We start from the raw sequence: 72089 nt of genomic DNA, 5'->3' as shown, positions 1-72089 counted from the left end.
GCACTTGCGATGTGCTGCTATTTGCACATCCCCAACATACTATGCTCTAATGAAAAGGTGTGACTAAACTCTTTATAATAAACCCGGCCAAATTACATACATGAGCCTAGACTTTGTCCAGTGAGCCAGGATCCTGTACAGCATGTTGCACTTTAGTATTATTATATTAAATAAATGTTTTTATTATTGTTGCTGCTAAATATTCAGACCCTCCAGGATATCGTGATTTCGCGATTTGCAGCGAAATCGGCACTTTTAAAAAAATGCCGCGATTTTTACAAAAATGCCTGCGAAATCGGCATTTTGTAGAAATCGCGGCATTTTTCGCTATATCCTGGGGGTCTGCTTTATCCAAAGACATGCACCGGTTGCCCCACACCTGTAGATGATCTACAGACACTGGGGTCAGAGGGTTAAAGCAGCTCGGCTGCAGCTGGCAGTGTGAAGGTCTAGGCTCTTTGTCATTCAGAGCTGCCCGGGACTGCGCTCGTTCGCACCTCTTCCTGGCCCACAAGAATGACAATGGGAGCCCTCACCTTGCACATCAACAGGAGGGGAGGGGGGGATGGGTTGTTGTCACAGAGGATGGAGCAGGAATCGGACAGAGCAGTTCTCCTTCGAGTGTAATGTGAAAGGGTTTGCAGTGACAGGAATAGGAACTTCGAGTCTTAGGCCTGTGAGAAGGCTCATTTACTGACCTGGCAAATTGTTTTTAAACACAGTCAGCAAGTCAATTTGGGAAAGAAACGGAGAACAATTTAAATTGAAAACAAAAGACTCGCTACCTTAAATCTGTTAATATCTTTTTTTTTAACTCGAATCTTGCATTGCTGAGAGATTATCTGCAGCATGCACACCCGGAACTGTCTATGTGCTTGCACTTCTACTCTAATGTGAATTGTATTAGTGCAACATCTTTAAAGCAAGGTCAGACATTTTGCTAAGTGCTCCATCCATGTACGATTTTTAGCATTGGATCGTAGCAAGCTTCTCCTTAAAGCTGAAGTATAGTGCAAAAACGCTGGGCTCTCTATGAGCATACTATGAAATCATGGTTTTATTCTATAGATTAAAGAATTAGCAGAGTATCAATTTTCCGATTTAAAAAAAGGACTACAGGCCATAGAAGGCAAACAAGCAATGGCACCTTTCAGTACTCCAGGATATGGGGTGAATGGATGAATGAAAGATTGAATAAATGGATAATGGGAGAGGATGGATGGATTGATGAGAGGGGAAGGATGGAGAGAAAATTTAAATAGCTGGATGTATGGGTGGAAGGGTAGCTGGATGATGGATGAGGGGAAAGATGGATGAGGGGAAGGATGGATGATGGATGAAAGGAAGGATGGATGAGGGGAAGGATGGATGGATGAAGGGAAGGATGGATGAGAGGAAGGATGGATGGATGAGGGGATGGATAGAGGGGAAGGATGGATGGATGGGTGGGTGAAAGGATGGATGGATGATGAGGGGAAGGATGGATGATGAGGGGATGGATGGATGGATGATGAGGGGATGGATGGATGGATGTTTGATGAGGGGGTGGGTGAAAGGATGGATGATGAGGGGAAGGGTGGATGGATGGATGGATGATGAGGGAATGGATGGATGATGAGGGGGTGGGTGAAAGGATGGATGGATGATGAGGGGAAGGATGGATGGATGATGAGGGGAAGGATGGATGGATGAAGAGTGGGTGGGTAGATGGATGGATGGATGATGAGGGCAAAGGATGGATGGATGATGAGGGCAAAGGATGGATGGATGATGAGGGAAAAGGATGGATGGGTGATGAGGGGAAGGATGGATGATGAGGGGAAGGACAGATGGATGGATGGATGGATGGATGATGGGTGGGTGAAAGGATGGATGGAAGGAAGGATGGCTAAGTGAAAGGGTCGATGGAGAGAGAAAGGGAGGATGGATGGATGACTAAAATAGTGGATGGGTGGAAGGATTAGTAAGTGAAAGGATGGCTGGATTGGTGAAAGGGTAAATGGCTGAATGGATGAGTGAATGGATGGATGGGATGAAGAGTGGATGGATAAGTGTACAGATGGATAGGGTGAAAGGGTGGATGGATAATGGAGACGAGTGAAAGGATGGATGAAGGGATGGATGAGTGAAATGATAGATGGAAGGATACATGATGGATAGGTTTGCAAACGGTTGAATATGTTTGGAAATGGCTGGGCTTACTTATATACTATTGCGCGACCTCTGATGTGTCTGTAAAACGTACCTATTGTCCTGAAGTTTTGTCCTGAATTTTGAGCTCCTGTCCTGAATTTGTATCCTGAATTTTGACCCTTTGTCCTGAATTTTTACACTCACCGTCCTGAATTTGCACCAATGCCAGTTGGTCACCCTATTCGCTGGCTTGGAGACGGAGCGCCGTGCAGAGATGTTTGTCCCTCAAGATAAACGGACAGAACCACTCAGCTGAGAGAGCTGAGGCGCACACAGGACGGGGTATCTGCAGAGGCGCGCTGGACAAGGGATGAAGTCTGAGGGTTGAGCTCACCTATTGCAGACCATTTCCCCCTGGGAGTGAGCCATGGGAAAAATCCTAGAGGCGAGAAATTTAACACGGGCGTCAAGTGGCCCCATGTCATGGGTGTCAACTTCAACCAGTCCCCGCTTTTAAAGCGGAGACGATTTGCAGGCTGACATTTTGCAACAAAACTACAAGTACCAACATGCAGTTCGCTACTGTGTAGCAAGTGACCACTTGGCGGTTTTGACTGCTCTTTCTCTAGTGGTTAGGTCTGTCGAACGGGCATCCGGTGGGATATCAGGTTGTGTTCAAAATACACTGTACTATTTAACGTGCTTACTAATAAAAGGGGCGATAGGTATAGCCATCATTAGTGCAGCAGGTACAGTGGCATCAAGCTCAAAAAAGCAGCGCAAGGGGCTTGTAAATCTGCCCCAAAGTGTCTACATTGTAAAGAAACCAAATATACATAGCTTCATGTTGTTAAATAACTAAAAAATTGTGCAAACCCTGGCAACAGATGTAGCAAACTTGGGTGCCAGAGTCAGAGTTAAAGGTTTTTCTTGTTTGTGTGTCACGAAGGGCGTTATTACTCCTGTTCCCGGGTCACAAGGGGCAGAGTTACTTCTCTCTCGCTCCCAAGAGGGTTGTAATTTCTCCTCCTTGTGCGTAAAGGTGGACAATACTTCTCCTGTGCATATGCGCATAATTGAAGCCCAAGATAGAATGGCCTTGCTTCTACAAGTGTAGTGCTTTCGGATTAAGCATTTGTCCAGACTTTTCCCAGTAATGGCCTATATGTCCCATTTGGAAGCATCCTTCTCGACACTGTATTGTGGAGGCACATTTACCTTGCAAAGGGTCTCTAAAAAGCACAATTTTGCCTTCATTACCAAATGGCATAGTTTCCCCCAGTACATTAATGGTGAGCTACAACATTCCTGCTGGCTCATTTGTTAGTTAAGGTTACCATGCTAAAATAATTGGGCCTGGTGTGATTTCTAGTGATTTCTCAGTTCTCTCTGTGCAGTTTATGAGATAAACACATTTTCCAATGTAGTAATGTTTTATATGTGCAATATATATCCGTAGATGCGCCGATGCCATGACTGGGTAGAAATGGTTGCCCTTTAGAACAAGGTTCAGTAAGAGGGGGTGAGTAGGTGCCCCGGAGACCGAGTCAGGAGGCAAGCACATTGGGACACATGCTAAGAGCACATGCACCTAGTCGCTCACTTTCCCCAATGGTCAAGGCAGCTCAGGATAAGGTGGTGCTGGGGCCCAAAGAAGACTAAACAAACATGCCTTTGAGGCTGAGGCTGGGTAGTATGGATTGGCATGGGGATCAAATCCAGGGGTAAGGACCACGAGGATAGGAACAGGGTAGTGACACATTTTGCCCTGCCTCTATCTTCGTAGCACATCAAGTCTGGGAACTAGACAGGTTAGGAGGACAATCCTTGGGACCCAGGCAGGAGAGGGTTGTGAGGCAGGGAAGGAAAGACTGCCATGGTGACAGAACATGTGATCAGAGTTGGTAACCTATCGACAGAGGCAGACAGGGTACAGCAGGACAGTTGCCCTGGGGCCGAGGGTAGTCCTGTGAACTCTGGGGCTACAGACAGGGTAGAGGTGCTCACCTTAGAAACCAAGGGTAGGCATGTGAGTCCTGGGAATATGTACATTATCTGGGGGTGGGTGTGTGTGGGGGTGCGTGTGGGGTTGTGTGGGGGCGGGGTTGTGTGTGGGTGTGTGTGTGGGGTTGTGTGTGTGGGGTTGTGTGTGTGGGGGGGTGGGGTTGTGTGTGTGGGGGGGTGGGGGTGGGGTTGTGTGTGGGGGTGTGTGTGGGGTTGTGTGTGTGGGGGGTGTGTGAGGTTGTGTGTGTGGGGGTGTGGGGTTGTATGTGGGGGGTAGTGTGTGGGGGTAGTGTGTGGGGTTGTGTGTGGGGTTGTGTGTGGGGTTGTGTGTGGGGCTGTGTGTGGGGTTGCATGCGTGTGGTTGTGGGTGTGTGTGTGGGTGTGTGGGTGTGGGGTGTGTGTGTGGGGGGGTGGGGTAGTGTGTGTGTGGGTTGTGAGTGGGGGGGTGTGGGGGTGTGTGTGGGGTTGTGTGTGTGGGGTTGTGTGTGTGTGGGGTTGCATGTGGGGGTGTGTGTGGGGTTGTGGGGGTTTGGGGGGTTGTGTGCAGGGGGTTGTGTGTGGGGTTGTGTGGGGTTGTGTGGGGTTGTGTGTAGGGTTGCATGTGTGTGTGGGTGTGTGTGTGTGGGGGTGTGTGGGTTGTGTGTGGGGTTGTGGGTGGGTCGGGCTAGCTCGCTGTGCTCGCTCACGTTACCGTGTCCCTGAAAAAAAATCACAAAAAGGTGTGTCACCAACATGAAAAGTTTGGAAAGCTGTGCTCTATATTATCTCCCGCTGTATTTTTGCACTTATGGTATGATGACCACAATTATATGGCCAAAATATATTTTAGAGTTGATGTTCAAGTGCCACACTGTTTCTCACTCAAGGCAGTGTAAATAAGACTATACTAGGAAAAGAGAAGATTGTGGCTGATGTGGATTCACCTGCTATCAAAACAGGGATGAAAGATCCGGAGATTCCTTGTCACGAATTGTACAAAGTAATTTAGATGTGTTTCCCTTCAAGGTGGACACGATTAACTGGTTCAATCATCAGTCTTAGGATATACATTATGAATGAGGGATCACAAACAGAGCTAAATATATATCAAGGGACGCCTGTTCTATACCTATTGCTCGTCTGTAACCATTTTCTACCCCTGTCTATTCCATGAAGCTGATCACTTTTGGACAACTCCACCTAGGGTAACTGAATGCCTTTGTTTCCCTGCATGAGGCAAACTCAGGCCTATTCACAAAGGTAATCTACGAGGTTAATTTTACCGAGAGTAATTTTTCAGCTGCGGAGATTCCGCAGTCTGGGCTGAGATCTCTGCACAGAAAAAGATGGGACAGTGCTATCGTTTTATGTGCGGAGTTGTACAATTACTATTAATAAAATTAAACTCGTAGCTCTTGAATACAAAAAAATAGTAAATTTACACAAAAGTGTGAGTGTGCATTTGTGAATACTAGTCCTGGGTGGTAAATTCTGTTCCGCTTGCGGAATTTTTTTAATTCCGCATTCCGCGGAGATCGCGGAATAGCCAAAAATTCCACAGTGCAGCAGATTTTTTTCCTTGTTTGTGCTTTCAAAATGCGAGTTCGCGTGTGCTGTAGTGACTTACCGGGATCCCTGCCGAAGAGTTTTCCTATGCGTTCGCGTGCGGCGTGAGAGTTTGTGATCGCAAACACATCATTCGGACGCACCACTGGACATCCACGTTCGCGAACAGGAAACAAGCATTGTGACCGGGCGCGATAAGTGAAACAAGATGGCAGCGCCAATTGGCGACCAGATGGGTAAGTTCGCCGGATATTTCCCATGAGCACGCAAACAGCATCCCTGAACAGGAAAAACGCATCGCGAACGGGCGGAACAAGCAATTGCATAAGCTCTTGGAATTCTGCGAAGTTTGCAGATATTTTTTACCGTTTTGCAGAACTTTGCGTAACGCAACTACGCAAATTCTGCCCACTCTTAGTGAATACGGCCCAGAGAGAGCAGCAGAACACCTGTTGGATTAGTGAAGCCAGCGCAGAACCCGGCTGTCCGAGGACTACACGAATTGCACCATCCTCTGATTCACCGTAACCTATGGACCTTCACTGTCTAATTCTGGTTTCTATCGATTTTTTCTCCTTGCAGCCTGCAATCCTCTCTGGGCTGACATTTCTGACTGACTGCCGAAATTGCTGATCACTTCCTCTGATTATGCAAGAATATGGTTTCTATTTTGGCACCCCTTGAGTGTACCCTCTCATTCCTAAATATTTCTACATTTCGCGCTTTCAATTTAAAAGGTATTTATGCAGCCTGCAGTGGGTACAATAAAGTAGAGGCTGCTTATAAATATTATCGGGTTACGGACAAACTATTTACTCCACTTTTCTTTCAGGTAGAACAGATGTGAAGTGCAGTACATTAATTCTCTGTATAAAGTCTTCTTTTAACTTTTCGACGGTGCTATTTTACAGCAATGGAGGAAGCACATTTAACAACTCACAACTTCAGTAATTGTTCTCATGAAAAACATTCACTCCATCACATTGATTACTGACTCATGTGTTTATACAAATATAGCTCCCAAGAACATTTCTACTTGTAATAGTTCTCTGGCACCTGTGCGCTATTCCTATCAAGACATCACCAACAAATCAGCCTCCCGGGATTCCATATTCCTTGTTCTTGGCTTCTTAATAGTTGGAAAATAATTCTCATTATGAAAGCCATTTGATCAGAAGATTCATCGTGTCAGCCAACAAATACATTACCGCATTTTAGTTAAAAACTATAATCCTATTTATCAATAAATAATTGGAGCCAATCTAACACATTAAAAGGCATAATAACCTACTTAGTGAACACCTATAAACAGACCTGTATTAACAGATGGTTCCTAGCAACAAACACCAAATGAGTTATAATATGTATATGTTAAACTAAAATAAATGCAGACATATTTTAGGAGGATGTTTGCTTTATTGAGGGCTGCTTTCACAACATTTCAGTAGATGGATGGTCCACCTGTGCATTCAGCCTCAGTGTCAGATGAAGGCCCTGTTTGGAGCTTAAATTGGATTATTATTATTATTATTATTATATGTATTTATTACAGTATCCCTCATTTATAAGCATACTTAATTCTTCTTTATTTATTATATAACATAACATATACATATCATATAAGACAAACACATTTCTACATACATCTAACAGCTAGGACAGATCAGATCCACGTATTTTCACTTTTATATCTGGCCTACGGTTGCATCGTGATTCTCATTTCCAATAAATACCAAATCATGTCATTATTAAAGTGCATATCGACTAAAGTACGATGGTGCATCACCTGTGAGAAGACTCACGTTATTTGAAAACGTACTGAAGAAGTGTACAGTAGATTCTTCACCACATTCCCTCTGCCACGTTGTCAAAATGCCCTATATTTCCTACCAGTAACCCATTTAACTAGATCCATCAGCCAACCTCAAAATTAGTGGCAATTTTATCCTGGATTTCACATTCATTAGAATCAGAGTTTTAACTAATATCAACCTCAAGATTAAACAAGCATTGGTAAAGTCAACAGGTCTGGCTTTATTATTGTCTGAATGTGCTTCATCAGTGTGTTTTTCTTGTGTACGGTTGTGGGGGTTTGTGTGTGGAAGACTATGCGAGAAGCCAATGGATAGGTGAACTGTTAGATGAGAGAGTGCATAGATGGATGAATAGGTAAAAGCATGCATGAACGAGTGTGGCAGCAACAACCAAGAAAGGGGACCTCCAGAATACTAGCCACACCCTTCCTTTCACGCATTCACTTATCTTCCGTATGCAGACATCTTTCACGTACTCATTCATATTTGTTCTGGAGAACAAAGTTATTGCATTCCAAGAATAATGCCATGATCTGTCCCCGCAGAAAACCCTTTCTTTTATTAGGCTAATGCCCTCATCGCCGCCCAGTAGATATGTCAGCTAGAGGCTAAAATCCAGTCTATGGAATCGGCCTACATATTTGATCAAATAGAGTGATTCCATGTTATCTAGCTGTGCTTTTTCTGTTCTCTTATATAACAACAATTGATAATGATTAGACGCTTTTCAGTTGGATTTGTTGAGCGACTGGGTTAAAATAATACATTGACACTGCCTCCTGAACATACTTTGTCATACTTTGGGTCATAGTTCATATTGCTCTCTAGATAAAAAAAATATACATATTTAGCAACTTCACCCAAGGGTTAAGAACTGAAGCTGGTATAGAGGTGTATAGCATACAAGTGTCAGATCTTAATCCTAGAGTGGTTCTCACATGCTGTCATCCATTTGTTTTGTAGATCAAGGGGGGGGGGAGGAAGGGATCATGATCCATTCAGCTTCCTTGCATAGTATTCAAAATCAGTTAGGAATGGATCATTTGACCTGAGTAACCAGGTTCTGCAATATTTGTCGGGTGGTCAATAAAAAAAACCCTCATTCACATACTCAAATCGTGAGGCGGTACATCTTGGTTCTCCGCTCTTTATTAAAAACGTGACATCATCATCATGGTGGTGAACTGTGCTTATTTTTGCGTTGATCACTACTGCAATAACCAGTGGTTATCTTCTGGATGGAGGAAGCATACAACAAAACCAAACCCTATGCTGATGCTGTCACGTTTTTAATATAGGGCGGAGAACCAAGATACACCGCCTCATGATTTGAGTACGTGAATGAGGGTGTTTTATTGACCTCCCCGACAAATATTGCAGACCCTGGTTACTCAGGTCAAGAGAGTCATCCATTTGTTGTCAATAGAATGCGCAATAGTTATACATTATTCATAGCAGCACAAAACTGCCAAACTGAGATTGAAAATATGAATAAAGAAGAAGGTTTTTATGTTGCAGTAGCATATGAACTTGCCTCTAGATGCTTCCTTGCAGAGTGTGAAAAACTAATTGATGGTGATAGTAGTACTTCACAAGTAATGAAGTCACTGTTTTGTAAAGATTAGCCAAAGGGTCAACAATTTAAACTTGAGCTCTACCCAGGTAGCTATTGCACAGAGCGCGCAGGGCTAATGTTAGGTAGCATGTGTAAAATATTTAAAAGTACCAAAACAATCATACCCCAATATATAACAAGAGAGAAGAACTTAATAAGTACAATGACACCAACACAAAAAAAAATACAATAAAGGGATCCAGATATATGAATTTTTAAAGATTTAAGCGGAACAAACACCACGAAAAAGTAAAGCGCTAACTGGAACTTGCGGCAACATGCATCAACGGTTCCGTTTGCGATTCCTAAATTGCAAAAATTAAGGAATCGCAATTTAGAAATCGCAAAAGGCAATGCATGAAAAAATCGCAACTTTTTTTGCGATTCGGTATTTTTCGTTAATTGCGATTCACATTTTGCGAATCGCAATTAAGGAAAAGCCTTCCTATTCATTCCTATGGGTGAATGGGAAGGCAATCACAATTTGCGAATTTGAAATTGCGATTCGCAAAATGTAAATGCAATTTCAAGGGTGCAGGGGGGTCCAAAGAACCCCTCCCTGCACCCCTGAAATGTGACTTTAAATGCAATTTACACACACACATGCCCCAAGGGCATGTGTGTGTGTAAATTAAAACTTAAAAAAATGCAATTTGTATATATTTGTTCGTTTTCGGTAAATTAGCATGAAGGTCAACTTCATGCTATTTTACCACTTCCAAATTGCGAATTCGCGAATAAAAAATGATCATGCATTGCATTTAAGGAATCTGAAATTGCGATTTCTTAAATGAAACCGCAATTTTAGAAATCGCAACATGGTTGCAATTCTTAAAATTGCGAAATGCATGATGCATTGCAAATTAGTCAATTGCATTCGCAAACGGCCGAAAATTGCGATTCGCACCGTTTGCGAATGCAATTGAGGTTGATGCTTGTGGCCGTTAGATACCAATTTCAGGCCAATCGCAATGGAGCCCATATCAGATACTCCAAGTGAATTGGCCCTGATAAAAAGCTGGAAGTGAAAAAATTGTAAAAAGAAAAAGTTACTAAGTCCCAATATTCTGGAGGAAAGATTTTTGAAAGTTTCCAAACTTTCTTCTGATGCCCAGAGGAAAGTACTCTTCTAAGGCCCTCAGTACCTCACTTGAAGCACTTATAGACTCATAGGGATAGGCTACAGATGGGTCCAGTCCAGGTCCAGTTGTTACTGGTCAGCTGGAAAGCCACATGAAGATTCTTTTGTCCCTGTAGCCACAGCTAACTGACCCATGGAGTACTCTTTATTGTCCTGGGTACAAGTGGGAGCATGTCCAGCCCATCAGGTCTCCCCACATGTCTAAAACAACAGGTGCAGTCATTTTTGTTTTCTTCTACAGGTCCTGCAAGTGTTCTTATGAGTGCCACTATTATTCTGGCAATAGCTAGTGGGTGACGATGACTTCTGGGCACTCCCTAACCAATGGGGTAAATACATTCAGGTCCTTCTGGGAGTCTTACTGACAAGAGGCCTGGAATTAAATCAGCAACTACAGCCCAGGAACTCCTGCCGAAGACGGACTGCTTACTTTTGTTTTTTACCTCTCTCAGGGTAGCAGGTTCTCGCACTGTTTAGTCAAACTAAATCAGGATCACCACTTGACCTCTGCCCCCCCAGAGTTCTCCACCAAGCCACTGACATTATTCCTGAACATCTTATGACCATCTTTAACCAAATGTTCTCCATGGGCTATTTTCTAAAAACATTCAAGATTGCCTCGATCCTCCTTCTTTTAAAAAAGCCCAATTTAGATGCTAGCATTCCCAATAATTATATACACATATCTCTTTTTCCTTTTCCCACAAAAATGAGTGAGAAAGCCATGAATGTGGAGCTTTCACATTTCATTCAGAAACATGAGATGTTGGACCCCTCACAATTTGGCTTTAGAAGCCTACACAGTATTGAGCTAGCGCTGATTACTGCCACAGAACAGATCAGGAAAACCCTAAATAGTGGAAGAAACGCTGCCCTGATCTTATTAGACTTCTCTGCAGCATTTGATACAGAGAATCACAGTCTTCTGATCGAATGCCTCTTTTCCTTCGGAATCCAGGACCAGGCTCTCAAGCTCCTTCAGTCCTTTCTCTTTAATTGAAGTGGCAGAAGGTTCGTAGTGGGAGCGGCCAAACTATGGAACTCTATGCCCTTGGATCTGAAAAACAAAATCCCACCTCTTGGCATTTTACAAGGCTTTAAAAACTTGGCTCTGTAATAAATGGGTGCGGCAAGCACGGTATGTTACACCTACCTGCATGCTACTTTCCTTATCAGGACTCTCTATTGGGTCTCTTCTTCTCTCATGCCAAAATATTAGCACGTAGACACGTTCAGGTAGTAGAGCACTCTACAAATTGCTATTTCATTTTATTTCCCCATGGGAACACCACATTTTTAGTAGTTTCTGTTTGTCCTACTGCAAACAGGCCCCAAATTGCAAGTGTCGGGTATTTTCAGCATTACCAAAGTCTTTGGCCATACTAAATATGGACATTAAGGATTTTGGGTGCGTAAGAGAGTGCACTATCATAATCACTAGTGTCCTCCCACAGTTCATACTAAAATGCAGGTTTAAGAAGGCCCTTTACCCACAAATAACTAGGACATAGACGTCTGGTAGGGCAAAGGCAGCGTCCTCCAGAACTCGGACGAGGACACACAAGGATTATCCTTGAAGCCTGTTTTCTACCTTTCTAGTGCACCAAAGTGTTTCATCATGTCCAGTGCCCACACCATGAAGATTCCTGCAGAACTCAGAGGAGGCATCCCTGTCCCTTTATGTCAACCTATTGTGTAGCTTCTGGGAGGAATTTCACACTTCATTCAAGGCTGAGGACAGGCTGCGAGTTGGCAGCAGCTGATTAGCCTTCTGAAAGCTCAGGCACACAAAGTGTAACTTTTTAACAGTCACTTTTCCCACATATTTATTATGAATCCATCTTCAGAATGTAATTGAATTTTAATAAAAATTAAACATCAAGTTTAGATTATTCTAGTATCTTGCCTCAAACTAGCAATATCAGGGTTTCTTTAGTTTAGTTTTTGTTCAAAGGACAGATATTGCCATTTACAGTGAAAATAGATTTTGGGGGCTAGTATCTGTAGTACATGCTAACATTAAATTGTTTCATGTACCATGTATAAATACTAGACATCCTACCTTGTGACCTACAAGGCCTACTTAGTAGTGACTTGTTTATTATTTAAAAGCAAGGTTCCTTCCAGTCAGAAATGTTTATTTTAACAGGCACACCATTGGGTTTAAAAGCTACAGGAGTCAGGCTGCACAGGTAGGCCTCAAGCCATATTTCCTCTAACAAACTAGTGGATGGCACAACCAGTGCTGCAGTACACTTGTGACTTTTAACTTTTTCATGCAATTGGTGTATTTCTTGCATCATGTACTACGGCTTCACTCGAATGTTAATTATGCAATTAAGAGTAGGCAATTTTGCCGTATTTTGGGTGTTAGAACACATACACTGGGAACTGAAGAGCAGTGCTCCACTGTGCAGAGTTCAGAACCAGCAGCATCAGTCTAGGAAATTAGGGCGACCACATAAAAGAGACACTTTCTCACACTTATCAGAACTAATTTGTAGAATAGGCTCCAGGTATTAGGATAGTGGTACGTAAAGGGGGAAATCTGGGGTTGGTGACTCAAGCAGTACATTTGTTTTGTATAAATTATAAATTGACATGCCTTTTAATGCAATTATACATGGCATTATCATGTGTTTCCTCACTATAGGAAAACCAAAGAAGAGGAGGCTCAGAAGATACAATTTCCCGCCACCACACCAAAAAGCACTATGCCTGGTGCTAGTAAGTCACGCATAATAACATGTTTCCTCTTCTTAAACTTTGTTTAAACTTCCCCTTTATCTACTTTACCTAGGGAAACATCCTTTTTTATGAAGGCTTCATAACAAAAAGCCTTTAGAATGAAAACGGTATTACAACGGTGTCAGTAGTGTGCCAGTCTTTATGCCGAATAGTCTACATTCAATTTAGGGCTAGGGGGTGGGAGGTTAGGGCTAAGGGAAAAGTCTGCTTTAGGGCTAAGGGCGTGGTGCTGGGGTATAGGGCCAAGGTAAAGGCCTGTTTTAGGGCTAAGGGTGTGGGTTGTGGGGGGGGGTAGGGCTTAGAGAAGGGTCTGTTTTAGGCCTAAGGGTAGTGCAGGTCGTGTATAGTTTAAGGAATTGGTCTGTTTTAGGGCTAAGGACAGTGCGAGGCACTATTAGGGCTAAAGGTGTGATGGGATAGTTTTAGAGCTAAAAATGGGCTACCTTAATGCTAATGATACTAATGCTAATGCTACAGGTGTGAGGGGGTAGTTTGGGGCTAAGCATGGGATGTTTGTGCAACAGCACCCAGAGCACTTGAACAAAACCACAGCGCCTTCCCACCCTGAGGCACAGTGGCACTCGGGCACAGGCTGAGACATGTACCACGGACTGTCCTGGAGTCCTGGAGACCTGCCCTGCAAGGAAGACTCACCGGCACAAAAATTATAAACTCGAGGTGCCCTGCTCTGGCAGCTGGAAGCACACAGGGCGATCCCAAAGCGCGAATAACAGGCATCAGTGGAAGGAAGCAGAGGTTTATCATTTTTCATAACCTCCTAAGCAGCAGGTGAGTTGCAACATTACAGACAAAAGTAAGTATAATGAATGATTATAAAATGATGCATGAAAAGTGGGTGCGTGTTTAAGGTTTTTGTTGTTTTTTTCTTTGTGAAAGCACACTATGTGCCAACTTACTAATGTGCTTTGTTCTAGGAAGAAGCGTGTAAATGCCAGCTTAGATCTAATGCAGTCGTTGTTCGAGCCGTCGGCCTGATCGCAATCATGCTAGCATCATACATTCCTTAAGCTACACTCCGTACACATCAAACTCCTTTGTGTTTACTTCTTGTGTATCCTTCTGTTGCCACAGACTACTTCCTCCTGTCGTATTTGTTTTTCCTTTTTGCCATCTTTTTTCCTACTACTGCATCATCAACCTTCCCTTACCTCCGTACATATTTCCTGAGTATTTCAACTTTGATAGCATTCAGTTTTTGACTATTTGTTTCTTAAAATGTTGAAGTAGTCCTTTCAAAATGATTCTTTAGAAAATTATAATTTTAGATTTGAAAGTATTTTTTTCCACTTGTACAAATACTTCTGTTGGTAGTAACATTACTAAATAATCTTGTGTTTTTTGAAGCATGCCGAAGCAGAAATTGAGGATGCAAAGCAAGAGGTGGAGCAAGTGGCTACTGTGACAATTGGAAAGTTTAGGTCCTAATCCCATCTCAAACACAACTGCTGCATTTGTTGTAGTTTGTTTCTGTATTACTTTCCTTCATTGCTCCTTCCCATGTCTGGCCCTTATTTCTTTTTGGAATTATACTCCTCCCTATGTTTCCGTCTCTGCCCCTCGTCCATTTAAATTAAGGGAAAAGAGACTTGTTTATGTTGCCCTTGGCCAGCACCCACAGCCCACCTATGGCTACAAATTCCCAACTCCATTCCCAACATGTACCACAAATTCTCCAACAACTTCTTCATAAGGTTTTTCCTCATATGCCATTGTTTACACTGGTATCTCTTCTACCTTCTATTAACCTACCAACCTGCCCATATCCCAACCTACACCTTGCCAAACCTCTGGCCTAAAACATAAACCTGACCTAACAATAATTGTTGTACTCATAATGAAATAGGGGTAATGGTGTAGTGCGGGCAGTAGGTCTTAGGGTAGGATCCCGGAGCACATAAAGAGTAAAGCCACTGGAATTATTATGTACTGGAATTATTGTTATGTACCAATAGCTCTCCAGAGAATATGCTGCCCCTCCAGGTTAGCTCATGTGTTTGGATGTGCAAAATGCACTTAATTTGCTTGTCTGTAATTATGCAATATTTTGGCAAAATTATCTGACATTATGCTTACATATGCAAAATGCCTAATACAGAATGTTGAATAAGAAGATAAAAATAATGTTTGCCCTAATCTAGTCCAAGCAAATTGAGAAGTTTCAAAAGAAGCAAGAGGTGCCAGAGTGCAAAATAACAAACTACAAATCAGTAACTCTTCCAGTGTTTATCCTCAAACAAATGATTAATCATCTAAGCATTAATTACCAAATTTACTTGAACTAAGCCCATCATATCCCACACATTTATCATTATTTGGCATTGATTGATGAAAATTACCAGTTCCAATCACTAAGTCTAATTATCTATGCTTCTGTTTTTTTTATTGCGGAGACATATATTCGCTCTGCAGTGCAGTCCTTTGCATCTTCCCTTACAGATGAACATGGGAATGCAGGATTAGGCTTGAGAGGTGGACATTTTATTTTTCAGGATTTCAGGAAATGGGTCTGGATGCATCCAATACTGGCTTAGATACATATTATTTCTCACTGCAATGTCTGTGATTGGTTGCATTTTTGTTCTCTTTGCCACAGTTCACCACTCAGTCACCAGGACAAATGGCTGCTACCTCATTGTTTATCTTTCCTGTGCTTGCTGGACCCATTTAAGTTTATATACATTAGCAGCACACCAATATTCCTGTATTGTTAGGGAAAATACATAATATTTTTAATTTCTTTTTGTAATAGAATGTGAATATTCATCCTCAAATTCAAGGATGTTGTACGGAGGATCACTCACCCACTTACGATGTCTGAGAAACATCCCTCATCCATAATTTTTGCCCATTTAATGCTTGCTCATTTTAATAATTGCCAGTCCTTCCACATTTTAAGGAGAGAGGCTAGTCATTCTGACCTTGTTAAATCCCCTAGCTGCACAGAACATATGTTTGGAAGATCAGATGCTGGAAGCGAAGGTCGTTGTGCTGTAGGTTTAGTAGCAAGTGATGGCGTGAATACTGGCGAGTGCTGGTGCTTCAGTTGTACCATACCTCTGGATTATGGACCAACACCACATTATCTGAAAGTTGAATGCATTTCTTCAGTTCTTCTATTGCCTCGAATTTGCAATTGTTAATTTTCTACATCACTCACTTCCCTGGCAATCTAATACTTATAAATTGAAACATCCACTGTTAAATATGAAATGAAAGTGGGAGGCACGTTTTTGTGCAGTGAATCCATATTGCAGCACAGATGTACACTTTGGAGGGCATAGTCTCCTTTTGCAGCCTTTGATTTGTGTTCATATGATATATTAACCTTTTGATCAAGGAAGTTGTTTCTTCTTTGACAGGGGTTAATGTTTGTTTCCCCTTTTGGAAATATTCCTGCAGCATGTGCAATAACAGGATCACTTGGCTCCTAGTACTGTCCCAATGTCCAAATCTCAAAAGACATGAGCATTTGGATCAGGCACTCCACAAGGCCTCATTTGCAACCTCCATCATTATGACTTTGGCAGTTGCATCCTTTCTCGTTTGTAGTATGTAACTATGGATAGACATGTACTGTTGAAACAAACTTTTCTGCATGTAGAAGGTGAGAAGATTTCACAAACTATCAAAAAAATCAGGAAAAGGTCTGATATAATAGTCAAACCATCAGACAAAGGGGGAAATATTGTGCTTTTGGGACATAATCTTTACAAAAATGAAGTACTGAAACAGCTCAATAATACTGGATGCTACAAGAGAATTACATTGCATGAATACGAAAGTGTTAAAGAGAAATTAAATGACAAATTGATCATGTGGAAAGTCAAGATCTTTTCAGCTGGGACGAATATTGTTTCTAAAACAGGAACACCCGATTCTTCCAGTCTTTTATATGATCCCTAAAGTTTTTAAGGATACAAAAAATCCACCAGGGAGACTAATAATCTCAAATCAAAATAGTTTATTTGGGACTGTCTCTAGATACATTGATTTCTTTTTAAGTCCCATAGTAAAAACTTTGCCATCATATCTGAGGGATTCAGCGGACTTTTTTAAGCACATCTACGATGTTAAATGGGAACAAAACCTGGTCCTTGTAACATTGGATGTTTCCACATTATACATGAGTATAAGACATTGTGATGGGCTAAAAGCAACAGAGCACTTTTTAAGGATGAAACCAATGAAATTTACAGATCACAATTTAATGCTATTAGACATGATGGAATGGGGCCTCACAAGGAACATTTTTCTGTTTGAAAATGAATTGTTACAGCAGGAGCAACGGACGGCCATGGGCACCTGCTTCACCCCCAGTTATGCCATCTTACATCTAAGCTGTTGGAAAGAGCAGGTGCTCAGAGCACCAGGACTGGAATGATGGAGAGATAAGATCCTTTTATGGCTAAGATTTAGTGATGATGTCTTTGCGCTGTGGCAGGGCATGGACGCAGCAGTGGATCAGTTTAATAATGATTTGAATGTAATATAATTTGAATTTGGATTTTGTGGGACCTAAGAGCAAACCAACTGTAGATTTTTGGGATATACGAATGTGGGTGGAGGATGGTAAATTGGAAACAACAGTATTCATAATGCCGACGGTGGGGAATACAATCCTGCACACCAATAGTTCATACCCGGCCCCTCTCATAAGGAGCATCCCCTTCGGAGAATTTTACACAGCTAGAAGGGCATGCAGTTCATTAGAAGAATATGATAAGATAGAGAGGGAGATGAATATTCATTTCATCCAAAGAGGTTATCCGTGTTAGAAATAGCCTCCAACAAAGCTAGAAAAATAGTTAGAGAAAAAGTTATATTTAAACCATCCAAAACTGTTACAAAGAAATTGAACAAAGGGACAAACAACACTCACAGATTCTATACCACGCATAACAGAACATACAGACAACCAACACATTTTACAAAGGCACTGGCACTTTATTAAACAGGATCTGGTAATAGGACTTCAGGCCACCAGAAACCCACAGATCACATACAGGAAATCAAAGTCACTAAGAGATTATCTAGTGAGAAGTGACAGTTTGGGGACACACAACTACATACTTGACTTAAACAAAAAGAAGGTTTTAGGAAAGGTTTCAAGTGCAAGGCTTGTAAGCATGGGGAGAACATCACAGCTTTGAAAACACTTTTTAGTAAAACTGTGTCAGTAAAAGGGTTTTTAACAAGAAAATCAAGTTATGTTGTATATATTCTGATATGTCTATGTAATAGGTGTATGTTGGGAGTACCACCCCATCAGTGCATAAGAGGATTCTGCAGCACTGGAGAGCCATAGTCAACAAAGATCGCAGTTACCCAGTGGCTAGACATTTTGAGAAAGATTATCTTAGCTACCCAACACAGATGAGAGATAGTTGTATAGCTCAGGTGCAAAAGAAGAGGAGAGGTGGAGACAGGGAGACAGAATTGAGAAAACTAGAAACATACTTTATTCTCGCGTTAGACAGCAAAGAACCCAATGGATTCAACGTGGTTGGAGAATCGTTTACCTGTCTTTAAAAACTTCCAGATCTCTTTATGCGTATTCATCATGGACAGAACTGTGTAAATAAGGAAAGGACAGCGGAAGCCCAATTGCACTTTATATTTCTAATTGTACACATAAGTCACGTTAACTTAAGATTTTAATTATTTATTGTTAAGCACTGTAAAATCGAAGAGTACAAATAGAAACAAATTATAGAGCAAAGGGCTGGAAGTGAAGAGGAACCAAAAGGAAGAGTCATCTACTAAGGGCCTGATTGAAAGGATGTATTACCTATGCCAAGATTAGAAAAAGTGAAAATCCAGGGAATAAGGTTGGAATGTAAGCACTTTATTAGCAAATAGCTATTAGAAGCACTTTTGCACACTATACCAAAGGCTGAATATTTCCTCAAGAAAGGAGGAAAAGCAAATAAATGAGGCAGCCAGGAACTGGTAGGCACTTGCCTTACAAAAATGAATGTATTAATAAATAGAAACAATGAATGAATACTGTTTATTTGGAGTTATAACTAAATTATTTTAGAATTTGTTTATAATAAAAGAATGGAAAATATACATTTATGAACATATTCAAAGATGTTGCCCATGTTTGTCCAGCAAAGTGAGGGAACAAAAAGAGCTGTCCTCTTTCTATGTTTTTGAAAATGGAAACTGTATTAAAAAGAAAAAATGCTTAGAGCTCACCACCGTGAACAAGGCTGTGCCTGGCAGTGGAAACGCTTTGATGTTTGTGTCACTCTTAAAATAATAAACCAAATGACGAACCACAGGAGTGCTGATTCCATATATATATATATATGATACTCGTGTCCTGCGTTTTGTTTCTCAGTGACATATGCCATTTCGGAAGGACAGAGGAAGACAGCACCAAACCGTGAGTAAGACAACCAGGTCTGTTTTGATCTTGTGAACGATTTTTATTCTTTTTATTTTTTTGTTCTTTAATTTTCAAGCAAAGTGAAAGTGCAAGCGGGAACAAAGACCGATGCTTTTCAGCCTGGGGTCTTCGTCTGGGTCATAAAGACTTCTGTACAGAGGGTCTCTTAAAAAGGGGACTCAACCAGCACCTCCCATCTACAGTGAAACCAATTTTAAAGGAACATACACATTTCTTTTTTCCACTAGTCCGCTTGTCCCAGCGGTGCAGCAGTAATCTAGAAAGTTTTATAAACATAGTCTTCATTGATGCAGAGAGATGCTCTATAATTTTCTCTCACAATCACAGAGAAGTTTATACAAACCAAGTTCAAGGATGAGTAAATTCACAATTTTGGTAAAGTACTCAATCCCAGATATAACCCATAAATGCGTGCGGATCTATGACAGCTTGTAATCTTTCTGATGTGAGTATAACAAGTATGCCAAGTAATCTCAAAATGGAAATTTGTGGAAAAGATTCAAAATACTAAAGAGGTTCACACTCCCTAAGCCTTCTGCTGTTATTTTATACTTTGTGGCCTCAGGAGAGAAATCATTCCTTTCAATAAAGTGCAAAGTGATATCATGAAAAAATTCTTGTGGCAATCTGTTGTTGCGCAATATTTTTAGGCAACAGTTAAAATTCCTATGATGGCTTTCCCTCCCAAAAATAGGGGGTTATAAAGTGCTATGATGATATGATCAATACAAAACTACTGCTATTGCACAATATCTGCTATTATCACAAAGTAAATCACTGCATTCAATAAAATGCAAAGTGCTAAGTTGGTGAAATCCTTGTAAACAATCTACTCTTGCACAATAACAATAATCTTGGGCATCGTGTTTGCAATCATTGCAGCATCACAAAGTAAATCATTGCATTCAATAAATTGCATCACAAAGTAAATCATTGCATTCAATAAATTCAATAAATTGCAAATTGCTGAGATGGTAAAGTACTTATCAGCAGTCTACTCTTGCACCAGCATCTTGGGCATCACATCTTTAAACATTGAGGCATTTTCTACTCATTTCCATCCAATTTTGGGAATACATGAAGTGCCTATACTAGATCTTGCATGCCTGAAGATGGTATTTTGGAACAAATTCCTAATATACTAAAGTGCTGGTGCTTTGTACTTGGAAATCAGAGGAAAGTATGTAATTCAGCATCCATGCCGAGTACCCACGGTATCTCTGTTCCAATGGTTATGATCCATTTGGACTAGGCTTTCCATAACGGTCACGGTCACCTCCTCTTATTTTCCACGGTATATGCGCGATAACATAAAATGAATGTTTGCTCAGGTCCCCTCCATAGTCCTTCCAGAGATGTTTTGCCATGGCACCCTTTACCCCACCAGGTAGGTCGCTCTCCCTCCGCACAGCACCGCCTGTGTTTACCTGCCCCTGCTGCCACTGCTGATGAATTTAGAGTCCCTCCATCACCCCCAGGCTACAACCTGCGCCTCATCCCTGGTGGCCAGTGGTAGGCCGTAGGTAGATTTGTTCATCCTCCACTTTATTGCTTTTATTGCAATGCCTGTATTTTCATTGTTGTGTCCGTGACTGCTGTTGTCTGTCTTCACCCGCTGCCTGTACGTGGTCTGTGCCCCTTTTTCTTCTCTATGTTCCCCTTGCTTTCCCCGTGCTCCCTCTGCCCGGTCTTTCCTTCTGTACCCCTCACTGCCCCGTGTCTCTGCCTAGTTTTCCCTTCTGTTTCCCTCCCTGCCCCCGTGTCTCTGCCTGGTTTTCCATTCTGTTCCCCTCGCTGACCCCATGCCTCTCTGCCTGTTCTGACTTCTGTTCTTCGCTACCCCTGTATTTCTGTGTTCTGTATTTTGACTCTGTGCCACTCGTTTTTCCAGTATTTCTGTGCCCTTTTGCCTTCCGTGCCAATTGTTTTTCCCTCATTTTTGTGCCCCTTTTGCCTTCTGTTCCACTCGTTTTTTGTGCCCGTCTGCCTTCTGTGCCACTCGTTTTTTCCCTCGATTTTGTGCCCCTTTTGCCTTCTGTTCCACTCATTTTTTGTGCCCTTCTGCCCTCTGTTCCACTCGTTGATTGCGCCCTTCTGCCATCTGTGCCACTCGTTTTTCCCTCGTTTTTGTGCCCCTTTTGCTTTCTGTTCCACTTGTTTTTTGTGCCCTTCTGCCTTCTGTTCCACTCGTTTTTTTGTGCCCTTCTGCCCTCTGTGCCACTCATTTTTCCTTTGTTTTTGTGCCCCTTTTGCCTTCTGTTCCACTCGTTTTTTGTGCTGTTCTGCCCTCTGTTCCACTAGATTTTTTGTGCCCTTCTGCCCTCTGTGCCACTCCTTTTTCCCTCGTTTCTGTGCCCCTTTTGCCTTCTGTGCCACTCATTTTTTGTGCCCAAATCAGTTGACTGGCGGTGAGTGTTTGATTTGCTCAAACGCTCCGTCCATCATCCCCTTTTGTATCGCTTTGTTCGCCCTAAGTGTGGCAGGGTATGCTCCGACGTGAGTCCCTTGCTCACTTGGCCACTGGATTCAAGATAGCCTGGCTGATGAGGATTATGAATCCGAAACCGGTCCCAGGATGCTTGTTTCCGGTCCAGGGAAGACATGGCTTGGCAGTTCGGGCTGGACTGTTCCCATGAGGCACGGGTAAGACTGATTTGCATATGGCCATGTCTGAACTGGGGTGGCTGGGTGAGCTAAAGAATGGTGATGGATTAAACCCAGATCAGTTGACTGGCGGTGAGTGTGTGATTTGCTCAAACGCTCCGTCCATCATCCCCTTTTGTATCGCTTCTGCGCCACTTATTTTTCCTCCGATTTTATGCCCATTTTTCCTTCTGTTACCTTTGTTGTCCCTCACCACCCTCGCCGCTGCGTCCCCTGCATCCCCTGTGTCTCTGCCCCCCAGACGGCCCACTGCCCATTCGCTGCCCCTGCCTCCCACCTCCGAGCTGCTCCTCCCTCCCACCTCCCCGTTTCTGCCGGCCGCTGCGCGGCCGCACCGCTGGCACGCCAAAGGTGTGCCTAAGGCAAGCATGTCTGCGCCCGTCCTCGCCTGGACTGCGCCCAGCGCCAGAACCCCTGGCCCCCACACCCACCACAATGACTGCCGCCACTACGACGCCAGCACTCTGCACGCTCTCAACTCTGGACGGAGCCACACCTGCCTTAAGGCTGCTCTGAAATACACACATTACCCCTCACCTGCCAGAACTGCAGCTACACCAGCGTCAGAACCGACAAACCACCTTTTAAGAAAGACCCCAACCACCTCTGATGCATACTACTGAGCACCCGCTCCGCAAGCAAGCATGCCGTCGAGCTCTGGGACCTGCTTGACACAACATCCCCGGACGTCGCCTTCCTGACAGAGACCTGGTTTAACAGCTCCTCGATCCGACATCGCCATAGCCATCCCAGACGACTACAAGATCACCTGCAGAGACCGTACCAACAGAGTCGGAGGAGGAATCACCATCGTCCACAAGAACAGCATCAGGGTCTAGACTAGCACAGATGATGCGCTCAGCAACGTCGAACACATGCATTTCCAGATCCACACAGACCCTAACTCCACCCTCAGAAGCACCCTCATCTACCCACCCCCCGGACCCTTGTACCCAGTTCAGCGACTCATTGATCAGCACGCACGCCCTGACTTCCACCGACTACATCCTCCTTGGAGACCTGAACTTTCACCTTGAGAACAACAACGACAACAACTCCACAACCCTGATCGATAACCTCGCCAACCTCGGACTGAAGCAACTCGTCCCAATGCCCACCCACTTTGCTGGCCACATGCTTGACCTCGTCTTCTCCTCAAGCCCGAACGTCTCTGTCAGCCACACCACCAAACTCATCTGAACCGACCACCCCTGCATCCACTTTGCCTTCCAGAAGCCCACCACACACCAGTGCACCCAACAGATCCCCCGCCGCTGTTGGAGCGAAATCACCGAAGACCAACTACACTCAAACCTCGCTCCCAGCCCACCCACCGAACCCTCCAACACCGACGACGCTGCCCACAGCCTCAGACGCTGGATTGAGTACTGCGCCAACACCCGCGCCCCTCTGAAAAAAAACCCACACAGACATCAGCAAGAAGCCCAGCTGGTTCATCCCAGAACTCCTAGTCTCCAAGCAAGCCTGCCGGAAACTACAGAAGAAATGGCACAGTGAACAAACTCCAGACAGCCACACAGCACACAAGGACGCCTTCCGCAACCACCACCACCTCATCAGGGTGGGCAAGAGGACCTCCTTCAAATACCGCCTTGACAACAATGCACACAATAGCAAGAAGCTCTTCAACATCATGAAGGAACTCTCCAAACTCAGCTCCAACACCAACGACATCCCGCCGTCGAAAGCCCTGTGCGACTCCCTCTGCACCTTCTTCCACCGCAAGATAGCAGACATCCACAACAGCTTCAACACTCAGACAGCCCCAACAGACAGCAACACAACAGACCCTCCACACACCATCGACCACGACCCCCTGCTAGCCTGAGCCAGCATGAGCATCGATGACACCACCAAGACCATGCACACAATCCACTCCGGCTCTCCGTCAGACCCATTCCCGCACCACATCTTCAACAGTGCAAGCAGCTCCATTGCACCCCACTTGAGCAACGTCATCAATCTCTCCCTCAAGACTGCAACCTTCCCAGATATCTGGAAACACGCTGAGATCAACGCCCTACTCAAAAAACCTAAGGCAGACCCAAGAGACCTCAAGAACTTCCGGCCCATCTCTCTGCTCCCCTTCCCGGCCAAGGTCATTGTGAAAACTGCTGACAGACAGCTAACCCGATACCTTGAAGAAAACAGAATCATGGACCCTTCCCAGTCAGCGTTCTGCAGCAACCACAGCACTGAGACTGCCCTCATCGCTGCCACCGATGACATCAGGACCCTGCTGGATAACGGCGAGACCGCAAAGCTCATCCTCCTAGACCTCTCTGCCGCCTTCGACATTGTCTGCCACCACACACTACGTGCATGCCTCCACGCCGCAGGGATCCGAGACAATGTTCTGGATCGGACCACCTCCTTCCTCTCCGACAGAACCCAGAGCGTCCACCTCCCTCATTCCGTTCCAAAGCCTCCAAGATCATCTGCAGCATACCCCAGGGATCCTCCCTCAGCCTGACACTGTTCAAAATTTACATGGCCCCGCTCGCACACGTAGCCCGACAGCACGACCTCAACATAATCTCCTATGCTGATGACACTCAGCTGTTCCGTCGACGACTGGATGAACACCAGCCGTCTGAAGCTGAACTCAGACAAGACGAAGGTCCTTATTCTCGGCTCCAACCCTTCAGCCTGGGACAACTCCTGGTGTCCGACGGCACTGGGGGCAGTACCGACACCCACCGACCACGCACGAAACATGGGAATCATCCTCGACTCAGCGCTCCCAATGACCAAGCAAGTAAACGCCGTCTCCTCCTCCTGCTACAAGACCCCCCGCCTGCTCCGCAAGATCTACAGATGGATTGCGACAGATACAAGAAAGACAGTCACCCAGGCCCTCGTCAGCAGAAGACTTGACTACGGAAACACCCTCTACGCGGGAGCCCCGACCAAGCTCATCAAATGACTACAACGCATCCAAAACGCCTCAGCACGACTGATCCTCGACTTACCACGCCATGCCACATCACCCCCCACCTGAGAAACCTGCACTGGATCCCCGTCAACAAGAGGATATCCTTCAAGCTCCTCACCCACGCACACAAGGCACTCCACAAGACCGCCCAGCCTACCTCAACAGACAGCTCTCCTTCTACATCCCCAATCTCCTACCTCTCCCTCCCCACCGTCCCGCGCATACGTAGAACAACCACCGGTGGGAGATCCTTCTTTCACCTCGCCGCCAAGACATGGAACACCCTCCCACTGAGCCTACGACAGACCCAAGACCTGCTGACCTTCAGGAGGATACTCAAGACCTGGCTGTTCGATCAGTAGCGTCCCCCCACCCCCCAGGCTTTGAGACCCTTGCGGGTATATAGTGTGCTTTACAAATGATTGATTGATTGATTGCGTGAAACCTTTGTTGTTTGTTGCTCTTATGTGCTGTAAGATTTGGAATTTTAGCTTATTTTTAGTGCTTCCAATATATTTTTCCTGCACTGGCACTCCAGAACATAGATCATATGCGTTGTCTCACCTGTGATTCTTTCTTTGATCTTTTTCTTTTCCCCAGTGAAGGTTACCATGTCCTGCTGATTTCATCCATATATACATGCCTTACATTTGTGACATTTGTAAAATCCATTAATTTTTCATCAGTTCACATTAGTCTCTTCATGTTTCTGTTTCTCAAAGTAACTGTGTGTTAATATGTCCCCCAGATATGGAGCTTTTTTGTAAGAGATGCTTAGATGGTCTTGAGTACATTTTCTTAACACAACTGTGCTGTGTGATGAGGGCACCCTAATAAGAGCACTTAATGAGATTTGAAGTACTTTACTCAACAAAATTAATTTTAACTATTGGTTTGTGATAATTTGACTTGGGAAGAGCGATTGGCCATTAAGAGTTTAAGGAATGATGATGCAATTGTAATTAGAGAGGCGGACAAAGGTGGTAATATTGTGGTGCAGGATAGAACTCAATATTGTAGTGAAATCATTCACCAATTGTCTGATCAAAAGTGTTACCGCAAGCTGAGTCAGAATCCCACATCACAGGCAGGGCAGATTATTGCAGAACGTCTGTTTACATGGAAAGAAGCAGGATTATTGGACGAGGCAGAGTATAAATATTTGAGAATTTTGAATCCCACTTATCCTTTTATATATACTCTGCCAAAAATACACAAATCAAGAACAAATCCGCCAGGAAGACCTATTGTTTCAAGTATTGGCAGCCTGACAGAACATCTGTCTGAATTTGTTGATGGTTTTTTAAAACTATTAGTAGTGAATTTACCGTCCCACGTCAGGGACACTATGGATATACTAAATAAATTGGAGAATGTGGTTGGGGAGGATGGCATGAGCTTTGTAACTTTGGATGTTGTAGGATTATATACTTGCATTAATCATGACATAGGAGAAATAGCTTTGAAACATTTTTTAGGCAAAAGAAGTGCCAGTTTGGTGGAACATTCGGAAATGATTGTAGCCATGAGCTCTCTCATTCTAAATAACAATTTTTTTCTCTTTCAAAATGAATGGTACCATCAGATCAGGGGTACGGCAATGGGCTCCAGGTTTGCTCCCTCTTATGCCAACCTATTTATGGGCTGGTATGAGAGGGAGCATGCCTGGAGTCGAAGAGCAGCAAATTGGACAGATCACATTTTGTTTTGGGGTCGCTTTATAGACGACATCTTAATTCTTTGGAGAGGTTCGAGGGAACAAATGGAGGAATATCTATTGTTTTTGAACAACAATTTGTTCAATGTAACTTTGACTATGAACTTTCAATTGCAAAGAATAGAATATCTAGATGTGGAGTTATATGTAGAGGGAGTCTCAATTAAGAGCAAATTATTCAGGAAAGAGACCGCAACTAATTCTATTTTGAGAGCAGAAAGCTCACACCCAGCATCAGTGATTAAGGGTATTCCATTCGGTGAAATGGTTAGAATCAGGAGGAATTGTACCAAGGATAGGGATTTTGAAGAAGAGATTGATAAGTTGTGCCATAGGCTCAAGAATCGTGGATATTCTGACAAACTATTGAAGACAGCAAGAGGAAAAGTTAATCAGATAGCTAGACATACGACCTTGACACCAAAATCACGTGAAGTGTCAAATAGGTAAGCATGGGCGGATTTTGCGGATTGGCAATCCGCGAACTTGCGTATTTACGGATTCGCAATCCGCGAAGATCCGCGAACTCTAGCGGATTTGCGGATTTTTCCGTTTTTTGTGTTGGCGCGAGACGAATACGTGCGAATACAAAATTGTTTTTGTTGCGACGTGTATGTTCGCGTGATCTTGCGCGTGTTCGCGAGGCGCTTCTAGCTATTCGTTTGCCAAGTTACCCTATCTGTCGTACACGGGCGCGGCCATCTTGTTGGCGTGACGTAATTCCGTTTCCGCCCGCTATGTGTAATCTCGCAAAGTGTGCTGCTCGCGAGTACAATTTCGCGCGTACTCGCAAGGAAAATCTCGCGCGAACTTACCCACGCGGTCGTGAACGGGCGCGGCCATCTTGTTTCTCATTCATTGCTATGGTTCTGGGCATGCTTTCTGTATCCTCTCTCAATCTCTGCCATCCTTTGCTTGTTTGAAGTTTTTTTGATCTAATTTTACTTATTATCTAACCCTCTATTTTTCTAGCTCTATATTTTTGTGTTTTCTGCAGCTTTTATTTACTTTTAAACTACTTTTTTAAACTCTTTTCTTTTCTTCTTCACTATTCTATTTCTTCTTTATCATTTAAGTTTATTTCTGCCCAGACCATGGTAAAGGGAGCCGGGAAGCACCCTGAGAAGGGGAAGGGTCCCGCACCCCGTGCCCGGCTCCCGTGCGGGCGTTTAAGGGGGGAGCAAGTGGTCCCGAGGGAGATCTTCAGCGCGGAGGAAGTGGCGGCACTGATCTTCCATGTCCAGCGCCGCCTCCCCAAGACGATCCTGGGAGGCGGCAAGATCGCGACCGGCTATGGCATCCGGGAGCGCCGCCAGCGGTGGGAGAAGGTGTGCCGGGCCATGTACAAGATCTCTGGGGTCCGGCGCACATATAACCAGGCCACCCACCGCTGGACCGATGTCATGGACCGGGAGCGGGACTTGCTGGACGCGCTCGGCGTAGAGGTCCCCGGGCTTGGTGAGTAGTAGTAGTAGTACATTTACTACTCTGTTTTATCCTGCTCTGTTATTTGCAAATCTTTGTTCTTTACCAAGAGCAATAATGCTGCCGATTACATTGAGGTAAATTATATTTCAAAATCTTCTATGCATTTCATTTTCAGGTGCACTGCTCTCCTTCTCAGTAGCCTTGCTTGCTACTATGCTTCTTTGTTTTGTATGTTGTGTTCAGAAGCATTTCATTGGCCTGAGAAATTATGTATCAGTGTACTGTAAAGAAAAGAACTGCGTAATGCTAGACAGTAAGGGTCATATTTTCAATTACCGGCGCATCCCTGCAAAGTAGCAGGGATGCGGCAGTAATTGTGTGCCATGCCACCACCACCCATTGGCCCAAAACGTCACAGAAGCCTTACGCATCTGTGCCGTAAAGGCAGCGCATTGCTGGAGTTGCGTGCCAACGATGGCGCAGCTCCAGCAATGCTCTGGGGTACCCTATCTCCCCAATGCTGCATCAAGCCGTACGTCGGCTTCAAGCGCGCAGGGTTTGAGTCATGCATCATTGTCCTAAAAATGACTGATTGACATCTTGTAGATTTCCCTCAGCCACTTTTAGGATTCGTTCCTGCGCAGGTACGGCCTCCCTTGCGCCGGAACGCCCCCTGATGGCGCAGGGCTTTACAACGTGATGCATCGCCCATATGCCCATATGTGTTTTTTTTTTTAATATATACGCCGCACCAACACCATGGCGAGTCTTTTGTTCTGCCGCTGCGTCAGAAAAGGCACGCAACAATGGAGGAAAATCAGCCGCAACTTCCGCAAGGGACTTATAAATCAGCCCCAACAGACTGAAGTCCAGTGTCCTTCCTTTAGACAGTCACATGGCTATCAGAAGAAATAGTGGCGGTGGTGGCGGGTGGATTGATAGTTTGAGTATTCACTGATCTGCAAGCAGGATGGACTTTGTCTGTCACGTGTTGCGCACTACTGCCTGCAGTGCCAGGCCTAGGCAAACCTCTTTAGTAGTCTGTTTATTGAGTTACATAGGAACTTTCTAAGTCAACGTTCCGCAAATCAGGCAATACGAATAACGTAGTATACCACATGAGATAGATCCCGTGGAATAGTTGTCTATCTATTTGCTATTTTTCCAAAATATGTTGTTATTGTTCTTTTGAAATGTTTGATTTGGTTGAAAAATCTCATCCATGTTTTATGGTTTTTCTTTCTTTCATGTTGTACATCAGCTCCCCCCAAGGGCAAGAGGACACAGGAGGAGGGTGCTGAGGATGCAGGCCAGGATCGGGCAGGCGAGGGCTCCTTTGCTGGCCCCAGTAAGTTTACATTTTACTAAACAGTACCTATTTTTTCCTAGCGTTCCTCATTCGATTTTTTCTAAATCGTCTTTGATCTTCTTGTAGACTGGATATAAATTCTTATCCTGCCTCGAATATGACTCCCTGTGGTATTACTAGACTATTCTTATTAGTCTGTCTGTGTAGCTAACTAAGATTGGACATTTGGCAATTCCATTGGACTCCCATTATATTCAGCAATACCTCTATGCACTGTCTCCTTACTGACTAGATAGTGTGGCAGAGTCATTCAGCTCCCGAAGTCACCGATTATAGATCCCCAATGATCTCTAGATTATCGTACGCAGGACAAGAGAGTAGTACGGAGTCACAGCACAGTCAAGAAGTGTCAGAGGCACTCATGCTTGCAAAAATTCCAAAACCTTTAGCTCATCCACTCTAGTCTAGAGGAACAAAAACCACAGAGTCTATTTAAGTGTAAAAGCTTTATTAAAAGTAAACACATTTATTAAAATCTACTTTGTCATAAAACTATTTAACTGTAAACGGAAAAGTGGTTAGTGCTGACGATTAATTGGACACATTTCTTGTGGTCGAGCCGAACTCTCACCTACTTTGAACTTGATCCTGGTCGTGTTCTTAGGACTCAGGAGTCAAGCTTCTGTCTGTTAGGAGAAAAAGTGGTGCGTGTTAAAAATCAAAAGCAAGCATTCATCAGTTGTGCATAAAAGTGCAGCAAGACAACAGCCTTCCCTGGAAAATGGGACATTTTTACTATGGAGTAGACAGTCACAAATTATTACATTGTATTCTGTTTTTTTAACATTTCTCCTAGACCAAATATTATATAGTAGTGAGTGGTGTATTCTAACTTTCTTAAATGTACTTTGTAGGTGTAACATCTGGTGACGGGGCCAGCGCGGAGGTGGCTGTGTTGGACTTGGACTCGGAGGCCTCTGGGGAGGATGCGGCGTTAGAAGAGCTGGTGGCCGTTTCTGTGGGGGATCAAACGGTGGTGGCGGAAACAGGTAAGCTATATATTCCTTACTTATTGAGATTGAAGACTGCATAGTGTGCTTTCTGCACGGGTGTATTACAATTACAAATCAACCAGGTAGTAGCCTCCTCGAAATGTACTTCGACTTAGCTGTGAAGTTTTTGGTGAGAAGAATCCCAATAAGTTCTTAGACGAACGTGATGGATGGGATGAACGAAAAGCGAAAGAAGGGTGTAAGTAAGTGGGACGCGAACTTGTATGATGGCTGGCAAAGAAGAACGATATGTGTTTGCTTGGACCCAGAGGTGGCTGGGAAGGAAAGAATATGGTATGGTGCATGGCTGGGTCAATGATGAAGCAAGGATGGGTGGAAGGACAGCAGCCTGGGTGGGTGAAACAGAAACTGTATGTGTGCGTATACTTTGAATGAATGGATGCCTGGAGCATGGTATTCTCTGACTCTTACATAGCAAATGTGTATCTAGAGAGAGTAGATGGTCGCCAGGTGAAGTAAGTGTTACCTTGAAGAGCATGTACCACCGCACCCGCACGTCCGTCCCAGTGCAGGGAAGGCAAGGAAAAGAAATTGTAAATGTGTCCAATACTACCATGAATAGTAGCAGTACTTTGTATTGCGTTTGCATTCACAGCATATATCTGGTTATTACGGTGGACACTCCGTACCTCTCTTAATAACTTTAGTTTACTTGTAGTACGTCATTCATGTGTGGGTGTATCACTGTGTTCACTCAATATTAAGCAAAGCACCTAAAGTCATCTCATCTGTCATTAAATACGTCCCATGTGAAGTGATAGATAATCAAATTAGTTAGCTTCTTCAGTTTCCTTTTCTAGTACTCATTTGCACTGTAGGGTGAAAGGTAAATTAATTAAGCAGTAGCCCTTGTAACAGAGTATTCTCAGTGCCACCCGTAATAGAAAAGTAATAGCTTCACCACCTGCATGTACTGGACCGGTACAGTAACGCAAGTCTGTCTCCATCATCATGGTGTGCAACTTTTTTTCTCGGGTGCAACTTCACTGTGCTGTGTCCATGTCATTCTGCCGGCTTGCATAAGATAACGTACCCATTTCCCTAAACAAGAGAGAAGAAGAAGAATAAGACTGGTGTACTGTCATAGTCGACTGTAATGGAAGTCCATAGTGGTCGTAGAATTAGTTCATTAAACTACCACTACTGTTAGAGCAAGGATGCAGAAGTGGGAGGTTACATAGATACTGTCCTCAATAGTTATGTACTGTGCTTTCAATTTGCTACTTGTACTCTGTGACCCAACTTTCGGCTCAATCACTTTGTGTTATTAATAAGGAGCATTGGTTACAGACTATGTCTTTCTTTCTTCATATAGTTGCTCCTTCCAAATCAACAACAAGGAGGGAGCAGGCTAGATTGGCCCGGCAACGGAGGCTGGAGGCCACAGTCGCCGAGTATCGGCGGCTGGTGGCCCTGGAGGAGGAGGAGGACACGCAGTCGAGCGGGGCAACATCTTCGACTGTGACCACTGCATCCTCCTCCGTGACTAAACCAGCGGGACCGAGCCGGGCTAAGAAAGCCGACCGCCACCGCCAAGCACCCGAAATACCAGCTGCCCCCCACAGGAGCTGCAAGGAACGCCAACGCCGCCTACGAGTCCGCATGTCCAACCTGGAGCAGGAGGTCCTGAGGTATAAGACCTTGGTTAAGGGCCTCCGCTCCGAGCTTGCCACCCTCCGCAAGGAGTATGATGCCCATGCCGCATCATGCACCAGCACCAGCACCCTCCAGTAGTGGAGTGTCCCTTGCCCTTTTTTTATAGACTTTTGGGGGGTGGGATTTGGGAGTTGGGATCGTTTTGGGACGTTTCAGAGACAATCGTTGGGGTTAGGGTGGGTGAGGGAGATTATTTTGTTAGGGATAAATAAATATATTTTTCAACTTTATCTGACCATACCTGTTTTTTACTGCTTTTCAGTCTGGTGGGTGGGGGGCGGGGGTGTAACAGTAACTTTGTTTTCATGAACAGTCGTAGGACTTTAGTAGTACAACCGTCAATCTCTTGTCTACTCCGAAATAATACTCCATTATACTACCTCCCACCAAACGCTTATCTTACCTGTAATTTGTGTTAGAAATTAGGGCTAGGCCCAGGGCTGGCTCCAGGTGAAATGGGGATTAACGTTGTCATTCCTGGGCGGGTGACATTTCCTCATTGCGGTGTTACTAGTGGTGTGACACAGTGGCAGTTGCATGCCTATGGAAAAAAAGAAAACGAAACCTTGTTTGTACTCCTTACTGTAGCATTACAACGGTTACGGTACGATCGAGAAAATAGCAGGTGACAGTACACTAGAACAGTGCCATAATGTAGCCTAACAAATGGTAAAGTATTGCAAGTATAACTAGTACTTGCGTTGAATTTATTTGACATTGGCTACTACTACTAGAAGATATAGTACTGAAGCTGAGTAAGTCTAGAAGATATCCTCGTATTCCTTCACCAGCCTGTTGCTGCTATCACCTTATCCTCCCCAGCAAGTGTGTGGAATTATTGATGTCATTTTAGTCAGACATCAAGCAAAACAACACAGCCCGGGGGAAGAGGGTTAGGGTTTGTAAAATGGATGGGAATGGGGGTTTCTTTTTGGGTAGGTTTTGTTGAGAGAAGAAAAAAAAAGCAGAGCATGGACAAACAATAATTGAAGATACAGAGTTTACAGACAATCTTTGGTTACAAAGTAAAGGTAAGCACATGCAGCAGTCACACTCATAGAATAAAAGACAACAATGGATACTGTATCTGTATTGCGTATGTTGTTGGAGTTGTCCTGTTGAAATTGGTAAGTAAGTTGCATGCAGCAAACAATTCCTCTTATTGGCGGCACTCCTCCATTCCAGCTGACGCTTCGTCCATCAATGTGGTGGTGAACACTGACAGAAGAGACACCCTGTCCACTGCCTGCCTGGCGGATGTTGACTGAAACCCGGCCTGTAATTATTGAACGGAAAACAGGAAGTGCTATTACAATACCACTGATAAATAAATAAAAGGTATGTACGCTGTGTGGTTCAAAAAGTGACACTTTGATTTCCCTAATAGACAGTACAATATTTTTGAAATTGCGTGCTCTGTCTGAGTCACCTTTTTAAGGATCAATAAGTATGGCCAAAATATTATAGCGGATCTTTCCCCTCAAGGTGGGTGTACTACTGTGTTTTAGAACAAAATTTGACCTTCCCAGCAATGCTCCCACCAAGACCCTTACTAAAGCCAGTCGCAAAAATGTAGAAGAACCCAATCATATCTCCAAAAACGATGCCTAGCAGAAAAATGGTTACAAAACGTACTTTGAAAGTAACAGTAGACCCAAATACAGACCGTGGATTGTATTCAAACCACTTGCCTGCAAGCAAAAGTATCCATAGCCAGCATCGCTCCAACAGTGCTCTACAACAACAGAACCGCGTTGCAATAGAACCCCCCTAAACACATGCAATCCTGCTGCTAGGGCTAACCCTAACGAACCCTAACTTACAAAAAGTGCAAAAACTGGTGTTTCCTTATGGATTTTGTCCAACAAACTTCTAGCCGGTATTAGACCTTCCCAGGAATGCCCCAGGCAAGACCCGCCAACCCACCCGCAAAAAAACACGCGACACAACACCACCAAACAGCGAAAAAGCTAAATCTCATACTTACAATGTCTCTCGGCCTTCGGTCCAAACGCGGCGCTGTGCAGCTAGGTCGTCATCATCATCAATCATCATAACTCCTGTTTTCCACCACGGATTTCCTGAAAAGCAAATGCAATCAAGATTAGACTGTCGCAGCAGTGCTTCGACAGAGACCCCGGCCGCAACCCACCCACGAACAGCAGGAAGCCCCCCAAAACGCTACATTGAGCAAGATGTCTGAAGAAATGGCAAAAAAAAGGCTTTTCCTTAAGGATTTTGTCCAAAACACTTCTATCCGGCATTAGACCTTCCCAGGAATGCCCCAGCCAAGACCCGCCAACCCACCCGCAAAAAAACACGCGACAACACCCCCAAACAGCGAAAAAGCTAAATCTCATACTTACAATATCTCTCGCCCTTCGGTCCAAAGTAACGCGCTGTGCAGCTAGGTCATCATCAATCATCATAACTCCTGTTTTCCACCACGGATTTCCTGAAAAGCAAATGCAATCAAGATTAGACTGTCGCAGCAGTGCTTCGACAGAGACCCCGGCCGCAACCCACCCACGAACAGCAGGAAGCCCCCCAAAACGCTACATTGAGCAAGATGTCTGAAGAAATGGCAAAAAAAAGGCTGTTCCTTATGGATTTTGTCCAAAACACTTGTATCCGGTATTAGACCTTCCCAGGAATGCCCCAGGCAAGACCCGCCGGCGCCAACCCACCCGCAAAAAAACACCCGACAACACCCCCAAACAGCGAAAAAGCTAAATCTCATACTTACAATATCTCTCGGCCTTCGTTCCAAATGCCGCGCTGTTCAGCTAGGTCATCATCATCAATCATCATAACTCCTGTTTTCCACCACGGATTTCCTGAAAAGCAAATGCAATCAAGATTAGACTGTCGCAGCAGTGCTTCGACAGACACCAAAAATTACACACAAACCCCCGGAACCCCGCCAAAGAGCACCTCAAAGGCAAGCAAGTCAGCAAAAACGGCAAGAAATTTCCACCTCATATTTGGTCCAAAACACTTTTGTCCATTATTAGAGCTTCACAGCAATGGGCCCAAAACCGTCAACTCACCCGCAAAGAAGTACAACACCCCCACAAGTGCTGAGTCTTTCTTCATTGTGCGTAATCCAGCACTCTGCTTGGAGGGAAATCGCAGTCTGGAGGAGGAGGATAGAGGAGCATGTTCTTCAGAACTTGTGAACCTGAGGAATGTAGACTGCGGCACCTTCAAATCAATAAGCAAACAAGTGAAGTGGGCAAGACAAATAGTTTATAGCCAGGTTGTAGAGCTGTGGCCACAATTGTTTTTTGCCATGCCAATACTGCAATGGCTCCTCATTAAGAAAGACCACTGTTGAGTCATTCAGATAGTCCTGCACCATCGACTCAAGGTCATCAACTGTTCCTCCACTTTGCTTACTTTTTGCTGTGCCTGTGACATTTTTTCGAGAACCATACCCCATCAAACTTAGCCAATCCTCCTCCCCAGCCACTGTTAGTGTTGTCATTGTGTGTGGTGCAGATGATCCAGTTGCCGGTGTCTTTAACGGCTGAGAGGTCACTTGTGCCCCAGCCACAGGTGCAGAAGTGGATTCTTGTGACTGCGGATGGCCTGCTGATGCTGATGCTGATGTACTGGCTTCTCCTTCAAGAACCTGCCGTTCTTTTTCAAACCTCTTGGCTGACCAGGCTAACCAATGTTTGTACTTTTGAACATCTGCATCAGCGAAAGGAAAGAATGCGTTGTCTGCCAGCGCCTTTTTGTAGCGTGGATCCAGAATAGTAGCACAAATGTAATGCTGATCTGAGTTGATGTTTTTAAGACGTTCATCACCACGTAGGCGATGTAATAATTTCTCAGACAAAATGAAATTTTTTTTTTTTTTCATCTTTTTCAAACTCAGAAGAAACCGCCATCAGTTGGTGCTCCAGTATGCACAACAATGGGATAGCTTTTCCCAAATTACAGTCCTCCTGGCTGACTGCACGCGTGAAGAACTCAAAAGGACGAAGCATGTCTGTCAGGCTTTTAACTATGGCCCATTGCGCCTTACTCATCCGCAGGTCCTCCTTCTGAGATGTAGCCTCTGTCAAGAAATAGTGATCGAGTACCGTATACTGCTCATGCAGACGCTCAAGCATGTAGAAGGTTGAGTTCCAACGTGTTGCCACCTCCTGGATGAGTGCTTTCACTGGCATTCCACGTTGAAGTAGCAGTCTCCGCAGATGCTTCCGGGCCTTAAAAGAATGGCTGAAATGGTTGCACATTTTGCGGCAGGTGGCCATTACCTCGAACGCTGGACTCTCTTTATCACTCAAGAATTTTTGAACTACCAGGTTGATACAGTGCGCCAAACACGGCACTCTAACATGGTGACCCTGTAACATGGCCTTAACTACATTGGCGCCATTATCCGTGGAAACATAACCAATCTTGCGTTTTAGGGGGGATAGCATTGACAACACCTTTTTGTCAAACTCTTCCAAAAGGTTTTCTGCTGTGTGACTTTTCTCCAAGGCAAACATGGCTAGTGTTGCATGTTTCCGAGCAGCTTTGAAAACTTGGTCCGGGTCAACACCTGCGTTTAGCTTTGCTATAACACCTGAAAAAGAGACCCAGTGTGCAGTGATGCACATGTAATCATCGCCTGGGCCACTGGTCCACATGTCTGTTGTCAGATGTATTGTGTGAACAGCACTCTTCTGCAAAGCTGCCCCAATCGCCTGCAGCACATCTTCATGTAGTGCTGGAACCGCAACTCTGGCAAAATAGAACCGGCTCGGAACCTTCCATTTAGGGCAGAGCGTTGCAACTAATTCAAGAAAACCTACCGCTTCTACAAAAGAAAAAGGTAGAAGGTCCACAGCTAGCATTTTAGCCAGCTTAGTGTTATACAGACGCGTCAGTGGGTGGTTGCGTTCATATGGCACCTCTGAAGTAAGCATTGTTCTAATGTTGCCCTGGACCAAGCATTTACGGGCTGATAATGACTTCGTTGACCCAATTTTGCTCGCTGGTGAACTTTTGTGCGTTGGTGTCTCACTCGCTCCAACACTCTTAGTGTGCCTCACATTGGGTGTGCTGCTGAGAGGGGTACTGGGTGTAAGGGAAGTGTTTGACACGTCTTCTTCCTGCTCGTCAACATCAGATGAAACATCAACGTTTCCTTGATTTTGGCCTTTCTTGATCGCAGCTAGGTGCGCAAACCATTGGACAGCGTGCTTTCTGTCAAGATGACCACTCTGGCCGCCGGTACCATAGTTGCTACCTGGCTTACCACGACTAACTGCAAGCTTACAAAGGGTACAAATGGCAAACCTTGGATTTTTGGGACAAACAGTAAAGAAGTCCCAAACTGGGGACTTGAAGTGTCTGTGGGACCTGGAGGAGGCGGCAATACTGGTGGTGGTGGTGGTCATGAAGCTAATGCCAGATGAAGTGGAGGATCTGGATTGGCCAACTTTTGTACGTTTTCCACTTTCACCGCCACTAATTAAGGTCGAGGTTGACGCAGGTCTCTTCTTGCCAGAAAGAAATATGGAAGCGGGACGAGTTGGTGTACTACTTAACTCCAATGATTGTGGTGTTTCCACTGCCTCCTCATCGACAACATCATCATCATCATCATCACGCGCAGCAGCTCTTCGGGCTAGGGTCAAAATGTCTGTTTGCTGCATGCCCGCTGGGGCTGCAGTGACCTTTATGATGACTGGGTCGTCGTTGGCAGAGTCTTCATCAGCAGCAGTATCCGCCACTTCTTGTTGAGCCTCATCACACTCCATAAGTCTGAGACTTTGGACGAGCTTCCTTTTACGCTTAAGTGCCTTTGTTGGATCATGGTGTGCCTCACTCTCAGACGGCTGTGGTGCTGGTTCCCAAGTTTGATCCGTATCATCAGAAGGAGGTGTGCTTGAAGAGGATGTAGACACCACCCTTGATCTCTTCCTTGCTAGGGTTGTGGAAGACAATGAAGGATCATCAGGAGGAGTGGCTTCCTCAAATGATACCTCGCCTTGATTGTCGATTTCCTGATGTGCCCCTACTTCGGGAGGAACAACTATTGTGGGCACTTGTTGTGACCCTCCATGCACCTCTGCATGCGCATCTCCTTGCGCTGCCTCTCCTTCCACATGTACTTGGGCTTGTACTTGCACATGTGATTGTTGTTGCCGCTGTGGTTGTTCAACACTCGTCAGATGAGCTACAACAACCTGTGTTGATTGAGGGACATTGCTGCTGCTTTCTTGCGATGAGCCAACATCACTGGTCGATGGTGATTGAAGAAGTATACTGGCTGCCTCTGCAGCACTCAAGGGCTTGGACTTAAGTTGGCGTGGTGGTGGTGGTGGCACTGAGCCCAATGGAGCGGGGGTGCTGCTGCCAGCTTGGTCCCCAGCAGATCCCGCTGCAGCTGCTGCAGGCATACTTTTTTTTTTACTCACAAAAAAAGGGGCGGGCGGCACACCAGTGTCCTTGGTAACTTGCTTCTTCTGCTCCTTACTGGCACCTTTCTTGCTAGAGGAGCTACGGGTTACTTTTTTTGGGGCCATCTTCTTCAGAGCAGGTCAGCAGGCAGCAGTTGCACGAGTTGCAGAGGGTTCTGTGTCCAGACGTGACGTCGCGTGACGTTATGCTGCACACACCGCTGCAGGACTTCTTCCTGGCACTGGTGGTTCTATTGAGTCTTCTTGTGCACCTAAAAGCAATGGAAGACAGAGGAACATCAGTTCAGTTATACACCCCAAAAAATCGACAAAACACAGAAAAATGAGCACAATCCCATGCCATCCATGATGTTTACATTGAAGACACCCCACAGAAAGACTAGGGACATGCAAGTATGCAACACTCACTACCCCTGGGCATAAGGGATGAAAAGTAGGCAAAATAAGTGCAGGCCTCAGACACTGCCTCTCCTCAAAATGGCCCCCTTACACCCCAAGCACATGTTGCCTGTACCAGCCAGCACTCAAGATGGCCACCACCACCACCCACATGGCCAGTCCACATCAACAGTACACCCCCAAAAAACAGAAAAACAGCCAGAAATCACCACAATCCAATGCCATCCATGATGTTTACATCAAAGAGAGTGAGACAACACCACAGGCACACTCAGTCCATGCACCACCACCACCCCTGGGCAAGCAAAAGGCCACACCAGCAGCCCCCCAAAAACGACAAAAAACAATAAAATAAGCACAATCCCAGCCCATCCATGGCCTCAATTATGTTTAAATTCAAGAAGACACCCCACAGAAAGACTAGGCCCATGCAACACTCACCACCCCTGGGCAAAGGGCCACACCAGCAGCCCCCCAAAAACGACAAAAAACAATAAAATCTGCACAATCCCAGCCCATCCATGGCCTCAATGGTGTTTAAATTCAAGAAGACACCCCACAGAAAGACTAGGCCCATGCAACACTCACCACCCCTGGGCAAAGGGCCACACCAGCAGGCCCAAAAAAACGACAAAAAACAATAAAATCTGCACAATCCCAGTCCATCCATGGCCTCAATGGTGTTTAAATTCAAGAAGACACCCCTCAGAAACACTAGGCCCATGCAACACTCACTACCCCTGGGCATAAGGGATGAAAAGTAGGCAAAATAAGTGCAGGCCTCAGACACTGCCTCTCCTCAAAATGGCCCCCTTACACCCCAAGCACATGTTGCCTGTACCAGCCAGCACTCAAGATGGCCACCACCACCACCCACATGGCCAGTCCACATCAACAGTACACCCCCAAAAAACAGAAAAACAGCCAGAAATCACCACAATCCAATGCCATCCATGATGTTTACATCAAAGAGAGTGAGACAACACCACAGGCACACTCAGTCCATGCACCACCACCACCCCTGGGCAAGCAAAAGGCCACACCAGCAGCCCCCCAAAAACGACAAAAAACAATAAAATAAGCACAATCCCAGCCCATCCATGGCCTCAATTATGTTTAAATTCAAGAAGACACCCCACAGAAAGACTAGGCCCATGCAACACTCACCACCCCTGGGCAAAGGGCCACACCAGCAGGCCCAAAAAAACGACAAAAAACAATAAAATCTGCACAATCCCAGTCCATCCATGGCCTCAATGGTGTTTAAATTCAAGAAGACACCCCTCAGAAACACTAGGCCCATGCAACACTCACTACCCCTGGGCATAAGGGATGAAAAGTAGGCAAAATAAGTGCAGGCCTCAGACACTGCCTCTCCTCAAAATGGCCCCCTTACACCCCAAGCACATGTTGCCTGTACCAGCCAGCACTCAAGATGGCCACCACCACCACCCACATGGCCAGTCCACATCAACAGTACACCCCCAAAAAACAGAAAAACAGCCAGAAATCACCACAATCCAATGCCATCCATGATGTTTACATCAAAGAGAGTGAGACAACACCACAGGCACACTCAGTCCATGCACCACCACCACCCCTGGGCAAGCAAAAGGCCACACCAGCAGCCCCCCAAAAACGACAAAAAACAATAAAATAAGCACAATCCCAGCCCATCCATGGCCTCAATTATGTTTAAATTCAAGAAGACACCCCACAGAAAGACTAGGCCCATGCAACACTCACCACCCCTGGGCAAAGGGCCACACCAGCAGGCCCAAAAAAACGACAAAAAACAATAAAATCTGCACAATCCCAGCCCATCCATGGCCTCAATGGTGTTTAAATTCAAGAAGACACCCCTCAGAAACACTAGGCCCATGCAACACTCACTACCCCTGGGCATAAGGGATGAAAAGTAGGCAAAATAAGTGCAGGCCTCAGACACTGCCTCTCCTCAAAATGGCCCCCTTACACCCCAAGCACATGTTGCCTGTACCAGCCAGCACTCAAGATGGCCACCACCACCACCCACATGGCCAGACCACATCAACAGTACACCCCCAAAAAACAGAAAAACAGCCAGAAATCACCACAATCCAATGCCATCCATGATGTTTACATCAAAGAGAGTGAGACAACACCACAGGCACACTCAGTCCATGCACCACCACCACCCCTGGGCAAGCAAAAGGCCACACCAGCAGCCCCCCAAAAACGACAAAAAACAATAAAATAAGCACAATCCCAGCCCATCCATGGCCTCAATTATGTTTAAATTCAAGAAGACACCCCACAGAAAGACTAGGCCCATGCAACACTCACCACCCCTGGGCAAAGGGCCACACCAGCAGGCCCAAAAAAACGACAAAAAACAATAAAATCTGCACAATCCCAGCCCATCCATGGCCTCAATGGTGTTTAAATTCAACAAAACAGTTGTATCATGCACCCATAACCAACCCTGGTCCTACTGGATACTGTGGCTACCCACAATATAATTTATTTAATTTTCTGAAAAAGTTCCAAAATTGTACTTGCAGCAACTGTAATGCCCCAAACAAACTTACTTGTGAAAGTTGATTTCTAATCCAAAAGTGATCCAAAGACAGTCAAAAAGGCCTCAAATCCAAATATCCAGCAGCACCCACAAAAAGTAATCCTTCCAGCTCCAGATCCAAATGAAAGTGACCAGGAGATGGACAAAGCACTGGGAGGAGCCTGCTGGACAGGAACAGGAAGTTGGAGACTGTGGGGCACTTCCTTCCTCCCCCCCCCCCCAAAATGGACTCCTTGCAAAAAAAAAGGCCATGCAAATGTCAACCTGAGGAGTGATTCTGATAAAAATCATAATTTTCTGAAGGTTTATCCTGTTTGCTGGTGATTTTCTTGTGCGAAATTGCAAAATCTCTATTTCGCAAGTGCGAGATTGTTCCTTTCCGCCGCAACTACGTGTTCGCAATTGCGAACTCTCGCGAGGTGTGCTGTGCAAGGTGGCAAGCCGCGAGTACGTATTCGCGGGCGACAAACTCCCGCGGGAACACGCAGCAAGATCTAAAATGGCGCGTCACTCGCAAAGAAAAACAACTCGGCAAACGCTAAAATGACGGAAAGTGAACGCCGTGCACCAGGCCGCGCGCCGCAACCAAGCAAAAAATCCGCCGCGAGCGGATTCACGGATTTTCGACAAATTCGCGAGAGTTCGCAGATTGCGGATTTGCCGAAAATCCGAAAAATCCGCGAGCGGAGCGGATTTTACGCCCATGCTTACAAATAGGCCTTTAGCGTTTATAACAACATACAACACAGACAAAGATAAGATTTTCAAAATTCTTAAAAAACATTGGCATTTGTTGATGGGTGTACCGGGTCTGGCAGGACTAATTGGTGAAACACCAAAAATAGTTTATAGACGGAGCCCTACGATTAGCAATTTGGCCACTAGTAATTATATCCAACCCACTCAACGAGTTAGAAAGGAGTGGAAGCCCATAACCCCCAATGGGTTTTTCACATGCGGCGGATGCAACATGTGTCCCTGGGGAGTGAACAAAATTAAGGAATTCCGATACAATAGCAACAGGACTTATCAAATAAAACAGTTTATCAATTGCAATAGCACTGGAGTGGTATATGCATTGATTTGTGCATGCAAAAAAGTCTATATTGGGAGCACCAAGAGAGCTCTCAAGATACGCATGCAAGAACATAGAAGGGCCATTTTAAATGAAGACCACAAATCACCCATTTTTGTACATATTAAAAGATCACATGAAGAATCAAAAGAATTCAAGTTTCATGGTCTACAGAAAATAGAACCTCATGTGAGAGGTGGAGACTGGGAACTGAATATTAGGAGGGAAGAGGCACGCTGGATCAGTCGCTGCAGAACGGTAAAGGAAGGGCTTAACAGCGATTCAGAAATGCATCATTTTCTATAAAAAAACAGATGCACGGAGCAGGTTAAACCGGATTTAGTTCATTAGATGATATTATAACTGTGGTCTCTATTTTTAGTTTGAATAACCTATATCATACTATAATCACTAATTCAGTTTAACTTTCATGGCTGGGATCCAAGCATACTAGTTTAATTCATCAAGTATCGTTTTTTTGAAATAATTAATTCTTGACAAATTGGCAAAAAAAAATATATATATATATATATATTTTTATATATATCATGATTGGAGTACGGTTACTCTTAATATTTCATTGATTTTTGGCAACATGTGCGCAACTACTATAATGTTGTGTATATTAAATATTGCACTGTTTAAAAATCGATTTAAATAAGAACAAGTAGTTTCGCTTTTATAAGAACTATATCCTGTCTCCTTTAATAAGATGAGTCACGATAGGAAGTTTACCGCTATGCGGACCATTAGGGGAACGAGAGTAAGTAACGTGGGCCGAACCTATATGGCCTAACCTTTGATATCACGTCTCAAACGATGATTCTGATTGGCTTTAAGTTGATAGTATTAGTCAAATTATTATCTACGTAGAGGAAATTGGATCAGAGATTCACACCACTCTGGTTAAAAGTGGTCCTAATAAAACGATCTTGTTAATCAGTAATAATCGGTGATTTCGTGCTCCATTAAATGCTGAAGTGCGGTATTTATATTTCTCCGCTGTTCGGACCTTGTAGGGAGCATGTTTAAAGAAAAGTAGGTACTGAACCCACACCATAAGACTACGCTTTGGAATGATGAACCGTGATTGGCTCGAAGACGATTGTCGTTTGAACCAATCACTGGGGAGGGATTCACTCTGGAAATACTTCTACCTTTCCCGTGGTGAGATGATGCAACGCACGGAGAAAGGTAGTTTCTAAAATACATTATGTGTTCGCACGTGGGAACAACATCACTGAAGGAGACAGTGTTTATAGTTTTTTGAACTTTCTATCACTGTAGTTGACTCGAATTATAACCTTTGTGTCACAGCAGAAATTTTCCGGCACAGAGTGTTTGGTTTTTTTTTCGTCCCTATCCGGTCGCATGGGATAGCGGACGTAGTAGGGAACTTGGATTCCATAGGAGAAAGGAAAAAAGGATGTGAATTTTTGGCGCGATTTTTATAGCTTGAGTCTCATTGGCCCATTGAGGATTTAAAAAGGGAGTGGTAGCAGTTGGGGAATGGCTGACTTTTTACCAGGAGAGTCGCCGAGGAAGACGCACGCGAGAGGAATTATCCACACACATGGAGGTAGGCGCTCGATAGTTAGTTATCTCGTGCAGGATGACTTTGATATAGTAGGAAGGAGACCAGTAATTGTTTTTTGACTTTGTCTCCATGTCTCCCCTTGCCTTCTTGTTTTATAGGGAATGGTGTAGCGCTATGATAAAAGTGTTGGGAACACACAAACTGCTGATTTTGAAAAAATAATTGAATTAACAGCGTATACAGGACCAAAAGGTTAGGAATTTTTGGGATTCTCCCTTTTTTTGGATTTAGTACCTTCTGAATAGAACAGTTATAACACCTCACCAAGTGTTTAAGATTATACATAAAAAATAGTGCACCAGGGAGTAATACAGAAATAATAGGCTCCACTAGGTGTAGGTTTTCATAACACAGTGGGTGGCTATTCACAATTTGTGAAACCTCATTATAATTTGTTATCCTTTTTCCCCTGTTTTGATTAGTGGAATTGAAGAATGGATTGTTAAAAGAAATTGGAGACTTGACCATATTGAAAGAATTTAACTACTGTTACATTACAAATTTAGGTGGGCTTATATACTAAGATTTGGAGATTTTATTTTGTGTAAAAGAACAATATTTGGTAGAGGGCCAATGTTTGATTTCAATTATTCTGATTAGTGATGCGGATGTTTTTCTAGCAAATCTCTAGGGAAGGCATAATACTTATTGTTAATGTGAACGTGGATTGCTTTGCCGAGTGGTGAAAAGTCTTTTATTTCGCAACTAAAATGGAAGATAGAGAAGTCTACTGTCACACTTAGAACGAGTTGTTCTGATAAACATTTTTGCACAGAATGTTAAATAGGCAGGCTTTATTTCGCTTTGTCTGTAGATTGTTATATAGGCAGGACTGGCACACTTTTTCACAGAACTGAGTACCTTTTAATTTGTTTTACTGATTGAGAAATTTATAATATTGTTTCTGGAATGGTCAGTTATATCTTTTTTCTTTATTTTACAGCCCTGATGATGTCCAAATGTGGACGAAACGCGTAGGCTGTTTTGTGATATATTTAACCGGCAAATGAATTGGATTAAATTTGTGTAAATCTTTCTTTGGAGAAGTGAACAAAGGAAATAAAACATAAAAGAAGAATCAAGCCTGCTATAAAGAGTTTTCTCTTTTGTTGTATGAATTTATGTCTACACATGACTGACGATTGTTAAAATTGTTTATTTAGACACTCCTTAGTTATGTATAAAGTTTAACATTTTCTTAACTCCTCCTCTTGTCTGAGTATCTTAAAATGATGCTGGCGATGTTAAATTGCACTATAAATCCTCCCATCTCTTCCTGCAAATTTTTTAGTGTAGAGCAAATCTTCCATTTTTTTACTCATACCTCTGGATTTAGAACAATGGAGGACACTTGTGGGGTATCCCCTACTTAAAAATCTGGCATACATCTGGCCCAGCTGTAGCATAAATTCATCTTCTTCTGAGCGAATTCTTTGAGCAGGTAGAAATTCTCCATATGGGACACTTCATTTAAGGGATTTGGGATGAGTGCTGTTGGCTGTAATGATGGTGCTACAAGCCGTCGGTTTTTGATACAGAGTAGTGCAGATGTTCTTGTTCTTTATGTACATGTGTGTGTCCAAATAGTCCATTTTCTATTGGCTTATAGTAAAAATAAATTTAAAATGAAACACATTGTCATTGAGCGATTTTAAATAACATTCCAGTTCTTCAGCAGCACCTTCCCAAATTAAAAATAGATTGTCTATATAATGCACCCAAAATACCACTCTGTCTGTTGTTGTCTTGTTCTTTTCACACCAGACATGTTCATCTTCCCAATAGCCCATGGTTAAGGTGGCATAAGTGGGTGCCAATGAAGTACGCTTTGAGGTCCCCCAACTTTGTTTGTAAAATTTGTTGTCAAATACGAACACATCGTTTGTAAGGCAAAAGTGAATCCTTTCTAGAATCATTTGCGTCTGGTCAAATAGGCTCAATGATCGTGACCTCAAGAAGAATTCACTGGCCCTGATAACATCTTCATGACTGATAGAAGTATAAGGAGACCACATCGACGGTAGCCATGATATAATCCTCTTTTCATGGTGTTCCTCCAAAGCAATTTTAAAAATCCATAGTGTGACTGATGTAGGAGGGTAGATTTTCCAGATATGGAAAAAGAAAGATATCTGTAGATCTTGATGTGTTCCCTAAAAAGGAGCCACATGAGCTGACAATTTGGCATTCTAGTGGGTTTTCAAGATCCTTGTGTACTTTGGGCAAAACATATAAACTTGGAATGATGGGTCATGTCATTAAAAGGTATTCAAATGTATCATCATCCAACAGTTATTGCATATGCCAATAAACCAACATGTTATGGTATGTCCTCATGATGCGAGCTGTTGGATCATTTCTGAGTCTTTCATAATTATATGGATCATTGAGTTGCCTTTTAATTTCCAGATAGTATTTTTGGTAATCCATAACTACAAGAAGGTTAAATGATGATATTCTTGTCCATTCGTAGATCTTTTAAGACCCAGTTCTCATCATTAGTCATGTTTTGTCCTCTACGTCGTTTCCCCTTCTTTTCTTTAATATAGATGCAATGTAGCTCCTCAGTTACGAGTGCCTGAAAGATATCCACCCTATTACCATGTGGTAGCTGGGGGAAAAATTTGGAGCAAGTTTTACATTTACTGCTAGCTGACTGGCTTGTGTCAATGGCCATCCTTTCACATAATTGTTCATCACAGATCTCTTCTGAGGTGGGTGTGGCACTGTTTTCCATAATTTCTCTCTCTAGGTGATTTAGAGCTCTTAATGCTGAAATGTCACTCATAGTCATGGGTGACAAGGTATCCAAGTTCCTTTGTTATTTAACTCTTAGAGGCAGATTCATAAAGTGTTTTTTTAATTTCAATTTACGGCATCTTCTGTATAAATTGACCCTTGTTGTTGCCAAGTCCATGCCAAATGCAGGGCAGAACATCAGCCCTTTATTCAATAAATTCATATAATTTAAATTACATTTTTGGGATGATAGATTGATGACCAAATCATCATTTATTGCTGCATTGAGGTCTTCGTTCATTCTTTTAATTATTTTGTGTCTTTGCTTTTATTGCCTTTGCCTTTTCCGACTTCGATTTGCTCTTTTTGTTGATGTTCTCTCTTCTGTTGTGATCCTCTGCCTTTTCTCTGCGGATTCATTCAGAGGAGACACATCTTCCCTGAAAAATCCATCCTTTGGTGGCTGTTGATGTTCCAGCTCTTTCAGTTGTTGTTTAGGTGTGCTAGTAGTGCTTGAACTTGAGGAGCGTATGTCACTCTGTGTAGTAATTAGTTCACCTTCATCATCAAACATTTCTTTGAGCAACTGTTCTCGTAGATATGTGTGTATATATAAATATATATATTACCTACTGGCGGTCGCCAGTAGGTAGTTATAGTTAGGACCTTGTTTCTATTCAAAAAGCGTGTTTTCTTTTGCCAATATCTTTGGCGCCCTTTGACAAATCTTTGCAAACTTTTTCAAGCTAATGGCCCGTTCCGGTCAGCTCTTGTCTTGAAAGTTTTGGGGTGATTCCTCAAGCGGGGGCAGAGAAAAAAGGGAGGTCCCAAAACACGTTTTCCCCATGTTAATTTCCATAGGAAAAATTTAAACAGGCTACAGCCTGAACTGCTGAATGGAATTGCACCAAATTTGGCAAAAAAGTAGACCTTGGTTAGAAAAGAGACCATTTCTTAAATAGTATAAATCTGTTCAGCAGTTCCTGAGAAATTAAAAAAATAAAAATATCAAAATCTGATAACCGAGGAGGGTTTGCGAACCCTCCCAGGCACGACCTTCACTCTGATTTGCTGTTAACACTCCAAACCAGGATGTGTTGGCAGCCATCTTGTGACTCAGTAACAGAAACCAGTAGAAAGAAAGGTAAAATAAAAGAAAAGGGGGCAGGGTAGAAAAAACATCCTGACCACCTAGGCCTACAAGCCCAAAAAAGGCTTTTTTTTTTTAATTGGCAAAATTTGCGGTGGGTGCTCCAATCCTGTTGAGAATTTTTTTTTTAAAAACGAAGCTAGGGCTCTGCGCTTTGTTATCTGTAAGCCCCTGGATGGAGTAATGCCAAATGATATAGCGGGGGCCCACCTGCGCCCTACAGCACCTCGGTAGGCAACCTCCCCGGGACTATACTAATTATATGAGGGGGCACGTGGCCCTCCTGCAGCCCCGGGGACGCCACCTCCCTGGGGCTTTTTTACTAAGATGCGGGGCTTAAATTTGTTTTAAAAAAATGTGGGTGGGGCCTCACGGACCCCCCAAGCCCCAGGGACCCCCACCTCCCGGGTTTTTCTTCAATTATTTGCGGGGGGCCTTGTGGGCCCCCCAAACCTCCTGGAGCCCTTGATGGCCCTGGGGACCACCACCCCCAGGGCCTGCTCCTACAATGTCCTGGGGTGCCCATCTCCAGGACATTGCCGTTTGCTAGGACAGGGCGGGAGCATGGCTCCCGCCCTGTCCTAGCAAACTCTGCTTTGCTTTGTTGAAACGAGAGCAGGTAACCTGCAGGATTGCTTTTGAGCAAGGGGAGCTGCATTTCAGCAGCTCCCCTTGCCCAAAAGCAATGCCAGCTCCTGCGGGAGGCGGGGAGCCGGAGAGACTGTGGGGGCATTGGGGCTCCCCTCACGGTCCCCAACAGTAAGGCCAGGCCCCAGGGGATGGGGTCCATGGGGCTAAAAGTAGCCCTCTCCAGTGAATAATAATTTTTTTAAATGGCAGGCCGGCCCTGGGGGATTGGGTCACCGGGGCTAATAGTGGCCTAGGGAAGGAGGGCCCCCTTTCCATTTTCTTTTTTTAAACGAGGGGTCAAGTCCTGGGGGATGGGGTTCCTATGGCCCGAAAATAGTCAAAGAAGGGGGGCCACACAGCCCCCTTCTAAAAAACAAAAAAAGCTGGCATGTCGATGGAGGACTCACTCCCTCCCTGCATCCTTCTGCCAATAGGGGGTGCATTGTAAGTTGGAAAATGAAGTCACCATGAATACTGGGAGCCCCTGGGGGGCCAACTAGCCCACCAGGTACCTCCAGTAAGTGCCATACAGCTGGATTGCAGAGAGGTGGTCCGAGGCCACGCCCCCTTTTTATACCACTCTGCAAACACGCCTCTTGGCGCACTGCTGGTGGGGCAATGAGGTCCTCTTGTGTCCTGAGGACCTCACAACATAGGTGGACTTCATCCCCCGAGCAGCAGTGTGCCAAGAAGGGCGTGTTTGCAGAGTAGTGTAAAAAGGGGGCGTGGACACGGACCATCTCTCTGCAGTACAGCTGTGTGGTGCTTGGCCCCCAGGGACCCTCAGTATTCAAGAGGACTTAATCTCCCAACTTAGAACACGACAGGGGGCACGTTTGCAGAGTGGTGGATAAAGGGGGCATGACCTTTGTCCAGCTCTCAGCAATACCACTGTGGGGCTTACTGGAGGTAAGAGGTAGGCCAGTTGGTCCCTAAAGGATCTCCAGCAGCGAAGGGGACTTCAATCCCCATCCACGAGCATGCCAGGGAGCACGTTTGCAGAATGGTGGGTAAAGGGGGAGTGGCGTGTTATGAGAATTAAGCAATCCTGCGGTGTGGTACTGGAGGTAATAGAAGGGGTAGTTGGCCCCCAAGGATGTCATTGGGGTCCAAGTACCCCTCTTGTTACCTCCAGTAAGTCCCACCAGTAGGATTGCTAAGACATCTTCAGAGGCCATGCCCCCTTTCTCCACCACTCTGCAAATGTACCTCCTGGCTTTTTTCTGCAGATCTCTTGCCTTGTTCTGCACCTCACTTGCTTCTTTCAGCACCTCTGTTGGTTCTTTCCGCACTGCTCTTGCTTCTTTCTGCACCTCACTTGCCTCTTTCTGCACATCTCTTGCTTCTCTCTGTTGCTTCTTTCAGCAATTCTCTAGCCTCTTTCTGCACTTCTGTTGCTTGTTTCTGCATCTCTTTTGCATCTTTCTTCACCTCTGTAGCCTCTTTCTGCAATTCTCTTCCTCCTTTCTGTACCACTCGTGCCTCCTTTTGCACCTCTGTTGCTTCTTTCTGCACTTCCCTTGGTTCGTTCTGCCTGCTCTTGTCTATTTCTGCATACCTCTTGCATCTTTGAGCACCTCTTTTGCTTCTTTCTGCACGCCTCTCTCCTCTTTCTGCACCCCTCTTTCCTCTTTCGGCACCTCTCTTGCTTTTTTCTGCACCTCACTTGCCTCTTTCAGCACCTCTGTTGCTTTTTTCTGCAGATCTCTTGCCTCGTTCTGCACCTCACTTGCATCTTTTTATACATCTGTTGCTTCTTTCAGCAATTCTCTTGCCTCTTTCTGAACTTCTCTACCTTTTTTTTGCAACACTACAGCCTCTTTCTGTACCTCTTTTGCCTCTGTGTGCAACTCTCTAACCTCTTTCTGCACCCCTCTTGCCTCTTTTTGCACCTCTGCTGGTTCTTTCTGCATTGCTCTTGCTTCTTTCTGTACCTCACTAGCCTCTTTCTGCACTTCTCTTACTTCTTTATAAACCTCTGTTGCTTCTTTCAGCAATTCTCTAGCCTCTTTCTGCACTTCTCTTGCATCTTTCTTCACCTCTGTTGCCTCTTACTGCACTTCACTTGCTTCTTTCTGCACCCTTCTCCCCTCTTATGTGCCTCTCTAGCCTTTTTCTGTATCCTTCTTACATCTTTCTGCACCGTTTTTGCCTCTTTTGGCATGTGTGTTACTTCTTTTTGCACTTCTCTTCCTTCTTTCTGCACCTTTCTTGTTTCTTTCTGCACCTCACTTGACTCTTTCTGCTTCTCTGTTGCTTTTTTCTGCAGATCTCTTGCCTCTTCCTGTACCTTACTTGCTTCTTTCAGCACCTCTGTTGGTTCTTTCTGCACTGCTCGTGCTTCTTTTTGTACTTCACTTGCTTCTTTCTGCACTTCTCTTGCTCCTTTCTATACATCTGTTGCTTCTTTCAGCAATTCTCTTGCCTCTTTCTGCACTTCTCTTCCTTTTTTTGCATCCCTCCTGCCTCTTTCTGTGCCTACTTTGCCTCTGTGGGCACCCCTCCAACCTCTTTCTGTACCCCTCTTCTCTCTTTTTCCACCTCTGTTGGTTCTTTCTGCACTGCTCTTGCTTCTTCCTGCACCTCACGTGCCTTTTTCTGCACGTCTCTTGCATCTTTCTAAACCTCTGTTGCTTTTTTCAGCAATTCGCTAGCCTCTTTCTGCAGCACTCTTGCCTCTTTCTGTACCTCTTGCTTCTTTCTGCACTTCTGATGCCTCTTACTGCAATTCACTTGCTTCTTTCTGCACCCTTCTTCCCTCTTTCTGTGCCTCTCTAGTCTTTTTCTGTATCCTTCTTACATCTTTTTGCACCCTTTTTGCCTCTTTCGGCACATGTGTTACTTCTTTTTGCACTTCTCCTCCTTCTTTCTGCAGCTCTCATGTTTCTTTCTGCACCTCACTTGACTCTTTCTGCTTCTCTGTTGCTTTTTTTCTGCCGATCTCTTGCCTCTTCCTGTACCTTACTTGCTTCTTTCAGCACCTCTGTTGGTTCTTTCTGCACTGCTCCTGCTTCTTTTTGTACTTCACTTGCTTCTTTCTGCACTTCGCTTGCTTCTTTCTATACATCTGTTGCTTCTTTCAGCAATTCTCTTGCCTCTTTCTGCACTTCTCTTCCTTTTTGTTCCTTTCTGTACCTCCTTTGCCTCTGTGGGCACCCCTCCAACCTCTTTCTGTACCCCTCTTCCCTCTTTTTGCACCTCTGTTGGTTCTTTCTGCGCTGCTCTTGCTTCTTTCTGCACCTCACATGCCTCTTTCTGCACGTCTCTTGCTTCTTTCTAAACCTCTGTTGCTTCTTTCTGCACTTAACTTGCCTCTTTCTACACCTCTCTTGTCTCCTTCTATACCTCTTTTGCATCTTTCAGCACCTCTGTTGGTTCTTTCTCCACTGTTCTTGCTTCTTTCTGCATCTCACTTGCGTCTTTCTGCACTTCTCTTGCTTCTTTCTACACCTCTGTTGCTTCTTTCAGCAATTCTCTTGCCTCTTTCTGTACTTCTCTTCCTTCTTTTTCCACCCCTCCTGCCTCTTTTTGTCCCTCACTTGCCTCTTTGTGCACCTTTCCTACCTTTTTCTGCACCCATCTTGCCTCTTTGTGCACCGCTGCTGGTTCTTTCTGAACTGCTCTAGCTTCTTTCTGCACCTCACTTGCCACTTTCTGCACTTCTCTTGCTGGTTTCTGTACCTCTCTTATGTCTTTCTGCACCTCTGTTGCTTCTTTCTGCACTTCATTTGCTTCTTCCTGCACCTCTCTTGTCTCCTTCTACACCTCTTTTGCCTCTTTCAGCACCTCTGTTGGTTCTTTCTGCACTGCTCTTACTTCTTTCTGCACCTCACTTGCGTCTTTCTGCACTTCTCTTGCCTCTTTCTGTACCTCTGTTGCTTCTTTCTGCACTTCTCTTGCCTCTTACTGCAATTCACTTGCTTCTTTCGGCACCCTTCTTCCTTCTTTCTGTGCCTCTCTAGCCTTTTTCAGTATCCTTCTTACATATTTTTGCACCCTTTTTGCCTCTTTCGGCACCTGTGTTACTTCTTTTTGCATTTCTCGTCCTTCTTTCGGCACCTCTCTTGTTTCTTTCTGCACCCCACTTGACTCTTTCTGCTTCTCTGTTGCTTTTTTCTGCAGATCTCTTGCCTCTTCCTGTACCTTACTTGCTTCTTTCAGCACCTCTGTTGGTTCTTTCTGCACTGCTCGTGCTTCTTTTTGTACTTCACTTGCTTCTTTCTGCACTTCTCTTGCTTCTTTCTATACATCTTTTGCTTCTTTCAGCAATTCTCTTGCCTCTTTCTGCACTTCTCTTCCCTCTTTTCCTCTCTGTACCTCCTTTGCCTCTGTGGGCACCCCTCCAACCTCTTTATGTACCCCTCTTCCCTCTTTTTGCACCTCTGTTGGTTCTTTCTGCACTGCTCTTGCTTCTTTCTGCACCTCACTTGCCTCTTTCTGCACGTCTCTTGCTTCTTTCTAAACCTCTGTTGCTTCTTTCTGCACTTAACTTGCCTCTTTCTACACCTCTCTTGTCTCCTTCTACACCTCTTTTGCATCTTTCAGCACCTCTGTTGGTTCTTTCTCCACTGCTCTTGCTTTTTTCTGCACCTCACTTGCAGCTTTCTGCACTTATCTTGCTTCTTTCTACACCTCTGTTGCTTCTTTCAGCAATTCTCTTGCCTCTTTCTGTACTTCTCTTCCTTCTTTTTTCACCCCACCTGCCTCTTTCTGTCCCTCTCTTGCCTCTTTGTGCACCTTTCCTACCTCTTTCTGCACCCATCTTGCCTCTTTTTGCACCTCTGCTGGCTCTTTCTGAACTGCTCTAGCTTCTTTCTGCACCTCACTTGCCACTTTCTGCACTTCTCTTTCTGGTTTCTGTACATCTTTTGCTTCTTTCAGCAATTCCCTTGCCTCTTTCTGCACTCCTCTTCCTTTGTGTGCGCCCCTCCTGCCTCTTTCTATACCTCCTTTGCCTCTGTGGGCACCCCTCCAACCTCTTTGTGTACCCCTCTTCCCTCTTTTTGCACCTCTGTTGGTTCTTTCTGCACTGCTCATGCTTCTTTCTGCACCTCACTTGCCTCTTTCTGCACGTCTCTTGCCTCTTTATAAACCTCTGGTGCTTTTTTCAGCAATTCTCTAGCCTCTTTCTGCAGCACGCTTACCTCTTTCTGTACCTCTGTTGCTTCTTTCTGTACTTCTCTTGCCTCTATCTGCACCCTCGTGCCTCTTTCAGCACCTGTGTTGCTTCTTTCTACACTTCCCTTCCTACTTTCGTCATCCCTTGTCACTCTTTCAGCACCTCTGTTGCTTCTTTTTGCACTCCTATTCCTTCTTTGTGTACCTCTCTTGTCTCCTTCTACACATCTGTTGCCTCTTTCAGCACCTCTGTTGGTTCTTTCTCTACTGCTCTTGCTTCTTTCTACACCTCACTTGCATCTTTCTGCACTTCTCTTGCTTCTTTCTACACCTCTGTTGCTTTCAGCAATTCTCTTGCCTCTTTCTGTACTTCTCTTCCTTCTTTTTGCACCCCTCCTGCCTCTTTCTGTACCTCTCTTACCTATTTGTGCACCTTTTCTCCCTCTTTCTGCACCCATCTTGCCTATTTTTGCAACTCTGCTGGTTCTTTCTGAACAGCTCTAGCTTCTTTCTGCACCTCACTTGCCTCTTTCTGCACTTCTCTTGCTGGTTTCTGTACCTCTCTTATGTCTTTCTGCACCTCTGTTGCCTCTTTCTGCGCTTCATTTGCTTCTTCTTGCACCGCTCTTGCCTCTTTCGGCAGCTCAATCAATCAATCAATCAATCATCGAATTTGTAGAGCGCGCTACTCACCCAGTAGGGTCTCAAGGCTGGGGGGGAGGGTCCGCTACTGCTCGAAAAGCCAGGTCTTGAGTTGTTTCCTGAAGGAGAGGTGGTTCTGGGTTAGCCGTAGGTGGGTGGCAAGGGAGTTCCATGTCTTGGCCGCCAGGTAGGAGAAGGATCTTCCTCCAGCGGTGGCTCTGCGAATGCGTGGTACGGCGGCGAGGGCGAGGCTGGCTGATCGTAGCTGGCGGGTGGGTGTGTAGAAAGTGAGGCGGCTGTTGAGGTACTTCGGGCCCATGTCGTGGAGAGCCTTGTGTGCATGGGTGAGGAGTCTGAATGTGATCCTCTTGTTGATGGGGAGCTAGTGCAGGTCTCTCAGGTGGGTCGTGATGTGGCTGTGGTGAGGAATGTCCAGAATGAGTCGTGCGGAGGCGTTCTGTATGCGCTGGAGTCTTTTCTGTAGTTTGACAGTGGTTCCCGAGTAGAGGGTGTTCCCGTAGTCCAGTCGGCTGGTGACAAGTGCCTGGGTGACTGTCCTCCTGGTTTCAGTGGGGATCCATCGGAAGATCTTATGGAGCATGCGCAGGGTGTTGAAGCACGATGACGATACTGCGTTGACTTGTCTGGTCATCGAGAGGGAGGAGTCCAGGATGAAGCCCAGGTTTCGCGCGTGGTCCGTTGGCTTGGGGGTGGTGCCCAGGGCAGCTCTGTTGCTTCTTTCTGCACCCCTCCTGCCTCTTTCTACACCCCGTTCCCGATGTGTGCAACACTCTTGCCTCTTTCTACACCTCTCTTCCCTCTTTCTGCAGCACTCTTGCCTCTTTTTGTACCTCTGTTGCTTCTTTCTGCAGTTCTCTTGCCTCTTTCTGCACCCATCGTGCCTCTTTCAGCATCTCTGTTGCTTCTTTCTGCACTTCCCTTCCTTCTTTCTGCACCCCTTGTTCCTAATTTGGTATCTGTGTTGCTTCTTTCTGCACTTCTATGGGTTCTTTCTGTACTGCTCTAGCCTCTTTATGCACCTATGTTGCTTCTTTCTGTACTTCTATTTCCTCTTTCTGCACCTCTCTTGCTTCTTTCTGCACCTCACTTGCCTCAGTTGCTTTTTTCTACAGATCTCTTACCTCTCCTTGCACCCCACTTGTGTCTTTCTGTACCTCTCTTGCTTCTTTCTGCACCCCTGTTCCCTGTTTATGCACCTTTCCTGTCTGTTTCTGCATATCTCCTGCCTCTTTCTGTACCCCTGTTACCTCTTTCTGTACTTCTCTTGCTCTTTCTGGACACTTGGTGCCTCTTTCAGCACCTGATGGTTCTTTCTGCACTGCTCTTACTTCTTTCTGCACCTCACTTGCCTCTTTCTGCTCCCCTGTTCCCTGTTTCTGTACCTTTCCTGCCTGATTCTGCACCTCTCTTGCCTCTTTCTGTACCACTCTTGCCTCTTTCTGCACCTCTAAGTTAGAGGTACTCTTAATCCCCCTGCCCTATTTTTCTAGGCATCTGCCGCTTCTTTCAGCAATTCTCTTGCCTTTTTCTGCACTTCTCTTCCTTCTTTCTGCACCCCTCCAGCCTCTTACTGTACCTCTCTTGCCTCTTTTTGCACCTCTGTTGATTCGTTATGCACTGCTCTTGCTTATTTCTGCACCTCCCTTGTCTCTTTCTGCACTTCACTTACTTCTTTCTGCACCTCTTTTGCTTCTTTCGCAACCTCTGGGAATTTTTTCTGCACCCCTCCTGCCTCTTTCTACACCCCTCTTCCCTATATGACTCGACGGTGATAATAATTGATTTCTGGACTGCCCTGCCTACTCAAGGTTTGAAGAACAAGCGTAAATACCGCAGGGGGACTGAGCCTACTATAGGTATGAATTAACTCTGTGCACTATGGACTTCAGATACCAGGATGCAAACCGGCATCTAGAAAGCCACACCCACTCAGGGCGTCATTCCCTCAGCAAAAGCGAATCCATGAATACGGGGCGTTCTGCCTCGAAACGCGTCGGATGTGTATCATTTTTTAAAGGAATGCCAGAAATCAAGTTACAGCGAGGCATACACTGCTGGAAGGTGCGAGTTGGTGTTGGGTGCCCTCTCGAAGCTCAAGGGCTCTTTGCTATACAATATATATATATATATATATAGATATATATATATATATATATATATATATATATATATATATATATATATATATCTATATATATATATATACTTGAGGATGAAGGATCACAAGAAAACAACAGCCAGCCAGGGCAAGAATCTGGATCCCAAAGGATACAATGAGTCACAAAGAAATAAAATATCCAAGAAAGAAGTGACACAAACAGATAGATTTACCAAAGAACAAAAATATATTTCCACTACAACGTTTCAGCTTCCGCCTTCCTCAGGTAGTTTCAAGATGGTAATCTCAGTGGCTTGCACAGATGACACAGCTGAATTTTCAAAAAGCATCATGAGTGAAGATTCCATTTGGAATGTGGAATCAATGCAGTCCTGAGAGTTCTTGAGATATGCAGTAATAAGTTTGTATTGTCAGTAATGTTCAGTCCATCTGGATGCAATGATTTTAAATGGTACATCCAGATGTTTTCCCTGGAGTCCAGTAGTTCTTCCTTTGAGACATGTTCCACGGGGAAAATCTTCAAATCTGATAAAGAATGATCCACAAGGTTAAAATGATTGGCTACAGGCTGGTCAATTTTCTTATTAATTATTGCTGATTTGTGGTTCCTAAATCATGTGCAGAGGTCATTCACTGTTTTGCCTACATATTGTTTTATACAGCTTTGCCATTGGATGCATTATTTATGTGATTCAGTGCCAAAACCAACTAATAACCCATATAGACACTCATGTAGCTACTCACCAACCCATGCAGCCACTTATACTCAAAGTGAGACACTGATACAGATATTTAAATATTTAAACATTACTCGTTAATACATGTATTCACTAAGATACACTTTTTAGTTCAGTTATGCAATCAATTTTACAAAAAAAACATCCATTTAGACACTTATTTACCTATTTATTCTTCCATCGACCTTTAGATATACATATATAAAAATTATTTTATTTTTCAAAAAGACACACATTCACTGGATGATGTCATCAGTGATGTCATTTGAGATGTCATCAGTGATGTCATGAGTGATGTCACTGACCATGTCATGAGTGATGTAATATGTGACGTCATCAGCAGTGCATTGCGGGCGTGCGAGTTATAGTTAGCTGAACTAACTATAACGGGGGAATTTCAAAGGTTTTGTATGAGTTAAATGTCCAGCTAACTATAACATGTGTGAAACCTATGGATTTTGCAATGAATTTGCAAGGTTTTATAAATGCTAATTCCTAACTATAATGTGTGTGAAACCTATGGTTTTTTCAGTGAATTTGCAAGGTTTTTTAAATTCTAATTCCTAACTATAACGTGTGTGAAACTTATGGTTTTTTCAGTGAATTTCAAAGGTTTTGTAAATGATAATTATTATATGTATTAATTATTATATTTCTTTCTTTTTATACTAATTTCTTACATTTTTTAATATAAATATTCATATTTATTTTATTTTTTAAATTATATTTCATATTCTGAATGTAAAATCATAACAAAACGAAATTGAAAAAAATAGTTTTTATTAATTATGTTTTTCCAAAATATTAAAATTTAATTCTATATAATTCCTTTTTCATTGTTTTTTTTGGTAATCATACCGTACGTGTACGGTAACAGAATTTCACCAAATTTGGCAGAGAGGTAGAGTTCAGTGCGCAGAATGTGCTTTTTGTTAAATGGTGTAAATCCGTTCAGTAGTTCCTGAGAAAACCCCTATAGACTATGCATGTAGTGTTCTATGCACTGGGAAACTTGTCTTTTATACCTTCAATTCCCCAATCTGTATCCTTACACTTCCAGTAAACACTATCACACTTCTGTTTCAGTATTGTAGTGACCATATAGTACTATGTACTTATCTATACACTGTTAGAAAGAATCCATTCACTACATTAAAACACTAATCAGCAGATGTACAATAAGTGGTACATCCCTAGAGATATGCCAGTTATTGTGTACTGTGATATCACCTCCTTCTGGCACAGGGTTTTATAATGTGATGCACCTTCTAGATGTGTCACATTTTAAATACTGCACACCATGGCACATCTGTTGCACCACCAGTGCATCACAAAAGTGACGCAACAACTGTGTTAAAAGAAGCACAAGGAGATTGTAAATCCACCCGTAACACATAGAAATTCACCCAGGCAGTTTCACCAGCAGTGCAAATTGAAGCGTAGACTTGTAACATTTTTATGTGCATATGTTACATTTAAGTGCTTCGGAGGTACTACAGTATACTATAGGTAAACTGCTTATAGATGTATGCTTTAGCACTTTCTTATAGTTCTGCACTTTCACATTCTCCATACACTAGTAATGTATTAATTCATTCATTTATGAACTACATATTCATTCTGAGAAACTTTTATACACTAACATAGAAATATAGTTCTTTCTTTGACCAGTGAAGGCAGTTCTAAAAAGAACTGTTTTTTTGTGTTTTTAGTTTTCTGTTTCTTTTGTGTTTTGTCAACAATTTTTTTTTTAAACAAACTGGAACTGGAACCCAAAAAGTGTCCAACAGGAACAAAAGAATGAAAAAAAAGAACTAATGTCGAGGACACCAATGCTCCCGTTTCTTGCGTCTTATCAGGTCGATAGACTGTTCCCCATAAAATAAAAGTTTATCGCAATAAATGCATACAATTTTAACTTCACCAAAGTCAGGATCAATTTGTGGGTGTGAACTGCTTGCTGAAAATGCCGCTGCAGCAGTTGATGTGCTTGGTGCAGTAGCAGGTGGGTTGTCCTGCAACCTCCGTCTTGCAGCTCGAGCAAAGTTGTTCGGGTGCAAGTTCTTCATGTGTCGCACCATATTTGCTGCGTCAAAGGAGTATTTTTTAGATGGATCACCCCTTGAAAGAGTTGTTTGGCAAATTTTACAGGTTACTTTTGGAGCATTAACCTTATTTTGCCCTTCTGGAAAAGTAAAAAACTGCCAAATTAGAGCTTCCTTCCTCTTCTTTGGAGCTTCTTCAGGAATGAAATATTCCTCTGAAAAATGGCTGGAAGATGAGTCCATTGCTGTTATTATGATAATCTTCCTTCTATTTGACAGGATTCTCAGAAGAGATGCTTCTTCTTAGAAAGTCAAAGTAGAATGATTAAAATGGGACGGAACTTTGAACTGTTGGAATAGGAACTATTATGAACCAATCAAATCTCTTCTTTTAAAGTCACGTGGCTTTCCGTACACTTACACTGAGCTTACGGTGTTCGTACGATGCGAGTACACATAACGTTCCACTGCAATTTGTGTAATTGCTTTTAAAAGTAATATACGATTGTTCAAAGTTTAAAAAAACTATTTTCATAACTACTCTAGATAATGTATTCTGTTAATATGTTCATTAAATACATAAATATATGTTTTAAACAATTAAAAACATTCGCGCCTTTCGCGTACGGGGCGCCGTACATGACGTCACACGGAAGCTTTGATGCGACGCGTAACGTCAAAGCGTATTCGTAGCATATGCGCGGGTACGTGCTGAGAATGATTAGCAGTACAAACTATGGTGCGCTCCCTCTCACTGTCAAATCAGAGCACAGGGCGCGCTACAAGAATGGTTACAAGTGGTCACTCATTGGAGATCCGATTCTGGGCCTGCCTCTGCGCACATGAAAACCCAGCCCCGTCTCTCTTTGTTGTTAATTGTTGGTGCACACACTCACACTTGCACATGCGCGGTGCATGCCCGCCCACACTTCCCAGATGTCACAACATGGCTTCCTTGCTATTACTAAGCCTGGAAGCCAATACATTAGCCTATGGGAGGTTCCCCAGGCCCGTCATTCTTCTAGACCACGAAAACGCTACCAATGACGGCCCTGGACTTAGTTTGGTCAGCCCAGCGGTTCCCATATAATGGGTATACTGACGTAAGCACACTCTCTTTTGCCTGCCTGTGCTGCGGTGACAGACAGACTCTCATCGTCGTCGATTGTACTATGAACTGTTTGCTTGAGCAGAGGAGGACTCGTGACACTCGACATGGTGTCACTGCTGCTGCCGTTCAGCCAGGCCACCAAAGGCGCAGTGCCGGTGTTGCCCGCACCCACCCATCCAGGCCCAGCCAAAGCCCCAGCCTTTGAAGACAAGACAAGAGATGACAGAAGCAATGGTAGGAGAAGCCGTCACAACATCAGCCTCCGCTGTAAATTGTACCTGCATCATAGTATTTTTTTTGTACTGTGTCACGTGGCCCTCTCAGCTCTATTTTGCTTTATTTTTGTGCGTCACATACTTTGTGCTTCATTGTATTTGCTCCCTCCTAATCCTCCCATGACTTTTAATGTTTATTGCTACCTCACATGGCCTTCCCAGGCCTCTATTCTTATTGATAGTATATGGTGGATCTGAATATTTCATCCTGCATCACGGGGCCCTACTAGGCCTTTTTTAAATAATTTGTGCGTGCATGAATTTCTCTGCCGTATTTTTGAACTGTTACGTGCTGTAGCCTGTATTGTTATAAATTGTGCGATCATAATAGTATTATTTTTTTACTGCGTCCCGTGCTCCTCCCAGCTCTGTTTTGCTTTATTTTTGTGCACCACGTGCTTTGTGCTTCATTGTATTTGCTCCCTCCAAATCCTCCCGTGACTTTTAATGTTTATTGCTACCTCACGTGGCCTTCCCAGGCCTCTATTCTTATTGATAGTATTTGGTGGATCTGAATATTTCCTTCTGCATCACGGGGCCCTACTAGGCCTTTTTTAAATAATTTGTACGTGCACGAATTTCTGTGTCGTATTTTTTAACTGTTACGTGCGGTAGCCTGTATTGTTATAAATTGTGCGTTAATAATAGTATTTTTTTTTACTGCGTCACGTGCTCCTCCCTGCTCTGTTTTACTTTATTTTTGTGCGCCACGTGCTTTGTGCTTCATTCTATTTGCTCCCTCCTAATCCTCCGGTGACTATTAATATTTATTACTGCCTCCAGTCATTCTTGTTGATCGTATATGATCAGAATATTTCCTTCTACGTCACGGGGCCCTCCTAGGCCTTTTTTAAATAAATTGTGCCTTCACGAATTTCTCTGTCATGCTTTGAACTGTGCCCCAAGCTTTAGCCTGTATTGGTCCAATTTGTGCTTTCATATTAGTATTATTTTTTTAATGCGTCACGTGCCCCTCCCAACTCTGTTTTGCTTTATTTTTGTGCGCCACGTGCTCCCTCCTCATCCTCCCGTGATTTTTAATGTTTATTGCTACCTCACGTGGCCTTCCCAGGCCTCTATTCCTATTGATCATATATGGTTGATCATAATATTTCCTTCTCCGTCACGGGGCCCTCCTAGGCCTTTTTTAAATAAATTGTGCGTGCACGAATTTCTGTGTCGTGTTTGAACTGTGCCCCATGCTTTAGCCTGTATTGTTACAATTCGTGCATTCATATTAGTATTATGTTTTTTACTGCGTCATGTTCCCCTCCCAGCTCTGTTTTGCTTTATTTTTGTGCACCCCGTGCTTAGTACTTCATCGTATTTGCTCCCTCCTTATCCTCCCGTGACTTTTAATGTTCATTGCTACCTCACGTGGCCTTCCCAGGCCTCTATTCTTATTGATCGTATATGGTTGATCAGAATATTTCCTTTTGCGTCACGGGGCCCTCCTAGGCCTTTTTTAAATAAATTGTGCGTGCACGGGTTTCTGTGTCGTTTTTGAACTGTGCCCCGTGCTTTAGCCTGTATTGGTCCAATTTGTGCTTTCATATTAGTATTATTTTTGTAATGCGTCACGTGCCCCTCCTAGCTCTGTTTTGCTTCATTTTTGTGTGCCACCTGCTTTGTACTTCATTGTATTTGCTCCCTCCTCATCCTCCCGTGATTTTTAATGTTTATTGCTACCTCACGTGGCCTTCCCAGGCCTCTATTCCTATTGATCATATATGGTTGATCATAATATTTCCTTCTCCGTCACGGGGCCCTCCTAGGCCTTTTTTAAATAAATTGTGCGTGCACGAATTTCTGTGTCGTGTTTGAACTGTGCCCCATGCTTTAGCCTGTATTGTTACAATTCGTGCATTCATATTAGTATTATGTTTTTTACTGCGTCATGTTCCCCTCCCAGCTCTGTTTTGCTTTATTTTTGTGCACCCCGTGCTTAGTACTTCATCGTATTTGCTCCCTCCTTATCCTTCCGTGACTTTTAATGTTCATTGCTACCTCACGTGGCCTTCCCAGGCCTCTATTCTTATTGATCGTATATGGTTGATCAGAATATTTCCTTTTGCGTCACGGGGCCCTCCTAGGCCTTTTTTAAATAAATTGTGCGTGCATGGGTTTCTGTGTCGTTTTTGAACTGTGCCCCGTGCTTTAGCCTGTATTGGTCCAATTTGTGCTTTCATATTAGTATTATTTTTGTAATGCGTCACGTGCCCCTCCTAGCTCTGTTTTGCTTCATTTTTGTGTGCCACCTGCTTTGTACTTCTTCACATTTGCTCCCTCCTAATCCTCCTGTGACTTTTAATGTTTATTCCTACCTCACATGGCCTTCCCAGGCCTCTATTCTTATTGATTATATATGGTTGATCATAATATTTCCTTCTGCGTCACGGGCCCTCCTAGGCCTTTTTTAAATAAATTGTGCGTGCACGAATTTCTGTGTTGTGTTTGAACTGTGCCCCATGCTTTAGCCTGTATTGTTTCAATTTGTGCATTCATATTTTTATTATGTTTCTTACTGCGCCACGTGCCCCTCCCCGCTCTGTTTTGCTTTATTTTTGTGCGCCACGTGCTTTGTACTTCATTGTATTCCTCCTAATCCTCCCGTGATTTTTAATGTTTATTGCTACCTCACGTGGCCTTCCCAGGCCTCTATTCTTATTGATCATATATGGTCGATCATAATATTTCCTTCTGTGTCACGGGGCCCTCCTAGGCCTTTTTTAAATAAATTGTGCGTGCATGAATTTCTGTTTCGTGTTTGAACTGTGCAAGTAAAGAAAAGTGTTTTCCCAATGGGAGATCAAGTTGTCTCAGATTCAAAAGAATTCAGAGACCTATCCCACTCAGTCTGCATCACTCATTCATATATCAACATGTTATTCGGGGAACAATCACCAAAAGGAAAAAACAATATTTATGTAAAAATGTACATTTTATTTCAATAAAAACATATGAATCCATTTGTAGTTATAGTTAAAAACTCATAATGTACAGTAAAAACCACCTAATGTGGAAATGGAGAAAAATGGGAAAAGACAATAGTATTTGTCTTAATCTTGTTAATTCGGACCCTTTGTTTGACAACACTGGGAAGGATTGTTCTTCCTTATACCCAATATGTTTGCTGGCAACTCCGAATTTAACCCTTTGTAAATGCGTCGATGCGTTTCGGAAGCTTTGAATGTTTATGGCCTCCTTCTTCAGGACAATATCTATGAATTTCTCCACAATCAGTGTATCACCTAATGCACAAATAAAACACAGCTTTTAGCCGACAGTCTAACAGTTGTAACTTAACATGTCATTTGCACCATTAGGACACTCTTTGGCCTACATTCTGATAATAGGAACTTTACATCAAACATAGCATCTATTCTATAGTCTAACAGTCGTGACTTTGCATGTTATTGGCACCATTAGAACACCCTTTGTCCCACATTCTAACAATAGGACCTTTACATATTACTAGCATTGTTCCATATATCACCTACTTTACAACTCGAACATTTATTTTTAAAGAAACACAGTCTAGTTATCCAAACTTTACATACTGTTAAAACAACCAGTCATCATTCGCTTCCATCAGTGTAATTCGCATTGTTTACATAATTATCATCTCTATCTAGTACATCCGATTATATTTCATCAACCGTTGAGTAGTTATCTATATGCATCCCCCTAATTTTTACACATTGATGTTTTTCTCTTTTCTCTGATCAGTGCTGCCCCGGTAAAACATTCCATTCTTTCTGGCACTCTTTCACACCATTCAAACCACTTTTTGAATTTCACATATAACTCACCTATGCAATTGCATCTTGGTGAGTTTTGTCAATTGTTTTTCTCTCTAGGCTCGTTTTGAAGATTGCACGATTTCCCCAACTCCTATTAAGTATAAAGGAGTACAATATATTAATCCAACCTACTCTATGTTTGGATGGATGTATTACTTGTATTTAGTCAATAAAATGTTACCTTTATTTAAAAAACGATGGAAAGCCTCAAATACGGTGTCATTCAGTTTTTTGCTCTCGTTTTCGATTTTCTATCGTATCTCTGTTTCCCTCTCTATATGTATGTACTAGGTTTTGGCGAATATTTTCATTGCGCCTGAATGCAAAGATAGGTTTAGGGAGTTTATCTTCTTTTCCATCATTTAAAATATTCCAACTTGAATAGATGACATTTTTCAATTTGTTACTGATGTTGGAAAATTGACTCACATACACCAATTTCGAGTGAGTCACGGGCCGTTTCTTATGATTGGGTTCGGAGTGTATCATACTCTCCCGAATGTAAAATTGTGCCCTTTTTCACAAGTTTTTTATGAGTTTTTTAGGATATCCTATATCTTTTACCTTTTCACTCAGTTTTTCTGCATGTTTAAGGTAGTCTTCCATATTGGAGCAGTTCCTACTAAATCGGAGGAACTGCCCAAATGGTACATTGTCACCTTGGGATCGTGGGTGATAACTACTATAGTGTAGTAGTGTCTTTTTATCGGTGGGTTTTGTGTACAATTCCAAATTACCCTCTCTGTTTTTGATGGTAATATCAAGAAAGTTTACTGAGTTCCTGTAGCATTTACATTGCTGTAGCATTGCTGTAAATCTTAGGTTCCTATCACCTAGGTTCAACCACTCTAAGAATTCTTCCAGGGTATCTATTTCACCTTCCCAGATAAAGAAAATGTTGTCAATGAAACAAAGTGTTTGAACTGTGCCCCATGCTTTAGCCTGTATTGTTACAATTTGTGCATTCATATTAGTATCATGTTTTTTACTGCGTCACCTGCCCCTCCCACTCTGTTTTGCTTTATTTTTGTATGCCACGTGCTTTGTACTTCATCGTATTTGCTCCCTCCTAATCCTCCCGTGACTTTTAATATTCATTGCTACCTCACGTGGCCTTCCCAGGCCTCTATTTTTATTCATCGTAATTCCATGATCCTATTATTTAATTCCTTTTGCGTCACGGGCCCTCCTAGACCTTTTTCAAATAAATTATGCGTGAATGAATTTCTGTGTCATATTTATGTTACTCTTGATAGTAAAGTATACTATATATACCAGGGCTGCTCATGTAAATGCTACTAGTGGGCCTGCAACAGTAATTGTGCCACACCCACACAAGTAACCTTAAATAAAAAAAAAGTGAGGCTTGGCACTACAGTGCCTGAGTGCTCTTTCTAAAACTGCCATGTTTTCAAACTGCATCAATTTGGCAGGCCTTACCCATCCCTTTGTATGGACTGTACTCTGTATCCCTCACTTAAACTTTGTGGGCATATTGAGCTGTGAAGATGGGGTGACAGTTGTTTTATTAATTATATATTTACACATCTTTATAGTCATTTATGTCTTTATACTGGAATGTGAGTATATCAAATTTGTTCTTTACATCTATAATGCTTTTCTTCTAACGTTTTTTCCAGTTTATCTTCATTTTCCATAGAAATGAATGCCACTAAGTACCAAGAGCTTCCGGATTACATAAGCCATAATGTGTATCCTGACGGTTTCAGTAAATTCCACAACCATGGATTGCGCAGACTATCTAAAAAATTCTCTGTTGACTGTAGTATAATTTTTTCAGTATTGGCACATAATTTGAATGTCTACATCAGGGGTCTACAACCTTTTCTGTAGTGAGAGCTACTTCTGGTCAGTGAAAATCGTCGTGAGCTACTTAAGGCCAAGCAATTCGGGCATTTTTTCGAGAGACGCCGCACGCCCAGTTTCATTGACTTTAAGCCTAATTTCTTCGTAACCCTTACTTTTGTTTGAACAAAAGGGGCCACACTCCCTCTTTTGAAGTGACAGACAGCCGCAGGTTGTGCTACCTGAAGCAAAAGCTTGTCTTGCTTGGAAGCATTCCTGGAAAGTATAACGAGCTATGTGGGATACAAGCCTAAAATCTCCTTTGGTAATCCTCGATCAACTTGTTCACACACTGCAAAAGTTAAACCTCAACTTATATATTCCTTACCAAATGTGATTTATTGAGGTCTAGCCTAGATGTGCAGTCACTAGTTTTCAGAAAAGAGACTCATTTAGTAAGAACCTCAATTATTTCCCCTTCACCACATACTCATTTTTTTATAAAGTTTTAAAATCTCCAATCCTGGTTCAGATATATATAATTTTTAACTCATTTGATTTATTAAGGATTTTATTTTCTACCATGTTTTCTTTGTAGGGGTGAAAAGGGATTTTCCTTTATGTAGAATACATATTTCTCAACATAATACATGACCCAATCAAGTTCAAGTTTCACTGATTTTGAGGAAAAATAGAATTTCAACAGTCACAGATGCTCTATGCCCGTGGCCAATGGGAAGGTTTCCAGTTTTTTATGTGGCTATTTTGTTTAGGCAGGTAGGTACCTTCCCATAGCTTCCTTTGTAAGCAGGATAACTTCTAAGACAGATGCAAATTTTTTTGTCACTTGGAAGTATGAAAAGTTTTAAAAAGCACCGACAAAATTCAATTTTCTAAAAAAGACACTTGTGATGCTGGTTTTCTTCAACAGAAGGTTTTGAGGGCTTACCAACACTCATCATACCAGAAGTGATGGCGAGGAGCCCAGGTGCTAAATAACTTGGGCAAATGAGTCCAGAACTGTTTTCAAGGACAACAGCCAATTGTGAATTAACTAATCACATCACTCTGTTTTCTCCCACGTCCCCATCTTCCCTTTCCCCTAGCAAACTTAACACGTCAGTTCCTCCACCAATTGAGGTCTTTAAGGTCCCTACACCGCAAGTAAAACAACAACAGCGTCTTGAATTTGCTCAGCAACTGGTGAAAACTTGTGCCTCCCCAAGTCCTCAAGAAAGTCTTTCCCTTGACTCTGAGCAAATAGCTCAAAAATAAATAAATAATATCGATAATAAAGGCAACACAGGTAATACAAAACAAAACAGAGAGAGACTTGGAATCTGGGCTCTGCATACAAAATGGATTAGACTAGAGCGAGTTCTTACTGGCACTCAGAACTAAAGGTACACAAGGTTGCAGATATTCCACAAGAAAAGTATGAGCCTTTTTCTGGTGTCGGAGCCTATGTTAGTACATGAAGGTAATCAAAAGATTTCTGAATTCAGGGTTGAAGTAGTTTGCTTTCTCAGCTCTGGAACAATCTCGGATATGTCACAAAGTCTAGCCTGAATCAAATACAATCTGCAAAAACCCTGTGCAAAGTTCGGACAACATTGTACCATCCTGCCCAATTGTTGTAAAAGCCCCCATTGGATGATAGAAACAGTAAGCTTGCTAATACAAATTCATTCTGGAAAACTATAATGAAAATATCACAGCTCACTGTGGATAATTTATGATGAATGTGGTAGACGTGTGACGGTCTGCTACAGACCTTTTGCAGATAATTTTTGTGTTAATATTCATGCAATATCCATAAATAAGTTTCTTTTGATCGAAACACATTACATTTTAGAAATGCGACACTATCACAGAGACCATTTGCAGTAAGTGAGTTGCTGCTGTGTCAAATATTGAAAACACACATCCCTATCCCTGAATATTGGAAAAAACACATGCATAATTTAGACGAGCGTGCCTGTGCTCTGTCAATGACCAGGCCACAGAGAGTATGAAAGAGTTCAAACTGGATCATAAAATCCTAGCTTTTTGTACAGAGGAACAATTACGTTGTTTTCAGGGGTGCAGATTTATCGTGTGCCTTCAGCAACACACTACTGTCCTGTTTATAACCAAGAGCTGGAAAGCAGGAGAAAAATATATTTCCAGTCTTTCAAGAGCCCGTGGCATACCAGCGGCTAAGGTTAGAAGACGCATCTCGAGTCTAGAGAACAATGCATTATTATGGTTTTTACGGGCCAGGCCAGCGCTTACCGTTTGATCTGCTGTTGACATATGTTCCAGGCAGAAAAAGGCGGCTGGTGGGGTTTGTAGCAGTTCAATACATGCATGCTAGCAGGCTTTCCGGGACTTGCTGCTCCACTCCGACCCACCTGGTGCTTGATCCGGCACATGTCGTGACTTGCACAGTCAAGACTGCGGTGGCAGTGTGTGAAGGCAGGTGGCGTGGAGCAACAGCGTCATCATCTTTGCCCTGCCCACCCCAGCTAAGCTTAGTTAGTGACGGCCAATCTGAGCAGCTGGTTTTGTTTATGGCAGGCAACGGCAATGAAAAAAGGACTAAGAACACTAAATGATGACAACAGGCTACACAATTCAGATGCAAGGCACGAGATGCTCATGGGGGTTTGCCGAGCTATCGGTAGCTCGCGATCGACCGGTTGGAGACCTCTGGTCTATATTAATGATGTTCTATTGACTGGTGTAATTCTCTCCTATACAGGTGAAAAGTGAATACATTGAAGAACAGTACGTGATTATATGTTTCTGCACATATTTTACAAACTACATTAATGTAAGAAAGGTATTTCTGATGAACTTTTTATGTTTGAGAAAGGTTTGTGGTAGGTTGTTAAACTAATTTCTTCTTTAAGAAATGTTACTTTTTTTGGATACCTGCTGAGGTTAGTTTCTACTACATATAAATTGTGTATATTATGGCTAATAACGTATGATGTACATATTCGTTCTTCTTTACAAGCGCATGTGCTTTCATATAAGTTTACAGGTACTCCATATCTTCCTCTAAAATATGTTTCAGAAGACCAAATGTATGTACATTTCCATTCCTAATGCAGTTACCTATCTTTAAGTAATAATTTCAAATCAATCTGTGTACTGAAATCCTTTAATTTTAACCTTACTGTTTAGTAATATCAACAACAGTGTCTTCTTGTATCTTCCTCGACAAATATCGCTCTTCTACTTTTCAGGTAAATATTCATATCTGTTATGTGACTCTTCAGTGTTACTGGTGCAAATACTGATTGTCATTGGATACTTTTGGTAAGTGGATCTATCAATCTATTTTGAAAGTTCTTGTTCGAAAATGACTGGTGAATATTTTACATGCTAATTTTTCTAAATGATTTTGTACTGTATCTAGAGCACTGAAACCTATAATTGCTTTTCAACCTCAAACCTTTTCTGATTAATTGTTTTTATGTACATTAACAATCAGGCTGGACTTTTGCTCAACATATACATTGCTTACTATGTTTTCAGTTTGAAGAATGCTACCTAACTCAGCAGCAAGTTGCCGAGATTTTTACTAATGTAATATTTCTACGGAATTATCTACTGAAAATTGCAATGGACCTAATGAAGTCATCAGGTTTGACTTTAACATTTCAATGATAAATAAGTCGTCACACTGTAGTGTTGTCCTGAACATTGCATTATTCTGTATTGTCTTTTTTCATAGAAGGTCTTTTATAAATAAAGGCATATCATTAATATTTAACATAGTACAGTAAGATATTGTCATTTTAGTTGTGAATTTTCAATAATGTTCGTAGTCAACCCATTTGAATATGTTTGCAACAGTTGTGACTATCTCTATTCCTGCATCTGAAAACACCTAGTATCATGCATGATATATTGCAAAATAAGTTTTGAATTGTTAGCATTGAGTTATGATGTGCTAATGTATATATTTGTTTACATTTAGAGTCTGTGAAAAGTATTGTGGTGTCTGCAACCAAGATACTTCAATTTATATGCAAAACTTAATGGTAAGTACCCTCAATGACTGTAGATGCTGAAGATCAAAATTAAGTGATATAAGTCTTTGGGCTGTTTTGGAGTCGTGAAGTCTCCAGTTCACATTCGTCTGATGCAGAGTCTATGATAGTATGACTCAGATAACTGAGCCATTTGCAAGGGTCTTTTCAGAGTTACGTCCGCCATGTTGCTTAACTGACTATGCAGCCTTCATAATTATAGACTAATTCCCACTTTTCCACTGAGTTTTGAGAGGTTACTATGTTTACTATGTAAATACATATAAAGTTTTCATTTCAAAAAGCTTTTTACCTTTAAATAATACAATGTTAATGACAAGTTACTTTTCACTATCTTCCCAACAGGCCCAATGTTTCGAATGCAGCAGATGAGTCCACCTTAAATGTATCAAACAAAATGTAACATCCTAGTTACTTTTACTGGTTACAAATGTACAAAATGTATGTCTTAAACTAAACATGTGATCGCATGCAAGATGTCTAATTAGATGTTTTCAATACTCCAGCGATCTAGTGTTGTGTCCGGATTATCATAAGAACTAACCATGCTAAGTTTTCTTTGGCTGCATGGAAACATGTAGTGTAACCTGTAAAACACTTTCAAATGCTACCCTTCAACTAGTCCTAGAGGCGGATGTAGAATTTAACCGTTCTAAATAAAATAGAATTAGATGTCACTAAGTACAAAGTGTTTCCATATTATGGAAGCCCTAATGTGTCCCTTGAAGATTCCAGTGAAGTCTAGACACACCTGTAAAATTTGCCAAACAACTCTTTCAAGGGGTGATCAATGCAAAAAATACTCCTTTGGCATAGCAAATATAGCCCAATACGTAAACAACTTGCACCCCAACAACTTTGCTTGAGCTGCAACACAGACATTGCAGGACAACCCATTTAGTGCTGCTGCACCAAGCACATCAACTGCTGCAACAGCATCTTCTGCAAACAGTCCATACTCACATATGGATCTTGATTTTGGTAAACTTAATTTTCTATGCATTTATTGCGATTAACTTTTTTGTTACGTGAAATAGTCTATCGACCTCATACAAAACAGGAAACAGGAGCATCGCTATCCTCAACATTAGTCATTAGACATTTATCGAGCTTTTTTGTTGTAACAACTATCCCGACCAAAGGCAGGAGGAAATTTGCCCACTTGCTGCCTTTCTTGGCTGGGGTTATCAATTATTGTTCAATTTCATATTCTGATTCAAAGTCAAGGCCGTTTATCAAGCTTTTTTGTTGTAACTACATCCCCAGCTAAACGCAGTGGGAAATTTGCGCACTTGCTCCCTTTCTTGGCTGGGATTATCAATTATTGTTCAATTGCATATTCTGATTAAAAGTCAAGGCCCTTTATCAATCATTTTTGTTGTAACTACTTCCCCAGCTGAAGCCAGTGGGTAATTGTCACAACGTACCCTGGGTTGTCTGTATGAATGAGAAAAGTACGAGAATGTTGGTAACACTACATCACCCAGAATGCTTAGGGGGATGTCCTTTCTCTCTGTTTCCTTTCTTACTTATACTCCTTCTTGATCAGCAGTCC

The sequence above is a fragment of the Lissotriton helveticus genome, chromosome 6, assembly GCF_964261635.1.
Source record: "Lissotriton helveticus chromosome 6, aLisHel1.1, whole genome shotgun sequence".
NCBI lineage: Eukaryota > Metazoa > Chordata > Amphibia > Caudata > Salamandridae > Lissotriton > Lissotriton helveticus.
This window is presented reverse-complemented; position numbering follows the sequence as displayed.